At 41.7% G+C, this 72089-nt stretch overlaps 1 protein-coding gene across 6 annotated transcripts; it reads left to right on the forward strand.

The window, feature by feature from the left end:
* The first annotated feature begins 1008 nt into the window (after positions 1 to 1008).
* On the forward strand, positions 1009 to 51058 carry GPAM (glycerol-3-phosphate acyltransferase, mitochondrial). Of its 6 annotated transcripts, none has more exons than XM_061636017.1 (21): positions 1009 to 1042; positions 4549 to 4679; positions 6679 to 6801; positions 7032 to 7105; positions 10132 to 10245; positions 10986 to 11135; positions 11716 to 11812; positions 13476 to 13612; positions 15520 to 15619; positions 17931 to 18143; positions 18543 to 18656; positions 22786 to 22871; positions 24472 to 24587; positions 25790 to 25860; positions 27512 to 27776; positions 28219 to 28361; positions 31329 to 31406; positions 40942 to 41082; positions 43553 to 43742; positions 45811 to 45869; positions 48224 to 51058. In XM_061636017.1, exons 2-21 carry the CDS (start codon positions 4578 to 4580, stop codon positions 48338 to 48340), a joined length of 2490 nt encoding a protein of 829 aa, XP_061492001.1. In that variant the 5' UTR covers positions 1009 to 1042; positions 4549 to 4577; the 3' UTR covers positions 48341 to 51058. The 6 variants fall into 6 exon arrangements, with proteins under 6 accessions (XP_061492001.1, XP_061492000.1, XP_061491999.1 ...); XM_061636016.1 differs by lacking the exon at positions 1009 to 1042 and adding an exon at positions 1089 to 1109; XM_061636015.1 differs by lacking the exon at positions 1009 to 1042 and adding an exon at positions 1331 to 1548.
* The last annotated feature ends 21031 nt before the right edge of the window (positions 51059 to 72089 follow it).

The raw sequence follows: 72089 nt of genomic DNA on the forward strand, positions 1-72089 counted from the left end.
GAGACAGGGGAAGGCAGGCAGCCATCTTGTATCTGTGTTCCCTCTGTAGCTAATATCAGACTTGGGGAAGAAGTTTAAGTGGGGGAAATAGTAAGGGGCTAAACTTCCTCCATCCTCAGTAACATGGCTGACCCTGGGCACCCTACCAGGGGCACTCTGGAGTTGCTTTTAAAGAAAACAACAGATGCTGGGAAAATGATCACAGAACTACCAAAGCACATGAAGTAGGTCCTTGGTGTTACATGCAAAGATAGTGGTTCCCAAGTGGTGGTGCCTGGTAGCCAGCAACAATGCTAGTGAGTGCCTGATGTGTGTTGGTGACCCACATTGGTGACAGGGAACCACTGGTGGCACTGTGGCAAAGGCCCACTCAAACATGATGCTGACCTTGGCCACAGTGCTGGGGATTTAGCTCAGCAAACAAAATACTCTTCTGCTATGCCAGAGAGAGAGAGATTGAAGGCAATGGCTGTTCCTTGCAGCTAGGAGCAGCCATAGTCTTCACACAATAGCTTAGCATTTCTTTTCCTCAGCAGCAAGGATGGAGCCAAGTGATAGTTGTCCCTGCCTCTGATTGCTCATCTGCTGTCTCCTTTGGGGAGCCTCTGCCTGCTTGCCTATCCTCTCACCTTATATAGTGCAGCTGGAAAGATTGGGGCTAATAGGTCCATCCAGAGCCTCTGAGGAAGGGAGAGCAAAGTGGGGGGTCCTGTTAGCCATCACTTCTGCCTCATAGTTGCGCTGTGGAAGGGAGACAGAAGGTGAATGAAAGGATGAGGGAGCTGCTCCTTCCAAACCTCTATAGCAGATGGCCAATATGGTGCTCTCCAAATTCAACTTCCATCAGCCCCAGCCAGTATGGCCAATGGTCAGGGATGATGGGAGCTGTAGTTCAACAACATATGGAGGGCGCCACGTTGGCTACCCCTGGCCTAAAGAGACAGAGAAGGCGGGGTTAGTGAAGAGGCAGTGGCTACTGCTCGTGGCTTATGTCTAAGCAGCATCACAGGCCCAGTCTTCCTCGTCTCGGTGCCCACAGAAGGTGAGCCAGAAGGATTAGCAGCCTGGGCTTTCTCTTGGCTACATTCTGCTAGAGACAGCGCTCACAGGTGCGGGCCTGCAGGGGGAATTTCCAAAGGGGCTTCCAAGCTATGGGGTGAGGAGATCGTTGCCCCCACTTTTCCCCCAGTCTCTGTTGCAGGATAGAAGAGACTGCTATTTACTCTTTAGCGTCTGGTGTCCTTACCAGCAACAGCTCTCGATTTCCGCTAAAAATAACAGGCCTAAAAAAAAAAAAAGCAACGCCTGCTTACGGCGGCCAGGAGCAGCCGGACACACCTTCCGTCTCTAACGCTAGTCCCGGCAAGGAGAGGAGGGACGGCGTGTCCTCTGCTCCATGGCGACGGGCGCTCAGGAAATCGCGTCAGCATCCGCTGGTGCCGCTTGAGCGAGGGCAAGTTCAGTCACTCAGCCTGCTTGCCGGCAAGTCTCAGCTCCGCGGCCGGCTCAGAAGCATTGGGCCGTCGCCTGCAGGTACGGCTCCGGAAGGTGTGTGGACGGGTCTGTCCTTGGCGGGAGTCCTGCCGTTCCGGGAGCGGAGTGTTGAAGGGCGCTGCAGGGTAAAGAGTGGAGGATGCGCGCCTGACTTGGAGCAAGGCTGCGGTCTGGGATGTTGGTTGGTGCGCGCGTGTTGGGGTTGGGCGATTTCGGGGTTTCGGTGGCTTCTGATTGAAGACAAGACCTCGCAGAAAGTGACAAACCAGCAGCACGTCCTGTCATCCTGTGCTCTGTGCATTGCAGGGCCATGATAACTATGACAATAAAAGAAAAACAGCCCCACCTGGATATATTATTCACTTGACAAAGGAACTCTACATTTTAGTGAAATAAGGAGCTGATGGCGAGCATGAGCCTAGCCTGGGCCCTTGGGAGCTATGCTAGTGATTCAGCACGGGGAGGACTGCATGGGAGTTGGTGCAGGGATTTGTGAAGGTGTGAGCCCTGGGCTCCTACTGGGAGGAAGAGAGGGATATACATTTAATAGATAGATAGATGCCTGGGAAGCCCGGGCAGTGAGAGTGCTGGAAAGAGCTTTATGGCGGTGCTGCAAAACATTTCTTCCGTACTCCTAGCTGAGCTCATAAGAAGACTAGGAGGATATCATTAAGGGACTTCTAACAAAATATATCATTTGCTTCTAGTGCTGGCAAATAAAAAGTTCATGCAAAATCCTAGCAGGTTGAGACCACTTCGCATCTTGCATCTCTGTGTTTTTCTGTTGATCTTTTTGTCTTGAAGATGGAAGTGGATGGGAACTCTTAAAGCATTCTTTCAGCTGTGAGAACCAAGCTAGTGTGGACTAAGATTCAGAATAGATCCTGGAAGGAAACCCAGCTTCCTTTTTAACATGGACTGCTTCTCCATCTCCTCTTTTCTTTTGACCCTAAGGATGTACGCCATTGGTGTACTTAAGTAACCCTGTGTGAAAGTCCTTTCCATCAACCTGCCAACTTGGCTTACATTCATGCAGTTTCCCTGGTGACTACATAGCTTGAGTGAAATCCCTTGGCAGTTTCTGCTACACAGCGACATTCAACACCTGATACTGAAGTCTGGCAGTTGTACTTTATTTATAGCCAAGCTTTTGACCCTGCTGTGTATCTTTACATTACACTGTTTCAAATTAGGCTAAAGTTTTAACTGCCTATAATTTATGAGAGCAAGTTCTGAAAGAGAAATCTTTTCTTTCTATAGAGGTCATTTGAAATTGAATGTGCACTCAATTCCTATGCTTGTTTACTTGGGAGTAAGTCACTGTGAGATCAGTGAGTCCTAGATGTACATAGGAATATAGCTTTAGATCTCTCTTCATTACCATGGAATCTCCTAATAATAGTGGTTGCTGGATTCTAGCGTATCTGTTTCAATGCTTGTAACTTGATCTTGTGCTGTCACTTTTCTGATTATTACCCATTTTAAATAAACTAAAGAGAGAGAAATGACCTAATTCATTTGCAGAATTATATAATTGGATAAAGACCCAAAGACTTCATTGTATATGAAGTAAAATTCTATTTGAATTCTTTGGAAACTTTGTGCAGAGTGGATGTGTAGAATAAATATGTTGATTCTATGGCTAGTTGTCTAGAGTAGACACAGAGGAACTCTGCAAATGTGTGATGTAGACTTCATTACTGCAATGCTTGGAGACACAGAATTGAATCTTTTTGATGATTCAATCTTGTATCCTGATTTGGTAATATAAACTTTAAATCTGTTGTTGTTGTTTTACTTTGGTAAATTGATGGAAGATCTATTAGGTCCTCTCTATTTGTATGCCCAGATTTTGAGAATCAAGTTTTGGAGTGTGTTTGGGAAAAAATGAGTTACACTCACTGTTTCTTTCAAAGGTTTGAATTGCACTGTATTTGGTCAGTATTCTTAACTATAAAGCATACTTTCAACCACACTGAAATTCAAACATATTGGAATTATATACCCTTGGATCATTCTACTTCAGTAAACAATTGGAAACATTGTGTTCACCAGTTTCTTCAATTTGTAGTTCAGGTGTTCACAATCCCCATAAGCATTGCATTTTTTTTAAAGTTTGTTTTTGCAGAATAGTGTATTACATTGTGTATGTTTAACAATATGAAGAAGAAAACAGATTTCAGTGGTGGCATACTAAAATGGCATGCTTTTTGAGTACTGCAGTGCTGAGAATTTCACTTAATGTTCTAGTTTACTAGAAGCTGGAGCAGTTTTGAGTCACATTTTTATTTAGGACCCAAATGTTCTCTCTACACAAACTAGATCTCAATAGGCCTCCATCAGTGTACTTTTGCCATACTAAAGTTGTAATAAACTGGTACTCTGTTTATATCTCTTCTCTGCATTTTTGAGGTCCCTGAAAAATCTTACCAATATGTCTTGGGGGGAAACCTCAAGTTGTTGGGCTTTCTCTCTTCATAACCCCCCCCTTAAAACCACCACTATCATCGCATGATGGGAGAGCCACACTTGTTCATGTATCTGCCCTTTTAGCATATGAATAATGAGGATGGCTGTTTTTTTAAAGGAGCTGAACCCTTCTCTCACTGCACACACTGTTCTGCCCATCCTGGTTTATTTCCTGTGTTGGATCCCGGCTGGGTGTAAACTGTGTATGGCAATGGAGATCTAAATTAGAGAAGGGGGCATGTTTCAGCTTTATTCACCCATATTCACTTCTCTTGTGTAATTTCCACTCCCCTCTTCATATATGAATGGAGCAGACATGAAGGTTATATGTGACTTTCAAAAGGAGAACATGTTAACTGAAAGAGAGGAAGTTATATTGTGTCACAGAACCTAATGTTGACTTAGAAGTGAATCCCAGAATGTGTGCATAGGATTGTAGCTTCATTGAACTAAGAGGAGCAAGCAAGGAGTATTCAGAAAGTAGACCATACTGTCACATATAGTAAAGATTCTTCAGGTGTACTGCAAGAATGGTTAGTTGTGACTGACTCTTCCTTTAAATACCAACTTCCTTTTCATTTCTAGCTCATGATACTGAATTTAAATTGTGTGTCATGGATGATGCCGCTTTGTCTCTTGGAGCAATAGATGTTTCCTATTCATCTTCCTCAGCAGAATGTATTGTCACTAGGTGTAAACACTCCAATGAAGAATGGGTACGTAAAATAGAGTTTTTAGTTTTTCACAAGTTTCTTATTTGCTTAAGTGTAGATTGTTTTTCCAGTGCAAAGTGTGAAAGAAATCATAGCTTATTTCAGAAAAGTAGGAATGAGCCTTAATACATTTATGATGAAGAGTAGTACACTTTCTGCCCCTGTTGATCTCTGTTATGGCTCTTGAAATGTAAAAGGTTCTCTATATGAACAGTTCAGTACAAAACAGGAAAAACTGAGAGTTTAAAAATGAATTAATATATAGAGAGATGGTTTGACATCATAGCCAACTACTTCATGTTCTAAAGAAGATGTCATGTATACAGGGAGAAATATTTCTGGATGGTCTAATGCAGATTAAAATTCATAAAAGAAAAAGTATATTATAGTTTTGGAGTAGGGCTGAGGAGCAGTGAATGGATGTGCCTGGGTGGAGCATAAAGATAATCATGAAGAGGAGGAGGAGATGAGGACTGCGGGGCTAGAAAAATAGGATTACATAGTATTCATGGATGAGGAGCAGCTTGAATCTGTAACTCATGAAGATTTGCAGACATGGTCAGTGATCAGAGAAAAGAGGATTACCTTAGCAGCCGTGTTTGGGTTAAGGTTTCTAGATAAGAAAAACAGGCTGCCATAAATGATACAAGGGACTGTGGGAGAAAACTTCTGGAGTAGTGGAATGTATTGATAGCCGTAGATGTTTCTAGCAAAAAAAGAGAGGGAGGATGGCAAGAAGAGTTAGAACTTATTTCAGTGTTGCAAACAGTCTCTGTTGAATGCATGATATTGTTCACAGTATACAAGGGGATTATTAAAAGGTCTTCATTTTGGTTATTTTAAGAAATCCGGGTGAATTAATATTCAATGTTAATGGTCAATGGGTCAATGATATTCCTGCCTATGTTGAATAATCACTTTCTTTTTCTGGTTAAGCCCTACCTTGTATTTGGTTTACTGAATTTTTTTCCTTCTTAACATCTTTAATTTAGACCCAGTGTGTTCTGATATAGAGCTGTTTATTAACTCTAATCTCGTGTGTTCCACTAATGCTTGTGATTCTTGCTGTATTTAGAGGCCAGTTCTATGCATGTTCCTTCAGAGATAAGGCCATGGGCCTCTTGTGTACGTTTACGCAGGATTTTGTGCATTTCCTCATCACACTATATATATTTTAAAAAACTTGCTCAGTATTGTAACTTTTTTTCCTGAGAATCCATCAGGGAAAAAAATGTGTAGCCTGTATTTTCAAATTAAATATTTAAGGACAAAATTAGCAGCAACCTTAGGTTGCTACAGTTCACATTTTGTTTTCCAATTTTGTTTATTTCTTAAATTTATATCAAGCCCTTCCTGCCAAAAGGAGCTTAGGGCAGCATCTTGCCATCAAGCAATTCCATCTTATTATTAAATGTGCATGCAATAGGTTGCACCTATAGACTTGTAAAATGTTAGGACATTTGGTATCTTTCAAGTGTCTATACTGCTTGCAGTTTGGGGATTTTATAGGCACAGACGTTCTGGCCTTGGATCACAGTGACTTAAAAGATCAATCTTTTTGTTGTATCATGTAACTTGGGCAATCTTCTTTGACTAGATCATCACCTTTCCCTCCGACACTGTGTGCAAAGCTGGTTCATGCCTACCCCAAAATACTTAAAGCTGTTATTGCAGCGAAAGGTGGCTCTACCAAATATTAATGTGTGTGGGTTGAATACTTATGCAAGCAACATGTTTCTGTTTTTTATGTTTTTATGTTTCAGTTCTTAAAACATTTCCAACATAAAACCAATGTCACCTTACAATAATTGATTTTGAGTTTCAGTGTTGTAAAATAAAATATCATACAGAACGAAATTACAATGTACCACTTGTAATTCAGTAATATGAGGTCAGGGGTCTGATTACTTTTGCAAGGCACTGTATATATGGATGCAGAGAAAGGAGTTTAAGGATGTTATTTTTGTGCCATCTTCATGTACTGTGTATTATTATTTTCTAGGGAGAGTGCAATTCTAGGCCTACTGTCTTCCGATCAGCGACTTTGAAATGGAAAGAAACTCTACTGGGCAGGAATAGGCCATTTGTGGGACGCTGTTGCTATGTATGCACTCCCCAAAGCTGGGTAAATTGGATTATTTTGGTAACTAATTGAAACATAATTTCCATGTCATGATATTCAAAACCCTATACGCTCACAGTTTAAATTCATATTCTACCCTTCATAGTATGTTTGTTCTTGGTGTCTTTGTCTTAAAGAAAGGCAGCTTAAAATCTAAACTTTGTGTGGTTCTTAGTAAGCCATGATTGTTAATGGAAGACATATTTTCGGATAAGTTTCTCTCTTACTTTCAGGACAAGTTTTTTAACGCTAGCATCCCTTCTTTGGGCCTTCGAAATGTCATCTATATTAATGAAACACACACACGGTAAGTCATTTTTTTTTTAGTGTAGTTAATATTACTGTTCATAACATAATGGCCCAGTTTGCCTGTCGCATTAAAGCATAGATTAAAACAAGCTATGCTGGTGCACATTGTTCATTCCCATTCAACCAGGGATGGGGAATCTCCTATCTATGGGTTAAATTAGGCCTGCCAGGGATCCTAATTTGCCTGGTGAAGTTGTTTCTACCCCCCCCGACCAGCCATGCCTGCCAGCCCCACACCTGATGCCATATTCTTCTGAGGCTGCAGCCCTATTTGCATAACTGTCCCATTGAGCTTAATGAGGTTGACCTGAATAGGCACGTACAGGATTGCACTATAAATGTTTGTTTAAGAGTCAGCTGTAATGCAACCTTTGCTCTTCGATTAAGTGATATTACAAAGAGCTATTCACTAATAGGCGAAAAACCTTGCAGTTTAAGAACATACCTATAGCTCAGAGGCGCATATTACCAAATTCTTCCAAGCTGCACAGGAAGTGGATTGGACTATGAAAGACCAACCCAAATTGTGTTTGCATTTTGACAAATGTGTAGGGCAGTATAGTATCTCAGAGAGGAGGTCAGGTCTCCTGTTCCCCTGGTGCCTTCACTAGAGTTATCCAATTTCCCTGCTTTTTAAAGTTTGATAGAAATATCTGTGGGCTATAGGTATGTTCTTAAACTGCATGGCTTTTTGCCTAGTAGTGAATCCTATTGTATTCCAAAAGGTCCTCTAACTTTCTAGAGAAGCTCTTCTGGGGGATGGGACAACTAGTGGAATCTGGAAGATTCCTGACTGCTCTAGGGCATTTTCCAGGTAATAATAGTGTTGTTGAGTCTTTAGAGGCCCTATGCTTGGTGCGGGATGGCAATATGAGGAAGGCTATTGCTCCTGAGAGTCTTCTCCAGAGCTGCAGAGCCTACACTGCTCCTTGGTTTACTAAGTAGCTGTGAGGCTACTGGAGTGCTGGTGCCAGAACACCTGCTCCGAAGCTGACCAAACACCTACTAGGTTCGTTCATTATGCCTACCAAGTGGCAGTGAAGGCAGTGTAGCATAACTAATTTGCTATATCTATTATGTCTTCATCCAGAGGAGTTGTTTTGGGTGGTCTGGAGGCTGGTCATACCAGAAACAGACCTCCCTAGAAGCCAGTCTTCTCAGTGGCTGGCTCACCTCTTTTCACTCTGATTGGCTCCAATCAGCACAAAAGGACAAGGACTCTTCTCAGTGACAAACACCCTCCCTTTTCATGCTGATTGGCTCAAACAGAGGAACCTGGCTGGGACCCTGCTCCCAAAAAAATAATGGGTCCATGACCTACCAGTCTCCTGAATGACTACACCCCTGGTAGGCAGCCATTCAAATACTGCCACCGATATAAATTTCACGTTGTGATCTTATGATATGGGATAGATCCCAGTTATACATAAGTACAAACATCATAAATGTGGTAAGGTAGCTGATAAGTACGATCAATGAATGCTTGTAAAGCAGGCAGCTTTTACAATAATTTGTTAAAGGAATCTCATACGTTAAGTCTGTAGAATTCGGGGTTGTGATTCAAAGACAATCGTGAAATTGGAATGCAGAGTGGTGTTTTTTGTTTTTGTTTTTTAAAAAAACACTTTCCTGCTGAACGACAGACACCCATGACATGTCACAAACATCACTGGAAACTTCTCTTAGCATTAAAAGTGGCTTGACATGTGACATAGAGGATTCCAGTTTGAGAAACAGAAATTTAAAGCCATTCTGAGTATACAGAATAGATTTTTGCAGTTCTTCAGATCTTGACCAAGGCATATTAGCCAGCATGCCACTCCAGCAAAAAAGGGTCTCTGTCAGTTTAAGGTCTTACCATGGGTATATTAAGCTTAACAATTTGTCTATTAGCTACATTTTAAGCGAAGAGCTTCTTGATATTTCTAAGAATTTTCTTCATAAATTCAAGGCTCGTGGGTAATGCAGAACAGTGTTTCGAAAAGTCGTTTAGATTCTAGGCCAACTTCTTGTTTTCATTCTTAAAGGAGCCTTAAATGTGGGAACATGTGTGCCTGCGCATGTTATTGGACTTGAGCTCTCATTGGCCCCAGTAAACATGGCCAATGGTCAGGAATGAAGAGAGCTGGAGTCCAGCAACATCTGGAGGCGATAGGTTCCCCACTCCTGGATTCAAGGATATAGAATTGGATCCCATAGTGCCTTGCGTGAGGGGAAAGTCACTTCCATTCATGCAATGTGGCTTCCCTAAATCCTCACCCTTTGCTGCAGCCCCCCTATTCACACTATTCCCAAGCAGATCTGGGGAGACACAGTGGGGACTGTAGCAGGGAGGAGAAGTCGATAACATTCACTGCATGAGCAGAACTCTGCTAGCATTCCTCTGGATTCATCCCATAATCTGAAAGAAATCCGAGATGTTCACATGAAAAACGTGTTTTAACCAGAAAACTCAAAACTTCATAATACGGTCCATTATATTAATTTCCATGAGTACATGATTCTTGTTAAAGTGGAGTGATGTCTATGTTGAGAATTTGTGTTTGCTTGAATTGGCTAGTAGAATGTAGGGCTTTGGGGTTCATATGTAAAGGCATAATCATAAGCATCTGTGGAAAATGTGCAAGCGTACAGGAATAGGCAAATGTGTTGAAGGATATTGAAGGAAATTGTAAGAGAATTTAACAGCTTAATAAGCAAAAGCTTGCATTCATCATTCAAAGGGAATATTGCTTTAACATTTTCTTTTTTATACTCTATGATACTTACACAGTAGAACCAAATTAGTCTAAAGAAAAGTGTTGCCTTTCGCTTTCAGCCTCCCCAATTTCAAATCTATCTTTTTGGATTGACTCCTACTTATTTAATCAACTAAACCTTGATTGATTTACCAATTAAAAGTTGTCATCCTAATTTTAATTGCCTTTGTAGGACATCGTCAGTTCTCATATAGACATGACTGGCAAAATTGAATGCAACATTTCTAATGTTTATGTTTCATTAAATTATTGTGTATTGTTGTAGACACAGAGGGTGGCTTGCCAGACAACTCTGTTATGTTCTTTTTGTCCAAGAACGGGATGTTCATAAGGGTATGTTTGGAAACAATGTGGCAGAAAATGTGCTAAACAGTGAGAGGTAAGAGATTAAAATATTAGGGGTGTGTGTTTGTGTGTTTTGAAAGGTCCAGTATATAGATTATGGTAATTTATTGACTTTCTAAGGAAAAGATAATAGAACTGACACTTTCTATGGCATCCTTCCCTAACCTGGTGACCTACAACTCCCATCAGCCTCTGTCACTATGGCCAATAGTCAGGAATGATTGAATTGAATTGAAACTTTATTTTTACCCCACCCTTTTTCCAAACTGGAACTCAGGGCGGCTTAAAAATAGAACAACATGTAGTTAAAAACATAGAAAAACATACAATTAAAATACAATTAAACTATGCACAACCTTAAAACCGTAAAAGGCACTTAAAAATGATGGAACTTACAGTTTGACAACTATAAGTATCAGGTTGGGGAAGGCTGTTCTTCAGTGACTAGCTACTGTGCTTCAAATGTGGAACACTTCTAAAATGTATTTATTTATTAAATTTATATTAAAATATAAAGGTGTTATACTGATTTATTTTACCTTGTGCATGGGGGGGTTATGTGCTTGAAAGGTGACAACATATTGAAACCTTAATTTAAAAAATACTCATAGGTAAAAATAATTGTGCTAGGATGTTCCTCTGCAGTTTACAGCTAATGGCACAGGGATGTTCTTTTTGCATTTCAGTAACTTTTTTTATAAAATGCATATCTCAAATGCAGGTGAAATGTAGAGCTTATCTTAAGAATCATCTTATTTTATTTGTGACATCTAGAGTGCAGAATGCTCTTATACAGGAGGCTTCAGAAATATCTGCTTTGGGCGGCTCTGGTCAGCCAGACCCCAGGATCATCAGCAAAGTCAAGAAGCAAGCAAAAAAGATTGTGCAAGAAATGGTAGCAAATATCTCTCCTCCTTTAATCAGGTAATGAAACTAGCTTCTGGGAAGCTAGGTTTTTTTTCAGTCTGGGAGTACTGAAATGTAGTCTACATTCACATGCAGATAACTGTTGCCTGTTGCCTCAGATTTCTGCTTCTCTCATCTGTGGTGTAAGCTGAACTCAAAAAACTGGCATTTGTCCTTGAAGAATATAGGTACTGTATATGAATGCGTATTGCTTCATATTCTAATGCAGTAGTGAACATTTCAATGGAGCAATAGAATCTCTTGTCATAATTGAGTTTCTTGTTATCATCCCAAAGTCCTCCTGTGTTTTCAGCTTGGATTTAAACCTCATGCCATATTTACTAAGGCTGCGGCAACTGTTGTCTGACTTTTTAAAAAGTTTGTTTTGTACAGAATTTTTGAGGCAATTTGTTATACTTTCCTTACACTATTGCCGATTTAGTTGTTTATGTTCTATGTTTCTGCTCTAATGTATGTTTACAGGCAGCATGTGTCTGTGTGTATATTTCTGTAAGGTTATATTGGTTCATTCTGCTGAAAACTGCATCTAAAACGTGAATTTTATTATATGGTGGCTCAACGTTTGTTGCCCTTTTAGGTTAACAGGATGGGTGTTGTTGAAATTATTTAACAGCTTTTTCTGGAATATCCAGATTCACAAAGGCCAACTGGAGATGGTGAAAGCAGCAACTGAGGTAATAAAATACCTGATGCAATGTGCAATGCTAGATATATAGATATAAAGATATATTGCAATGTGCAATGCTAGATATATATATATATATATTGGACATAGCACACTGCAAATCATATTGCCATAGTCAGCATGAAATTTGTAGCAGATTATATTGCTAAGTTCAGCAAGGGCTGAATAAGCAGCAGCAAGAGATGACTCATTGCAGTAGGAGCAGAAATGTTGGCAGAAGGAGCTTCCAAAATCAAAATGGCCTTTGGCGAAACCCTCCCCTTCCACAGTTCAGCTAAATAGCAGTTTATCAGGGTTTTTTTAGCGTGAACAACTGAGACATATCATAATTCATATTATCAAGGACTGAAACCTATGGATTGTATCCAGTGCTGTGCCAGCTGGGGCAATGTGACTTTTGTTTCCTCTCCTTCCTCCCCATGTGCCCCAACTCTCCAGAGTTGATTTTGAGGGTGTGTAGGGGTCTGGAGGGGATGGGAGATGAAGTTCCGTTGTACGCATGGAAGTCCACTGAGCCAGTGGAGTTGCAGCTTTGGAAACAGCCCAATGTCTTGGCTGTACCATCTCTTGATAGAATCTCATGACTTAATGTTTTTCACTCAAAAAAAATTATCTTATTCTATCATAAACTATCTTCCTGACACCTAGTTTCCTGTTGGTGTTGTTGCTGATTGTAGTAGCCGGGAGAAGCGTTATGTCATATGATTTTCTCCACTCACAGTCATAAGAGGTACATCCCAGATGCAGGTTTTCAACCTGAGTAGGAAATAGGCTTGTCAGTACTTGTGTGGAACCATCTAGTATTCAATGGCATTGACGTGTTAGACTTTACACTATTTGTCAGACTGAACTGTTTTAAAAAATGTTGTGTCACAACTGATGATAACCTAGATAACTTGAATGGCGTCTGTATTAAAGATAAAAAGATGGTTGCCTATTACAAATAGTACAGTTTGCTGGGGAGATCTGGTCAACATCATTTTATTTCCTCCCCACGCCCATCTCAGTTAGGAGAAATATGAAAGCTAGATGTGTCATTTTTCCATTTCTAGTATTTTTGGGGCTTTACAGGACCCTTTTAACAATTTTGCAGAATAAATCAATCTTAGCAAATGGGAGTTCAGTCTGAAAAGAGTCAATATGGCCCATATCCAATGATATCTAATTATCTGAGTTTACTATGCTTGTTTTGAAAGAAATCAGTTTGGTAGAGCTGTGAAATTGTTTATTAAAATCATCCACTTGGTATCCATAATTTACTATTGTCTATTAATTGTAGGATGATAACAGCTTTAAAAATGCTTCCCTCAACTATGGAGTATTACTTAGGGGGTTTACGTATGATTCTAATTGGTGAAGACCAGACTTTGTACATAACCAGAATTATCTTTTGGGTATTCAACAGCTTTTTAGAAAGCAAGTGCCTGTTCTTTGTAGTTGAAAGTTGGCATTCCTGCTTTGCGCCTCCTGCCCCCTGTGTTGGTAATTCAGATGACTGAGTGAAGAATAAAAAGTGATTTACCTAGCCTGTATGACTTGTCAAAAAATTAGCAAATAATGGAAAAACATGTTTATTTATCAAATGAATAAATACAGTTTTAAAAATAAAATGTTTGGATATTTGTATAATTTCTTTTTTCTTCTTCATACAGTTAAATTTGCCTCTTATCTTTCTACCTGTTCACAAATCTCATATTGACTACCTGCTTCTCACGTTCATTCTTTTCTGCCATAACATCAAAGCGCCATATATTGCAGCAGGGAACAATCTGAATATCCCCATTTTCAGGTAATGCTTTATTAATTTTATTATTTATTTATTTATTTATTGTACTTATATACTGCCCCATAGCCAAAGCTCTCTGGGCGGTTTACAGTAACTAAAAACATTAAAACAAATATACAAATTTAAAAACACATCTTTTAAAAACAATGTAAAACAATGAACACTAAAACAATTTAGTGTATACCTGCATTTTACTGATGTCAGGATTGTTGATTATTGTATCAAAATCCTAGGTAAACTAAACTTCATATGCCAGCAAAGAAATCATACAGTGCCCCTATAGTTCTGTTAATATATCATTTTAATACATGGTGGGCAACCGTTGCAGCAGTTTTATACTGGTAAATGAATCTGATTAAGATGCCAGTTGTAGTCTTATTCTTGCATTCTAATATCATTATTAGCATATAAAAAAGTGTTTCATGTAGAGACTTTATTCCGTGGTAATGTATATGTTGTATCAGTGGCTGACTGTTACGTAAGTTGCAAGCAAACAACTTACATGTGTATACATGTGCCTGCTCATGCACCCATGTAGTTCAGTCAGTGGAGTGTAGATACAGTTTCACATCTGTATGGTTGAGGTATTGCTTTTTAAGAAATATAACCTAGTGGTTAGAACACATTTAATTTTAAAAATATAGATGGTAAAGGAATATCTTATTAGCCTGTTTAGTGATGAAAATGGCGGTTTCCTTGAGGCTTGTAAAAAATGTTAAGTTTTTTTAATCATTATGTATTAGATTATTAAGATTTCTCTGAGTTACGCCTTCAGTTAAGCAAGGTTAAGGGGGAATGAATGGTGGGTGGCTACTTGAGATTGGGTTAGGGTCTGTTATTTATTTAAATGTTTACCTGTCTATATTCTAAAGGCATAAGGTGACCTCCAGACTTACTTATGTTTATATATAATGTTGAAATCTTGCACTCACAATATTCTTGTGTTTTTAATAATGACCACTCCACAGGGCAAATAACTCTTGTCCAGCTGAATTGGTGCAGATCTCTAGTACAAGGCAGTTTTAATAATGATATTGTGGTGTCAAAACTTAACTTAACCTTGAAGAGCAAGTATTATAAAAAATAATTTTTAAACTCTTCTGAAAGTAAAATTGTTTAAAAACATTTGGAGCAAAACCTAAACTGTATTGAATAAACTGATAGATTGGGAGCCATCATAAAATGATTTTTACAAACTTTATCGGTCATAATGTGTGTGCATCACAGAGTTTGTGTTTATATGGTCAACCAACACTTACCAGTGGTGTGTAACAGAATTTAATTTGCAGCCTTCTCATGCAGAAGAAACAATTCAGTTATGTGGTTGTATCACAGTGTGGACATGCAGCCTGTGTTAATGTTACATTTTTACAGAGCAATCTAACTCAGGGGAAGCTGGCATAAGTTGTGCTGGAGCAAGAGAAGCCGGCATAAAGTTCTACCATATCCAGTTTCATTCAAGAGCCTCTCGGTTGGCTAAATGCTGGCTCAGCCAGGAGCTGTGCGCAGGACTGAAAGTAAAAGCCTGCTCTCCTAAATCCCCTTAGAGGGGAGTAAGTAGTCTCCATTGACTTCTATTACAATTGTTTTCTTAGACTGACCTTTTTCCGGGTGTAACTTTTGCCTGAATTGGGACCTGCAGGAGCACTCTGAACATGAGTTGGATGTGGCTTAAGTCCCCTCGCCTTGTGTCCTCTCCTGACATACCCTTTTTCAGGCCTTACACTGGCTTCACTTGTACTAGTCTTGACTGCGCTGGCTGGGTCCCAGCTGAGCAAGTTATGCTGGCATAGCCTGACTGAGCCAGGACCCAACTGGCTCAGCTGGAGATTCACTGCATCCAGTTCCCTACAGCCTGGCATAAATGCATGTTGGTCTTTTACTTAAAATGAATATTTCTTTATCTGTAGCACTTTGATCCACAAGCTTGGAGGTTTTTTTATACGGAGAAAGTTGGATGAAAGGCCTGATGGCCGTAAAGATATTTTGTACAGAACCTTGCTACATGTGGTATGTATCTATTTCTTAACTCAAGGCTTATCTTTGCAAATTATTTGAAAAGATAGGGCGTCATATCAGTTTTAAGGTCCTGCTACTTACTTATAAAGCCCTAAATGACTCTGTTGACCAGCTTGTCTGAAAAACCATTTCCCCTTCCCTGACTAGCAAAGGCATTAAGATCAGCAAATGGAACCTGGCTAGTTCTTCTGTAGTCTGATGATTCAGCTTGTCATAACACAGAGGCGGGCTTTTTCGCTGTTGTGGAATGTCCTCCCTACAGAAATACAAGAGGCACCAGCAATATTGGCATTTTGCTGGCTCTTGAAGGACCCATCTGTTTAGGCAAGAATTCCCTTGAACATGAACTTCTTAATCCAACTACTTTAATGGCTTTTTAACTGTTTGTTATGCTTTTTAATAGGCTTGTTATATATGTTTTTCATGTTTTGATGGTATTGTTCTATTGTGTGTTTTTAATTATGTATTAATTTTATGATTGATTTTATGTTTGTAAATGGCTTATAAGCCATTATGGCATGCAAGTGATATATAAATCAATACAGGTGGGCCCTGCTTATACGGCAGGTTCCGTTCCGGACTGTTGCCGTAAAGCGGAAATTGCCGTAAAGCAGAACCCATTGATGATAATGGGGTGCATCGTGCGAAAATGACATCAGAATGGTGTGCGATGGAAAAAAACCGCCGTAAAAGCGGAACAAGCACCTTAATGCGGGGGCTTTCCCTAATTGGAAGCATTAGTGAATTGCTGTAAAGTGAAGCGCTGTAAAGCGGGGCCCTACAAAGCGGGGCCCTACTGTAATAATATAATCAGGTTTCATTGTGAGATGTGCAGGTCTGCAGTTAGGTTCAAAGATTAAATTGCAAAAAACAGTAGTATTTGAAGCACCTTAATAACTAGAAATATAGTTTTCCTGAAGAGTAAACATGTGCAGTGTAAGATACGATAGATCAGAGATGGGGAACCTCTGGCCCTCCAGATGTTGTTGGTGTCTAACTCCCATCAGCCCCAGCTAGCATGGGCAAAAGTTAGGGATGATGAGAGTTGTGCTCCATCTGAAAGGCTGCAAGTTCCAATATTATTTGGAGAACATTCTTATATCTGCAGTACATGGCAGTGGGGCATCCCCCTGCTAAGAGAAAAAAGATAGGGAACTACTATGTTGTTGTGGTTGTTTTTTGTTTAATTCCCTCCACAATGATGTCTCAAGGTGATGAACAAAATACAATATAAACAGCTAAACAGTTAACAGCACAGAAAATAACAGAAAAAATACAAAGCAGACAAGTTTTACAGAAATTTGTGATGACTTTGGTAGTACTTTTGTGTGACGTATGGATCTCCTGCAAAAACTCTGTACCTCAGATATTAAAACAGTCTTGCACATTTGAATACCCTTACTTGGTATTGCTTTCAGCAAATGTCAAGGACACCTATCACCTTGCAGTATTAGTTATCCGTCTAGGTTTTTGTGTAATTCCAATGAAACTAATGAGATCAGAGCATATGGACTAGAATTATTTTGTGCAGTCCTGGGCTTGTTGCCATCTACTGTACTAGAAATCCTATGTAGGTTCTCCAGGTTTAAAGGGTGTTTAGTTTATACTCTTTCTTCATTCCCTGGAAACAACAAGACTTCTAAGGAAAATGATTAAAAATCTGGTAGTGAGTTTGGATGATTCTATGAAAAAGGGCTTATACCCCTACCTTTTTATTTCAAAAGGAAGCAATTTCTGCATATTTGGGAGATCCCCCAAGTATGCAAAAGTATATTATTTTGTAAAATAAAAATAATATAGATGTTTTACAAACATGGCCTGACACAGACCTGTACTCATTGACTTTGAGAACCAGTAGAACTCTGACAGCTATTGAGCCACAGAATGATGCCAGTGTCATCTGGGAAAATAGCAATTTAAAAAATAGCAGAGGAAGAAACTACCTTGGCTTGAGCTGTTCACAACTTGCAGTAGTTTTTCCATTCCTGTTCTCCAGAAATCCTCTCCACCTCCAAGTAACAAAGCACTTGGGTTCAGAACTGGCTGCCAGCCTGGAGCCTGAGCCCAGTAGAGAAGGTTTCAGGAGGCTGGAAAGATGTGCTTCTCTTCTTCCCCCTCTCCCTTGTGAACCCTGGACAGCACTGCAAGGTTCCTGTTTCAGACTGGAGTGCTGAATACGAGCACTCTTGTTAAGGGCAGGGGATACACTGCCAAATATTGTTGCAGGTCCCCAATTGTTTTATTACTTATGTGAAACCATTCAAAGAGCTTCTGTCTAATTCTGTTGGTCATTCTCTTTCAGCATATCCAAGAGTTGCTTCGACAGCAGCAGTTCTTAGAGATATTCCTGGAGGGCACACGCTCCCGGAGCGGAAAGACATCCTGTGCAAGGGCAGGCCTCTTATCAGTAGTAGTGGACGCTCTGTATTCAAATGCTACTCTGGACATACTTATTATCCCCGTGGGAATATCCTATGATAGAATCATTGAAGGTCACTACAACAGTGAACAGCTGGTAAAAGTGTTTTGAAATGCTATTGTTTGCTTAGCAGATATTCAGATTTACTGTTAGTTATAACCATTTGGGTGATAAAATTGTGTGTCCTTTGACAATAAAATAGTGGCTTGGAAACACAAATTGCATGCCTATCTGAGCAAATGCTTATTTGTAGCAAGTTAAGATATGAGGAAAAACAAAATCTGAATAATTATTTGGCGTAACAAGCATTTTGAATATCCAAATGGATGTCTGCCTAAGAGGAAATGGCGCAGTCAACCATAAATCCTGTATCCTTTTTATGATGGTTGAATTTTTGACCAAAGTTATTTTGAGTATACTTATGTGGCTTAGATTTGTAAAATTGTAAGAAGCTTTTAGATGCAACTGTTAGACATGTTTTTCAATATTTTGCAGGGAAAGCCCAAGAAGAATGAAAGTCTTTGGAGTGTAGCCAGAGGAGTCTTTCGAATGTTGCGGAAAAATTATGGCTGTGTTAGGGTAGATTTTGCTCAACCGTTTTCTTTAAAAGTAAGTTCATATTATATGGACATAATTTTGTATTGTAGAGTTGCACCTATGGTGCAAAAAATTCTTAAGACGATGTCACTAGATAAGGATGAAAAAATTGACTTCATATGAATTTCCATTCAGGCTTAGTCAGCCTTGCCCAGTGGTCTCTTAACTGTGGGATTCTAGTGATGCTTGCCCTGTTTTCTTGCATGCCTTGTGGATTACTTAGTTATTCCACAGCTTTCCTTGACCCACCCCTTTTTTCTTCATTCTGTTTTCTTTGTGCTCTGATCTTTGACCATAAAGTTGTTTCGACAGAGCAGTTTTACTGACCCGCAGGCTCTGTTAAGGTGGGATGTGTGTGGGAAAGGGAAAATATCACTTTCCTCCTGATGTCAGAATATTTTATGTCTTTCCTTCTGACATAGGAGCACAGGAGAGCTCATTTCTGTCCCTCACTTGAAATTTTGTCATGCTTGAGGGAGAGTGGGATGTATGTATGCATATATGTGCAGTACTTTTTTGGTAAAAAATGAGGTGCTGGTGCTGATATCCTGATAAAAGTGCCATGGGTGCCAGGACAAAATAGTTGCCATAGACAGCAAAAAAAGAGATTCCAGTACTCCACACTGGTAAGTATTGTCACAAAAAAGCACTGTATATATGAAAGAGAGGAGGTTAAGAAAAGGATGCATGCACAGGTTCTAAAATAGAATAGTTTGCATTGGATGCCTTTACCCTCCTAGTTTCTGACATGCATCGTAGCTCTGGAAGCTATTAATAACAATAAAGCTGTTTCTACAGTTAAAACAAGATCTACTTATGACTGAAAGTTTACAGCACTTAAGATGTACTAACTCTAATGGTTCCTAGAGAAGATGTCAACAGAGAGGCTGGTAGTATTACCATCTCTGCATTTCTAGTGTTGTGTTAATGGTTGGTTTGCAAACGAGATTCCTAGGGAATTGCACAGTAGCTGTTGGTCTTATTTCTCCACTTCTCACTATAAACTAATTTTGTGTGCATTGTGGAATTGTTCAGAAGTAATGGTGGATTAGATTTCCAAGGGGCTAGTAATAACCACATTAGCATTCCTAAGTGAAAATCAGCAGGATGTTAGTTTGGCCACCTTCTACCTTTGCTACATGTCAGATCTCTTAGGAATGTGTAATCTCTAAGGAATGTATTATGAGCTAAGAAAAATGTTGCTGCCTAGTATGGTTTCAGCTCATACATAGGACATACATAGGACACTTCTAATTATGGTGGCTTCATTTTAGTTCCCAGCAGCTAGTTTTCTATGCATAATTTAACAAGCCAATAGAACATAATTTCCTTTGGTCTCCAGAAATTCAAAATAAGTATATATTGCCTTAATTGCAGTAAAAGTAAAGGTGTCCCCGCACTTACAGTGTGAGTCGTTTCCAACTCTTAGGGTGACGTCTTGCGATGTTTACAAGGCAGACCGTATATATGGGGTGGGTTTGCCAGTTCCTTCCCTGGTCTTTCTTTACCCCCCAGCGTATGCCGGGTACTGATTTTACCGACCACGGATGGATGGAAGGCTGAGTGGACCTCGACCCCTTTTACCAGAGATTCGACTTCCTCCTTTCGTTGGAATCGAACTCCGGCTGAGAGCAGAGCTTCGGCTGCGTTACCGCTACTTACCACTCTGCGACACAGAGGCAGTACCTCCTATCATTTTCACAGGAAGAGCTTTAGGATTTTTCTTTTTGATGAGTATATCTAAGTCAATTTCACTGAAATGGCAAGATCTTACAACGTGAAATATTAATTACCAGTTACATATCTTCATTTTTTTTTAAAAAAATTCTTATAAAGTATACAAAAGTATTCTTATACCTGTATAATTTATTCTGTGTTTCAGACTCTATAAAGTCTTAATTTTGTCACAGCTCCAAAGTATATGCAGAAAATTGGCTTTATCCACACCTCCAGAAACTATAAATATGTTTCAATCTGTGTGTAGTCAAATATAATGGATGATATCTAACCAAGTAGTTTTGCTAGCACAATGATTTCTAGTTATGCAACAGAACTTCATCTCCCTCTTGTCTGCCTGCACACCCCAAATCTGCTCTGGAGGGTTTGGGGAGTCCCCGGAACAGATTTAGGATGTGTGTGCAGATGATAGATCTTCTAAACTATTAGTCCATATCAGATCCACTTATCTACTTATTGCCCCCTTTTTTGTAGTTTTTTTTGCCTTTCAGAGTAGTCTGTAAAACCTTTAAACTGCCTGTAGTCTGGAACCTCTTCTCACAGCTGTCCCAGGCCCAGAATCTTAGACCTGTTTCTCTTGATCACTTGTTACTCTCTCAGTTCTATATTTTGGTTTTCATACTTGGCTAGTTTAATATATTTTGCAATGAGGTTATGGTTGGCATATCAATGAATTGACTGTTTAAATACAGACCAGTTAGTTTACTGTCTCTTTGACTGAGGTCAAATGAATGGCTCCATGAAGCCAAGAATGCCACTGTCTTGGTGGCTGTTTGATACCTGAATTATAGTGGCTGCTTTCCCCCTTGTTATACTACGGTAGTTGAGGACAAAACTTTTCCTGCTAAATACCTGCTATAATAGCAGGCATCTTTGAACAGAAACAGGAACCCACACGGTCATCTGTGTCAATGCTCTCTACCTAAGACTGCTTATGCCCCCTTGTTTGTTGACTCTGCAAATATCCTGTGACAGATTGGACTCAGGTCCAGAAACTGTTTAACTTCTCAAAAGTTAATGTCACTTTTTCACAGTAATGGTTAACTGATTTGGTTTTGTAATTAGGATAAGTTTAAAACCTGTTGATGATTAAAGTGTGTGTATTTATAATAAAGGTTAATGCTTTAAAAATACTTGACCATTATTTGACAATATGATCAGACAGTATTTCAAATGTCCAACCTTAGAAAAAGTTCTAATTTGTGGAGAATAAACTTAGGTAAAGTTATGGAGACTCTTTTTAAAAATACAATAAATTGTCTTGAATGTGTATCTTCATGGTATAAGAACTACAGTGTTGTGAGAACAAATCTAAACAGGCTAGTTAGTAAAGACGGCAATAATAGAGGCATTTTGTTAAAAGTTTTTTTTACATAACTAGTAACACAACCATTCTTTAAAGAATAGAATTGTAGTGTTGTGACAGACGTAGATTACCACAGTACTGTTCTTTCATCTTTTTAAAGAGGTGTGGTTTTGATGTGTGCAATGGTTTACTAGGGAGGCAAACCTAACCATCATTTGGCACACCTTCATAATTACCTTTAGAGAGGTTGTCATTTTATCATGTTGTTGTTTCTAATCAGTCTTTTAATTCATTTATATATTGTATTTATTTGGTTTATATACCTCTTATGTTTCAGCAGAAATCTCCAATAGAAGCATCAGCATAAGAAATACAATACAAATATACATTCAAAACCAAGGAATACTCCTTTTTCTATTAATATTCACATTTAAATAACACAATTAAACATAAATAATAAAGAATTAGCACTATAATGGTTTTGACTACATTTAAAACAGTTCAGAATATTCACACAATAGTGCTTAAAGAGCACTAAAGTTTTTTTTTAAAGTCTTTCTCATGGCCATCACTTTAGCACTTTATTTTTTATCTATCTACAGATTAACTCTCACTTTCTAAGATTTTAAAACTTTTAAAAAAATTGTCAGAGTAATCTCATAATGCTTTAGTACAAATTAAACTGATTTTTAAAAGAGTTAAAAATAATTAAATAGTTACTCAGGTGAATTGTTGCTTTCCCATTCCTTTTTGCGTTCATACTTATTAGTGTAGATGGAACACTAGCTGCGTGTACACACCAAAAATCATTATGTCTCAAAAAGTGTGTAAAAAGTCAATTTCAGTTCTGTTGTGGCTTACAGTGGAACAGTGCTGATTGGGTAATGCTTGGAACCTCCCACATCAGAAAGCACCTAAGAAGTATGCTACATTAATGTTTTAGCTTCTGAAATATTCTAAATGCAATTCAAAAGTTAAACATCTTAGAAAAATTTTCTTTCTCCTAATTTTGAAGACTACATATAATGATGAGTAAGATGGCTGTTGAATGCTGCATTTTGCTGCAAGAAATATATGAACAACTTTGTATATTTACAGGAATATATAGATGGCCAAAGCCAGAAACCTGTGACTATCCCTCTTTCTTTGGAGCAAACTCTCTTACCGGCTGTACTACCTTCAAGGTAGGTCTGAATAGAGGAGTTTTTAGCAGTAATGAACAAGTGTATATTTTAGCTGAACCTTGTGTTTAAAACTACCAATAATTGATCATAAGTTTTTGAAAAGTTATCTTGTAGGCTCTGCTGAACTGTGTCGTTGAATTTAAGCAAATCATTACAACATTTAGTGGTCTGATTCACATGTCATGCTAAGGCTTACTACAAACAAACCACAAGCTGTCTCACAAACAACGGAAAAGCCATAGCTTATTTCATTAAATCTTGGTTGGTTCCCCACCACCACCACAGTCCCCTCTTCACTGCCCACCTAGTATCCGAAGCACCTTTGTAGAGTTCTAGCACTGGCTTCTCCTCAGTGCATCACCAGCCCCCTTGTCATTGGCAGCCTGCACAAACCATTTGGGAGATGGTAGAGCTCTGGTTTTTCCCTCCAAGACTCAACCCTGGGGCTAATGTGTTCCTCCCACTGGAGTAATGGAAAGGATTTAAAAAAAAAAGCAAAAAAAAAGCAGAAGGGGGAAAAAACCATAGAAAGCCACCTCCACCTGCTCTGGCCTCTCCTAGCCAACAGGGCACTGGATGTGGTATCTCCCATGACCATACAATTCCTTTCTTACAGTATCAATCCTAGAATGTCTACTTGGAAGTAGGTCCTATGGGGCTTATTTCTAGGTAAGTGTGTATAGGACTGTAGCCTTAGAGTTGTAGCCAACAAAGTTGTCCCATTAGTGCAAGGACTTCCACCTACACACTTCCTCTTCCTCTCCCATTTGTTCTGGGGGGCTCCTCCAACTCTCTGAAGCAGTTGAGGGAAACAAACGAGAGGCAGTTCTGTTGCACAGGAGTAAGTCCTTGTACTAATGGGACAACTCTGTTGGAGACCACTCCAAGACATAAATCTTCAGTAATTCATGCCTGTGAAGTACTTGCTTATAATAAGCATAGTTGACGGGCGGAAAGCTTCCTTCTTGCTTTGCAACACTTCTTGCAGCAGTATGTTTTGCCTGTTAAAAGGCTGAAAGGTTTGTGAGGAATTGCTGGTATAAGAGAAAAGTTTTAAAAATAGAATAATCAATACAGTATATGTGTAAATAAGTTCTGATGCGGAACTGGCACTTTAGGATACAAAGGATGGCCTTAACACTGTGTCACGATGCCATTGCATTGTGATACAATCTTGGAGCTGGTGTGGGAGTTTCTCGGCTAAGATGCTATGGCTTAATTATGCAAGCAGTTGTAGGGAGAATCCACCAAGCCCATATGTGTGTGATGACTGGGAGACAGCTAGCAGCAGACAATAATGGTCATATCCTGTGGTTTTGGTTTTATATATCGAAACTTCTTGGAGGTCAAAGCAACTTATGTGTGGTTTTCTAAGCCGTTTCCTTTCAAGGCAGCTTACAGACATGGTCTCAAGCAGTTGAATGACATGGGGAATTGTAGCCTACCACCAAAAAAAGGGAGACGTCATTGCTGAAATATTTTGGTGCATTGCTTCAATGGGATGTAATAATCTTAGAATTTTAAGCAATGGCTTAAAGTTAAAATTAGAATTTTAAGTAATGGCTTACATAAATCACCTTTATATGTTTACTTTGTTCAGGCCTGATTATGTGGTAGAAGAAGGTACAGGAGCTGCACTTCCTGATTCCAGGGATTTGTCCTGTGAGCCATCGAGGAGACAGTTAATAGCTAACTTGGCAGAGCACATAATGTACAGTAAGTATTCTCTGCCTCCCTTATACTTTTATATGGCACAACAGTCCTGTTTGAAAAAAGTATGTTTTATCTTTCTTTGTTTTGAAGGATCTCATTCTGAATGAACCTCTTAGTGAGACTTTCGCCTGCCTTTATTGTATTTTTATGTCCTGGTGGTCTCCCTTTTGCTATAGAAGCTCAGTGTCCTCTGTTTTGCATCTGCAGTTTTTGAATATAGGTAATGTGACATACCTGGTTGTGTGAACACCATATCTGAGTTACTTGTGAATGGGCAATGTGTAAATAGAGCAATCATGGAGATATTTATCTACTTAAGATACCATTTTTATTGGAGTGTATTCATACAAAGTAAAGTATACTTACTGTACTATACAAAGAGATTCCTGAAATATAAACAAAGGGAACATAAAACATCTTGGTTAGCCAAATGTGTGAGTTTAAAATACTAAGTAAGTTTTTCACATTAATTCTGTAGTGATCCAATCCAGTTTTTTTAAACCCTAATTGTTGTTCCGCCTGATGACTGAGCATTTGAAATAGCAGTTTCTACAAGTGCCCCCAGTGAAGCTTTTACCAGTGTGGAAAGGCGCTATTTCACTTGCCAAGAAAACATCTTGGCATTAGTAGAGCCAGTTGTGTGTAACAGGGTTAGTGAACCTGTGACCCAGCCTTTAGCCTAATTTCATATAGGGTGAGGGAGCCTAGAGGGAGGACAGAAAGGGAAAATTAGGGAGATCTGGAACAGAGTGAGAGGAGGGGAAAATTGGGTGGGGGAGCCTTCTGCAAGTGATTATATCAGACCTGACAAGAGCAATCTGATCATCAGAGATTGGCCCACAGGGAGGAAGGTGGGGGAGAGAAGAGGGTGACAGAGAAAGGGGGTGCTCATATCCAATTTGGGATCTGGCCCTGGCCACCACCATCGTGCAGCCTCCAACAGATTAGCCCCAAGCAATTGTGGCCCTTGACAAAGAAAATGTTCCTACATGGACTCTAAAACAGCTAAGTCACCGTTGACGTAAGTTTGCTTTCTTTCTGACCACGGTTTAGTCTTGTGAACTGTGCTGTTGAAAATGTGAAGTCTTTCAATATAAAATGATATTCATAGTTCATTGGCAGCTAACATTTTGTTCCAGTTGTCTTGTGTTTCAGTTGCATGACAAAGCACCGGCATAGCTTTATTTTATTTTGTTTGCTTTTAGCTGCTAACAAGTCATGTGCTGTGATGTCAACACACATTGTTGCCTGTCTGCTGCTCTACCGACACAGGCAGGTAAGGCTGCTGAGCTTCTGCATTCATGAAAATTTCTCTGAGATGAAAGCTTTCAAAATGGCAGTGATGCTTAGTGTATTGTGTACTCTTGTGATCTATGTTGTACCCTATTCATTTCTTGGTTTTGAGATGTTGAATCACGTACCCAAATCACATGTAAACTGGCTAGCTATTAGCTTGTTGATCCCATTCTGTTGTTTGAACATTCTGACTTGTTCATGTTTATCTGTTGAAGATCGAACTTGTTCTAGTAGTTACTGGATGCCAGCAGTTCTAGTACATATATACTGCATGAAAGTCAGGAAATAAGAATTGACACAATATCGATATAGAAGCAGTAAAGCTACATTATAGTGAGAATAAAGCCCTATTCAGGCATTTGCCTGAGAGCTAAAATAATGTACAGTTAGTTGGGGATTTGCATCCAAGCTCCCCCACAATATGCACAGGCTCCTCTTTAGATCTTCATGGGGTTAGAAACTTCAGGGTTAGCAGAAAGGTATGGAGAAAGTTTCAAATGTCTGCATAAAGTGTTCAACAGAGGGCGATCAGAAATCTGTAGACCTTCACAATAAACATGCAAAGTTCTGTAGAGGAGCCTGCATGCCCAGGGAAGTTGGAGGGGCTTTCATGTGCATTGCACCCCTGTCCATAGTTTTAGCTCTTAAAGGTTCAGGCGGATACCTGAACAGGACTCAGGCTTTTTTTGTGTTACTCTGGTTTCCTTTGTTTATGGGAAAACAGGAATACTTTTGGCCTGGTTCGAACAAACATTTTTTGTTGTTAATAGAGGGAACTAATCATGTGACATACATTATCCTCTTTTCACTTTGATATATCAAGAACATTTTTTGGATATGGGTTTTTCAGACATATCTAAACAAGCCTCTTGTGTCACCATAGCAGTAGTTTCTATGGAACCAAGGTTTTAAGATTTTAATCTGGCCTTCTTGTCCTGCTATCTTGCATAGTGCAACATTCCCTTTAAGCTGCTCTTCCTTCATTTCCTTAAACACTGTGAGGGAGAATGCAGTGCATGTTCAGGCCCAATAACTGAGTGTTTAGGTGAACCGATGGTAAGAAGCAATTTCCATAGGAGTAAATGCTGTTTGGATCCTTTTGGACTTCACAAAAGGCCATCTTACCAGCATTTGAAAACGACATTCATAACATTATGTGGCTCATACTTTTATGGTGCAGCAAGCAACTACTGTATTGCTCTTGTGGAGGCCAGTATGCAATAAGTAAAAGTTGTTCATGATTTATTCAGTGCAGTAGTTGATTCAGTTGATTCAGTGCAGTAGTTCTTAAGAATTTGAAAGGTGGATTCAGTGGTGCAACATAATCTGTCTAGATTGTTCCCTTATGGCCTAATGCTGCAGTGTTTCCTGGGAATTACTCTAAGGAGTCTTAATATATATATATGATTTTTCTGTGGGCACTGTCAATACACAAGAGTGCAACAGCCCAACCTAACTTAACTGAAAAGAGTTTGGAGACATCTCAAAAGGTCAGGACAGTTGGAACCATTTGGTAATTCAGATATGCAGGTTTTGAAAACTCAAGATTTAGATAATGGGGTTTTCCTGATTTTAAAATGAGTTTTATAAAAAGATGTATGGTCTTAAATCTTACTGTTGTTTTTCTCCAGGGAATAGATCTTTCAAAGTTGGTGGAAGATTTTTTTTCCATGAAGGAGGAGGTTTTGGCTCGGGACTATGATTTGGGATTTTCAGGGAATTCCGAAGATGTTGTCATGCATGCCATCCATTTATTGGGAAACTGTATAACTATCACAAACACCAGCCGGAATAACGAGTTCTTCATCACACCGAGCACATCCATTCCCACTGTCTTTGAACTCAGCTTCTACAGCAATGGAGTACTACATGTCTTTTTCAAAGAGGCCATAATTGGTATGTTCAAAAGCTGGACAAACAAATGGTGAATTGTGCACTAACCTTATTGAGCAATGCCAACATTACATATACTGTAGTGATTGTTGTTACAAGGATTATTGCTCTGTTATTTGAAAGGTACTGTAGGGTCTTCACAAGGCAGTGCATACTGCGCAGCATGGCTTTCTTCTTGCTGATCTGCTTCCATTTTCTGCACAGTGTTCTAATTTCAAAATCTATTGCAACTTAATTTTACTGTTGGAGGGTCTGATAAATTTCAGTTACTTTGCAAGAATTGCTTGATTTTTAACACATTGCGGATGGATTTATTTGTTAATTAATCAACTTCCACCTCTCAGTTGTGATGGACAATTGATGTACTATTAATTTTTAAGAACTCTAGTTCATTTTTGAAAAAGGTATATGAAGACAACTATTTTTGTGTTCTTTTTCGCTTCAGCTTGCAGTCTTCATGCCATACAGAATAAAAGGCATAGAAATGGCATTAATGGAATCCCACCTAACATGATTAGTCAGGAACAATTGGTCCGCAAAGCTGCTAGCTTGTGTTATTTGCTTTCCAATGAAGGCACTATTTCACTGGTAGGTTTGGTGTGTATGCTTTCTTGCTGCTATCATGTATCACAATCTTTCCCAATCTTTGGGTCCCCAGATGTTGTTGGGTTACAACTCCCACCAGCCCCAGCCAGCATGGCCAATGGTCAGGAATGATGGGAACTGTAGTCCAGCAACATTTGGGGATCCAAAGGTTGGGAAAAACTAACTGTATCTTTTATATTGTGTTGGTGTTGAAGAGCAAATTGAGGTATATTTGAATTCTTAACACTCTTAAAAACTAAAGGGGAAATTAAGGAGAGAAAAAAATATGAGGCTGGTGATTGTAAGGAAGGGAAGTTTGACATGTGCTACACACAAGAATAGGAGGCAAGAAAAACTCTGAAAATTCTTGTTAACTGGGGCTTAAGATGTTTTCCAAGTACATATCATGTGATAGGTGAAACATTAAAGCTGAAGACATAGAATAGGAGAAACTGGGAAGTCCAGTATGGAAAAATAGGTGACTTGTGCATTTCATGAATAATATACTTGTGCCAGATTTTGGAAGGAAATGAGCAATGAGCACTCAGAAGTAGAGACTGTGTCAGAATGGGAGGCATGATAACAGCTTATTATTGTTCAGTCTCCTTTTATATGATTTGGTGTGTAGATGGGTACAAAAATTCTTTAGCTGCTTATTTTGGGGTGCTTTAGCTGAGGAAGCTGGCACAGTACATGTCAAATCACAAAGTGCAATATGGATAGATTTGATTTTGATGATATCAGACAGACTGACACATCAGGGTCCAGGTTCATAATGCATTTTATTTCAAATAAGTGAAGGATGTATTTTACATATAGATTGCAGAAACATCTAGCAATGACAATGAGCCTGCGGCATCTTTACAATATATCAGAGAGGAGGTCAGGTCTCCTGCTCCCCTGGTGCATTCACTATAGCTGCCCAATTTCCGTGCTTTTTAAAGTTTGATAGAAATATCTGTGGGCTATAGGTACGTTCTTAAACTGCATGGCTTTTTGCCTAGTAGTGAATCCTATTGTATTCCAAAAGGTCCTCTAACTTTCTAGAGAAGCTATTTTGGGGGACGGGACAACTAGTGGAATCTGGAAGATTCCTGACTGCTCTAGGCATTTTCCAGGTAATAATGGTGAGGCTTTTGAGGCCCTGTGCTTGGTGCAGAATGGCAATATGAGGAAGGCTATTGCTCTTGAAAGTCTTCTCCAGAGCTGCAGAGCTTACACTGCTCCTTGGTTTACTAAGTAGCTGTGAGACTTATAGAGTTCTAGTGACAGAAAACCTGCTCCGAAGCTGACCAAACACCTACTAGGTGGCAGTGAAGGCAGTGTAGCATAACTACTTTGCTACATCTATTATGTCTTCATCCAGAGGAGTTGTTTTGGGTGGTCTAGGGGCTGGTCATACCAGAAATGGTTGATGAACCTCTGGAGCACAAAGCAGAATGCTGTGAGCAATTTGTGTAACTCTTTGAGGATAAAGTTGCTCAGCTCCATAGTGCCTTGGATATTGACGTGGTTCCAATTCCAGTCAAGGTGACCAATGCAGTGCCTTTGTACACATAGCCTATATAGCCTGATGTTGCAGACAAGACCCTTGCAGTGATACAACACACTGGGTGGGTGGTCTGCACTGGACAGATTTACTTACCCTCTGTAAGAACAGTTTCAAAGTTTGGGGGTACTCCTAGATTCATCTTAGTTACAAGAAACTCAGATAGCCTCAGTGGCTACAAGTGCCTTTTACTGGTACAACTACAGGCATTATTGGACCAGTAATTCATCCTTTGATAATTTCAAGACTTAATTATTGGGATTTGCTTTTTGTGGGGATACCCTTGGGCCTGGTCTGGAAGCTCCAGCTGATGTAAAAAAATGCAGCTATACTCTTGGAGTGTACACTGACACCAGCAAATAACTCCGGAGCTTAAAAGCTTGTACTTGTTTGCATGTTACAGACCAGGTTCAAGGTTCTTGAATTAATTTGCAACATCCTTAACAACTTGGGTCCCAGATATCTTAAGGATATATTCTTGCCCAATCACTGAGGTCTTCAGGGGAGTCACTGTTAGTAGTCCCTATGGCTTAGACTGGATCCACCAGGAACCATGCAGTCAGCATTGTGGGCACAGTTCTGTGGAACCACCTCCCAGCTGAGTGAAGTCCTTTTTTTATTGGTTATTTTTCAGATTTTATGGTTCGTTTTTCACTTTTTTATCTTTATTGTATATATTTTTTACCTTATTGTGCACTGCTTAGAGACTATGGCGTTGAAATGGTTGAAATAAATAACAGAAAAGATTGCCAAAATAAATAACAGGAAAGATTGCCAAAAATATGGGTGCCCTTTCTTGCGTGAGCATAAAGTACTTTCTACAAAGGTGAAGCCACCATTGGACACCATCCCTATTGTTTTGTGGCTATGTTATAGTATAACCTTCCAGAAATACAAATACTGTAGATTTTTGTTCTCTTCCCTCCCCTCTCCCCGTTTTCCCAAAACATTTTAGGTTTTTGTCCTAGTTATCCTACATGACGCTTTCCAGTTTGTTTTCTACCCATCTTCCCATTCCCCAGTTGCTTGGCCCCATGATGTCTGCTTTTAAATACAGCAGAACTGAAACAATTGCATTGCCCTTGATTTCATGACATATGAAGACACTAGTCCTTAAGAGCAATCCTTGTAAATACATCAACCAATGTGAGCCACACTTTTATTTTCTTTTTACTAGCTTCCCCTTGCCACCACACACATCTCTTAATCATTTGGGGTACTTGGAGAGCCTGGAGGAGAGGGGGAGAAAGAGCACTCTTCTAGAAGAGTCACCTGGGAGCAAGTCCTGCTCTCCACAAGCAAGCATCAATTTGCAACGCTGCAGTTAATGGATGGGATATGCTTGTGGGGGTGGGAGGTGGGAAAGGATATGATGGAAGTGCTGCCTTTAAGGGCTTCACCTGACTTGTTCTTCTGTTCAGCCCTGCCAGCTGTTATGTCAAGTGTGCCATGAAGCAATCGAACGGTTCATACAATATGGCATTCTTTTGGTAGCAGAGGTAAGATGCTGATGGTTCATTTTACTGAGAGAGCTAATATTCTGCCTCTTTTTTCCTCCTCCTCTTGAGGATTGATAAAACAGAAAGAGGCAGCCTAGTGATCATATGCATCTAACTATTACATCCTAAGCAGTTTGCTGGACCCAGGCCACAGTTCAACTGATCCTAATTAGTAATATCACTGAATTTCATGTCTTCCTGGCTCAGAAATATGACTTTTCAGCTTGGGATATAAAAATGTTTCTGGATATGCACTCATGCATGCATGCACGCAATGTTTTTAAACTTAAGTTTAGTTTTAGTTCAGGTCTTGAGCAGCAATTAGCGTTCTTGCAGTTGCCTCCAAAGGGGATTTCCCCCCAGTAATGAACTGATTTGCAAAGTTACGCTGCAGTTATATACCCATTTCCTTGGGAGAAAGCCCCATAGTATATAATGGGACCTCCTCCTGAGCAGAAATGTATAGGATTGCATTTTTAGTGTTTTTTTCCCAGATAAAATTATGAAAAGTATACTGTTACATCTTGGTTTTGGTCGGGATCCTACCAAAGCATTTATCTGAATAGCTTCCTTTTCGCTCCAGGGTCTGATAGCAGATGTCTGTATAATCCACTGATTTCCTTTTTATGATGCAGCATTGCCTTTTTATGACACTTAATGACAACATGCAGTCTAACATTTGGTCCTCCAGAAGGCACTGTTTGCTTTGCTATTGATTCAAAGCTTTTTACTCTGTTATACATTCTTACTCTCTGTGTTTTGGAGCAGAAGGGAGAACTTGTATTTTAAGTCTCAAAGGTCCTGGCCAAGAACAGGTACAGAAAAATTAGAGATTAGACTGTGAATAGATAGCTGCATTTTGCTCCATTAAAAGATTGACTGATTTTAACGCTCTTTAAAAGTACTTGGTGTGTCCATTTTGCACATTGTGGTACTAATCCTCCCAAACGTAGTTGTGTGTATGCCCCATTCAAACTAGTTATCCCCAAATAGCTTAAGCCCCATTGCTTTCAGTGGATTTTGTCATAACAAACCTTAGATGGATTTGAGCCTATATTTTGTGTAACAAAAAGGCCTCTTGGAGAATGTGCACATAAACCTTATATGAAGAGGGAACTGTGCACGTTTCTCAGTCGATATACATTATATGCACATTCCTCAAAGCCGGTTGAATATATTGCCTGAATTCTGTACATTGTCTGACAATTACACATAACTCCAACAGGCCTTGGGCAGTGTACATATCTTGTCTGCCTTTTGCACATTCTCCAGCCATTATGCATAATCTCCAACAGGCCTTGGGGGGATGCACATTTTTCCTCAGGTAGCCTGCCATCATGTGGGATATAGCGCCATCTAGTGTCCGAAGGCAAGAATAGATTGAAGTCAAGACCTGGGGCATCAAGCCCTTCCCACTCCAGTTCATTCTTGCCTTCGTTCGAGGCGTTTGGATCTCTAGTATAGCGTTTTGTAGCTAAGAGTTTTTGTGTGAGTGATAGAGTGTGTGGGACTGATTGCGTCTTTGTCTTCTCATTCCCTTCCCTCTTTCACTGTTGTTATTTTATTTTTGACTGGGTTGTTTGCTGAGGGGGCTTTTTCCTTGGTTGTTCTCTCCCCCCCCCATAGTACCTTTGTTGGGAGTTCTGGCAGCTGCCGTTCTCCCATTGGGGGTGTTTTATCTCCCGTGAGACGACCCCTGGCAGGGGGTCCACAGCGGCGGCTCCCTTTTTCAGCTTATATCTCCCACTACTGCCTCTCCCTAGGCACCGGTGGTTTTTATTTGCTCCCTTTTTCCTTTAGCTGTTCCGTTGGGAGCCACGGCTGTGACTCCACGTTAAGCTTTTTCCCCTCGCCTCAGCCCGCTGTGGGGCTCCGGCGGCTGCCGTTTGGTTTCCCCTTTTTCAGTTCAGGTGTTTTGCCCAAGATGTGCCTTGGCTGGGAGCACATGGCTGCGGCTCCCCCTTAGTATTTTGCTGCTGGCTTTGTTTTTCTCCAGGCTTGGGTGGCGCTTGCAGGCTTAGCCGCCTGTCCGGGAGCCTGTGGCTGCGGCTCCTCTTCTTACTTCTAGCTCCTACCGCCACCTTACCTTCTTAGGTGGTGGCGGCAGCGGTGGCGGCGGCGGCACTTTATTTTTACTGGCAGCGCTTGGAGCTCGCCTTGCGCCTCCTCTCCTAACCGTTTGCCTGGCACCCACCGCGGCTGTTACAGGTCTGTCCCGACCATTTGAAGCCTGTGGAGCCCGCCATTGCTCCTTCTCCTTCCCGGCCGCCATTTTGTTTTCAAGTTTCCTGCCCTTTTCGCGGGCGCCAGTTTGTTTTGCCCACTTTTCCCGCCTTTTCTGTTCCTCCTTGATTGCATTGACTGGACATTTATTTAGTCAGGCTCTCCAAGTTTTTTGATTTAAACATAATTTATAGAGAAATCCTGCAAGGCTCATATCTACAACAGTCTGAGCTCTTTCCCCACACGACTTATCTGCATTGGGACTTATGTGCACAGCAGCTGCATAATTGGGATGTACATTCTTCCCCATCTGCGGGTGTGTACAGAAGTTGAAGTGGCCACATCACTGCTGCACTGTGCATTTAGGACTGTACATATTCCCCTACCTGTGGGCGTGTACTGAAATACCTCACCACACCGCACCCCTCACATCTGTGCGTGTGTCGGTGATAGTCCCTCACCACACCGCACCCCCCACCTCTGTGCGTGTATTGGTGATATCAATACTGCAACTGGGCATGTATAATGGTGGATCAACACCCAGAGGCACATTTGTCTGGGGCAAAGCAACCATGTAAGGCCTCGCATCACAAGTCTGCTATGCAAAAACACCCCAGACTTCACTCCAAGGCCGTGGCTAAAACCAAACACCTGTCTACCCACAGTGCCAACAAGCAAGCACGTTACGTTTCTGTTCTGCATTCTGAGGCTGCTGGCCAAGAAAGATTGACAGCCCTCTCATTCCCCAGCTGGAACATCTGAGGATGACTTTGAGGGTTTTCCTGACCAACCTGTGGTCTGTCCTTCTCAATCCATTTTTCCACCCCAGTCCAGGGAGCCCCCTGCAGCTGTACCTCAACAAGTGCAGCCGCCTGCTGTGCCTCAACAAGGGCAACCACCTGCCTCTTTACTAGGACTGCAGTTATCTCCTGAATTCCTTTTGCAGTTAAAGGATATGCTGAACTTTTTATCACATGAGCAGTCGAGAGCCCAAATGGCTCCATTATTCCAGCACAGTGAGCAATGACTTTCCTGTGCTCCGGCTCTGTGTGGCTGTACTGATGTGTACCTCCTCCCTCACCCAACCCATTCAATGTTGTTAGAGGCAGGATTGGAGATGAGATTCCTGGTTTGGAGGATCCAGAGTATTCTCTTCAGGCCGAGGGAGATGAGTGGAGCGATGATGCAGAACTTGAGGAGGACACGTCCTATCGCCTATTTGATACGGCCGACTTTCTTCCCCTTGCTCGTAGAGTTCTGGGCACACTAGGTCTTCAGACTCCACTGCCTGAATCTACCACCCCTCCAATGAAAGGGGCCAAAGTCCTCAAATCTCACAAAAAAGTGGATCACTACCTTCCTGTGCCAGACCCCATCGGCAAACTAGCCAAGGAAGAGTTGGATCACCTGTTGCAGGCACGCCTCTTTTCTGTTATGGCTAAAAGACTCTATGCTTTGGCCCCGGACTTCATGAATCCCTTGAATGTCCCAGGCATCGACGAGCCGGTCTCTAGTTTGATTTTGAGATCCCTCCTACCAAAACAAGGGGTCTCACAACTGAAGGACCCCTTTGAACATTGCATGGACTACGCTCTGCGTAAAAATCACGAAGCTACCGCCTTCACTATTCAGGCATCCTCTGCAGCTTCCATCTTTTCAACAGCGTCTATGATGTGGCTGGACGAACTCTTGGATGATCCCAATCCAGACCCTGTAAAGCTTAGAAGGGCCTGGTAAAGTTACATAAGACTGCAACATTCGTGGCCGATGCCACGTTAGATGCTACTCAGATGGGAGCGTGAGCTCTAGCTTCACAAGTGGTAGCTCGGCGTACGCTTTGGCTCAGGCACTAGGACGTTGATTCTACGGCCAAGGGCAACTTGTCAAGGGCACCCTTCTCTGGGTCATTACTTTTCAGAGAGGAAGCCCTCAAGGCAGTCTTAGTAGACCCTAATGACAACCAAAGACCAGTGTTGGCCACATCCAAGAGGGAGGATCGTAGGCTGTTTAGACGTTTCAACCCATACCGCTCCTTCCAGCCCTTTCGAGGAGCGCGGCCTGGGCGACGGGGCCGTGATTTTCGATCCTCTGATTTCCGTCCCTTCAGAGGAACCTGGAACAGATGATGATTCCAAGGCAGAATCCAGAACCGAGCAAGTCATGGGGCCTCAGCTTCATCATATGGCAGAGGAGCTTGTCAGCATAAACAATACTGACTCCTTCCCGGTTGGGGGCAGATTGCTACTGTTTGCAAGTCACTGGTTGCATCTGACAGAGGTCGCTTGGGTCAGAGATCTCTTCACTCACGGTTATGAACTGGAATTTTGGCTAACTCCTCCAGACAGATTCATCCCCTCCCTCCTACCCAGAGTTCGAGACAGAGCCGGATCATGCGGGAACCAATCACCCATCTTCTCGACATAGCTGCAATAGAACCAGTACCATTGGTGGAGAGAGCGCAGGGGGTTTACTCTCTCCTATTTGCGGTTCCCAAGCGAGATCTGTCATGGAGGGCGATGTTAGATCTCAAATTTGTCAACCGTTTCGTGAAATATCGACGGTTCAAGATGGAGTCCCTGGCATCAATTATAGAGGCTCTACACGAAGGAGACTTTCTGGCTTCCATAGACCTGAAAGAAGCATACCTCCATGTGCCCATCTGCCTGGCCCACAGACGTTTCCTGCAATTTGCCTTCGGCCCCCACCACTTTCAATATCGGGCAATGCCTTTCGGACTCTCGTCAGTCCCGAGAGTCTTCACCAAAGTACTGCTCACCCTGGTGGCTTCCCTCCGCCTCCAGGGTGTTCACATTTATCCTTATTTGGACGATTTGTTGATTCGGGCGGGTTCCAGGGATCTGGCCCTGTCATGTTCACTCTGCCCTCACTGTTCTGTGCACCCATGGTTGGCTTGTCAACCTCGACAAAAGTCAACTTCAGCCAACTCAGCATCTACAACACTTGGGCACTCTTTTAGACACCGCACAGACCATGGTCTTTTTATCACCAGATCGGATTTCGGCCATCAGAGAGATGGCTTTGCACCTCGCGTGTCGATCAAGGGTGGACATAATGCTTCTGGCAAGGGCTCTAGGGATGTTTGACTCAACCATCCATATCGTACCATGGGCTCGACACCACACTCGACCCTTACAGTGGGCTTTACTCCCTTTCCAACAGGACATTGCCACGTCCAACCACTGGTCAATCCACCTGCATCTGTCTTTGCGGGCCTCCTTCCATTGGTGGGTGACAGTCGAAAATCTCAGAAAGGGAACCCCATTCCGAGAACCAGACATCTGTTGTAATAACAACAGATGCCAGTCTGTCCGGATGGGCCCCCCACTGCAATTCCCAATATGTTCAGGGTGTTTGGTCCAGCGCAGAAGCAAGTCAGAATATCAACTGGCTGGAACTGAGAGCAGTCCATCTGCGGCATTTTCAACCTATATTCCTTCTGGGCCATGTACTGATTTGCATGGACAATACCTGTGTGAAATCACATCTGAACAGGCAAGGGGGAACCAGGTCACAGTTCCTCCAGATGGAGGCGTCTCAACTCTTCGACTGGACTGAAATACATCTGATTTCACTGAGAGCAGAACATCTCAGTGGTGTTTTGAACATTACGGACGACTGGCTCAGCAGACAACAGGTGATCCCAGAAGAATGGAAGCTTTACCCCATGGTGTTCAGCCTTCTCCAACGATGGTTCGGCATCCTCTCGGTGGACCTGTTTGCCTCCAGTCACAATTACCAGCTACCTCGCTACTTCTCCAGGTATCTGGACACCAATGTGGAATCGGTAGATGCACTCTTGACACAGTGGCCAGCAGGCCTATATGCCTTTCCCCCGATACAGCGGGGACCTTGAGGAAGCTGCGACGAGAAGGGCCCGTCTGTTGGGCTGTCACTGATAGGCATTACTACCTTGTGTTGTTTTCCATGAAGCCTGCAAGTTTTGGAGAAGTGTGAGAAGCAGCCTTATCTAGTATGGTCTGGGAAGCAAGGCCAGACAGTGGTTGTCATGGTAATGAGATAACAGCTTGGGAAAAAGTGCTTTTACTATTGCTGCTGTCTGCTGAGCTGTCTGTAGTAGTTTTGTACTTTGAACGTAGTAGAACTTCTCTCCTGCGGGGGGGATCTTAAAGCCGCTGGCCTTAATGTCTGAATAAAGACTCTTACATGATTTAATGCCTCTGGAACGGTTTCTTGAGCAACTTAACTACAACGTAATGTATGCTGTTTCACACAACAACGCAGACACAATCCAACCACTGGCCTCGCCGGCTGTGGTTCTCTGATCTGCTCTCCCTTTCAGTGACGGACTCTTGGAGGTTGCTGCTCAGACCAGATCTCCTCTCTCAGGGTCTGATTTGGCATCCAGATCCTGAATGGCTCAATCTGACAGTGTGAAAACAGTCAACCTCATATATCTACCAGAGCACTTGGTTTGCCTTCTCTAACTGGTGTGACACTCAAAACGTACAACCATTTCAGGCTAATGCTCAACAGCTACTGCAATTTCTACATAGAGGCCTGAAGATGGGACTTAAACCTAACAGCTTGTGTTGACGCCATCACCATATCATCTATTCTCTCTGTCACATCTCCTAGTATTCCTATGGGCTCACACCCACTCATCAAACGTTTCTTGAAGGGAGCCGCCCTACTGTCGCCAGCAGTTTGTCACCTCTTTCCTTCGTGGAGTTTATCAAAGGTCCTGCAAGCCTTACAGTGGCCTCCTTTTGAGCCCTTTCGGTCTGTGCCATTACAACTTTTGTCCTTCAGTGTCCTGTTCCTCGTGGCGATCACCTCGGCGAGAAGAGTCTCAGAGTTGGGGGCACTGTCCTCGGCCTGCCATCTCTGTATTTTCCATAAGGACTCAGTGGTACTGAGTCTAGATCCCTCCTTCCATCCCAAGGTCGTTTCAGCGTTCCACTGTAACCAGGACATTGTTCTTCCTTCGTTCTGTCCGGATCCTGTCCATCCACTGGAGAAGGCCTGGCACTTGCTAGATGTCCGGAGGGCCCTCAAGGCCTACCTGTCTTGAACCCAGGACATATGGTCAACGGATTTACTATTTGTATCCTTTCATCCTCGTACTCTGGGGAAAAAGGTGCCCAGTTCTACGTTATCTTGTTGGTTGTGTGCCTGCATTGTGTTGGCCTATGAGTCGCTTCAGCTGCCAGTGCCTCATAATATAACGGCACACTCAACTAGGTCAGCAGCCACTATGGCTGCCTTCGCAACCAATGCTCCTCTGGCAGAGATTTGCAGAGCAGCTGTATGGTCTACCTCAAATTCCTTTATAAGACATTATAAGATAGACCGTTACTCTTCTGCCGATGCCTCCTTTGGGAGGCGCGTTTTACAACAAGTTCTTTATGACAATTAATCAAGGGGTGGTCCCTCCCTATTGGGGGCTGCTTTGGTACATCCCACATGACGGCAGGCTACCTGAGGAAAATGGACCATTGGTCTCATCTGAAGGGTGATTTTCTCAGGTAGACTGCCGTCATGGCCCTCCCTGTTGGAGGCTATTGGTTTTTTTTGGTATTTTGCAACTTATCACTCTTTAGAGTTATACTGTTTAAACTATTTAGCCAAGTCAAGACCCTTTCGAACCATTAAAATTCGTGTATTCTTTGGGTTATTATTTGGGACAATGTTTCCTTGCTGGTAGGCCCGTTGGCCTGTTTTGTCTTCTCAGATATTTCTCACTTTGGTCTCGTCATGAATGAACTGGAGTGGGAGGGGCTGGATGCCCCAGGTCTTGACTTCAATCCATTCTTGCCTTCGGACGCTAGATGGCGCTATATCCCACATGATGGCAGTCTACTTGAGAAAATCACCTTTCAGGGGAGACCAGTGGTCCAATCGCAGCTTCATTTTTGTTGGAGACTATGTATACGAGTCAGAGAATGTACATATTGCCTGGAGAATGTACAAAATTTGCCAAGATATGCACAGTCCCAAGGTCTGTTGGAGATTATGTGTATTGATTTGAAATATGCACACTTCCCTTTTCATACAAGTTTAATGTGCACATTCTCCATGAGTCCTGGTGAATGTGCACAATGGCAGATTATTATGCACATTAACCACTCAACTCACATTTCCCTTAACATATATATTGTAAGCCATTTAACAATTTTTTCAGTTTAAAAGCAGGATAGTTTGTGCCTTAAAAAAAAAAAGATCTTAAGCACAGTGGGCAGAATCCAATGTTAGATGAACAGAACAGGCTTGCACAACAGAATTTTACCTTCTCTTCCTTTCCCCTGTGCATCCTTAAAATCTGCTCTGGAGGAAACCCCCAATTCCCCGGAGCAGATTTTGAGTGTGTGCAAAGGGGAGAGAAGAAGGTTAAGTCTTATTATGTGAACAGAAATCTGTTATGCTGGCACACTGTTGGCTACAGTCTCATGCTTGCATATGCGAATGTGTTTCTCTTATGTGGGGAATGGCCACATCACTGCAGTGGTTATTTGCTTGTTTGCCAATATAAATGATACAGAATTAACTCAGGAGATCCGCTTCGTAATATATGCATATAGATTTAAAAAAATAATAATACTGTGGTGCAATTCCGCACTACAGAAATTAAACTTATGTACATGAAAATGAATAACTTAAATTGGGCCTTTTAGCTTATGCATTTTTATATTTGTGGTGTTCCTCTTTTCATAAATGATCAATATTCTTCTGCACTAAAGGCCTGTCAAGGGTAAATAACAATACAATTGTTGAAATTGGCAAACTAGAAAAACCAAACGAACAGTTTAGCTAAAACCAGTAGACAAAGGAAAAATTCAGCCAAGCAACTAAAAGAGAGACATCTCTTCTATGCTTAGGGGGCTCCCAAATATCCTCTGAAATGATCTTGTCTTTGCCTGTTGCAGGAGAGCCAGTAGCAAAGAGTTGGAAAGCCCTTTTCCCCAAGAAAGTATGATGGATTTCATTCCTTGTAGTATTTTAGTGCTTATTCAGTAATTAAACATTTCTGCATTCCTGTGGGTCTGGTACAGAAGTCTCTGGGAGTTGCAATGCTCAAGCTGAATGAGCTCATGCTTTCGTGAAAACTACTGCTAAGGGAATTGTTTTTAAGACTGTCACCTTGGGCATTCTTTGGAACTGTGATCGCATTGTAGGAGAAAGGAAAGCTTATCCTCCCTTTGCCCCTGAATTAACTAGGCTCTAAAATCCATACAATGGCTGCTCCAGGGCTGTTGAAGGCACAAAATGATAATATTGTGTAGTAGTGCTGGTGGGTGCCTGGTGCTTACTGCTTTTTTGTACCTTTTGTAAGCAGGATGAGCAGGAGGATATAAGCCCTAGCCTTGTAGAGCAGCACTGGGAAAAGAAACTCCCAGAGCCATTATCTTGGAGGAGTGATGAGGAGGATGAGGACAGTGACTTTGGTGAAGAGCAGCGGGATTGCTACTTGAAGGTACTGCATAGACCGCAGAAGCAACTATTGCTCAAGTGTTTCATATTCATAGCTGTACTGAATGGAATGGATTAGAAGGAACATGAAATTCGGGCTTTGAAACAGCATTTGTGGCTGTTGGAGACCCTGTTAAAAAGCAAAGGATTGGGTGAGCTGTCGAGGCAAGGTCATCTAGGCATCTTCCATTTGTGTATGCATTCAATTTACCATGATTTAAAATATTATCAAAATAGATGCTTGCCCAGCGATGAAGGTTTTATAATTCGTTTGAAGAATTAAACAGTCTGTTATCTTGAATTATGTTAACACTTCTACTGAAACCAGAGCAATTGACTTTGTTTATCCCACTTTACCTTAAAAGAAAAAAATCAAGAAAGTGACTAACAATAAAATCAACAATGAAAAAAAACCCAGCAATAAAACAGCAGCAATTTTTTTTAAGTTGAGCTATATTAGAATTATGGGTGGTATCCAGTACTAGTCCTACTCAGAGGAGACCCATGGGAATTAATAGACATGACTTAACTTCGGTTCATTAATTTCAGTGGGTCTATTCTGAGCAGGACTTAGCTGAACACAGCCCCATAACACCAACAAAGAATGAACAAGAAAAAGCCCCATCAGAGCAGAAAAAGGATAAATTAGAAACTAACTTCCAGATTCAAAGCCCACATCCTGGAAACTGGGGCTATGTATAGGAATCCAACCCAAAATCCTTTAAGGCCTGAGTGTGGGACTTTAAAAAAAATGCCAAGGGTAACGTTCCTTCCTGCCCAACCCTTTGGGGGCCACATCTCAGTGGAGGGTGTGGTCAAGCCAAAGTTGACATGGGCATCCCATGCCAGCTGGAATCACCAGGAGGGAACATTTAAGACTTCCCTCCCCACACAATCTCTTCCTCCCACCCCATGTTGCTTAGCTTGTACAGCTGAGCAGTGGTGAAAAAGAGGCAGCTGCTCCTTTTGGGAACTGCCTCTTCAAGCCACTCCAGGTGCCCTGAGGGGGCACCTTACTACAGAGCACCCCAGCCTGCTTCTCTCCTCTTTCCCAGTGATCACAGACTGCTCTGGAACAAGTGGGTGGTTCCATCAGAAAAATGGGTGGAGCTAAGGTTCCCAAGCGCTGCTAAGAATGGGAAGCAATGGTGGCACTGGCATTGCTTGACTCTCTGTTCAGGTTTTCTGCTTTCTTTCCTCCCCCGTGGCAATGCTGCTGCTGCCTCCAATCCATTGGATGGACTGGCAGGCCCGGCTAGAAGGCTTGGCAGGCTGGCCCCGTATCGGTGCTTTAGGGCCTGGCCAGACCAAAATGTACACAGCAGATATCCTGTCCAAAGCATACGGTGTGGGTCCTGGGTCTGACAGACAGGCAGACGCTCACCACTTGCTGCTTTTCTATTTTCATATCTGCTTCTGCCTTGAGTACTCCTATGGCTCACCCCTCCTTTCCCTTTGGACTTACGATATGCTTTAAATGCCTATCTCTATACACACAAACTACCACACAGTGTTCAGTGAGCCAGCCAGCTGTGCCGCCTGTCAGGATGCTTCATGCTATCCCACCCACCTATACCCCAAATTCCCCCAATAGACACTCTGTGGAGTTTTTTTTGTTTCCAGAGGAGTAACCATGTTACTGTCTGGCAGCAATAACAGAGAGCTTTATGACACCTTAAATACCTAACAGATTTATTATGTCATACATTTTCATGGTCTACAGTCCACTTCATCAGAGCATGCTCAGTTCTCATTGGGCTGTTTTGGAATTGTTTTAGGGTTTTCCTATTCCCCTTCCCCACACTTCTGCAAGTCTTTGGGTTCTTACAAGCATCCTTCCATCTGGTTTCTCAATAGCCTCATTTTTGTAACATAACAGTGATAATTCAGTGCCTCAGTCTGCTATTATACATATTAATTACACACACACCTTGCTGTATCTGGTATGGATTGGGGAATACATTATTGCAGCAAAGCCTTATTCGATCTATCGTATTTACATTCCATTGTTGTAAGTGATGGGCAGAAAAATCCAAACTCCCAGTCCACTGTGCTGGTGACCCTCCGCCCAGCTCTACCTGGCGGGGGAGCCCCACCAACAAGAAGCACCCCAGTGCATCCACCCATTTGGTGAGGAGGCAGAAGGTACCCCCTGGAAGTAGCTAGAGGAAACCCCTGAAACAAAGCAGGGAGGGCAGGGCTGGGCTGGCACAGGATTCACTGGATATTGATTGAGCAGGCCCCCACTGCTGTTGCATGATGGGAAAAGACCTGATCCAGGCCTATTTGCTGCACCAGCCTGGGAGCTGGTGCAGCAAAAGCCATTTTGTTCTACCCTCTTTTCACCTTGCCTGCTGCTTGGTGCAGAAGTCAGGGCTGTAGATGCAGCAGCGACTGTGTTGCACCATCAAAGCATGCTGCTACCACTGCGCAAAGACTTAGTTGCTTTTGCTTTCTTTTCTTCCCTTGCATAGGTGAGCCAGTCCGAGGAGCACCAGCAGTACATAATCTTCCTGCAGAAGCTACTAGGACCTTTACTGGAGGCATACAGTTCTGCTGCCATTTTCATACACAACTTCAGCGCTCCTGTCAGGGAATCTGAATATCTTCAAAAATTACACAAATACTTAATAACAAGAACAGAAAAGAATGTTGCAGTCTATGGTATGCCAAGCAGCTGCTTTCTGTTGAGAAACCTTCCGTTTGTTCAAATTATACAGCCACAAGAGTTGCTGTACACTATAGCCAGCATGGATCTTTCACATTCCGCAATGTTAAATTGAAAATACTCCTCATGCCATTCTGATGCTTCCCATAAGCTCATTTCAGAACAAAATCTTACAAAACATATAGTCCTGAACTCAGAAACGCTTGCTTAACAACCCTCTAAGTTTTCATGGCGATACACAAAACACTCAGAGAACCGAGAGTTCAAAGTCTAAAACGAGTAAAAAAAATTCAGACTCGTGTTGGACTTTTTTCTGTCAGTTGTCTCATAATTTGCTAAAATTAATTAAAAATCAGCCATGTTCACAGAGTACCTGTAATTGTATTACTTACCTTGTCCCATACTCTGACCTTCATCTTCTGCATTTTAAAAGTTTTTAAAAATGCATGGCTGATTTTTAATTAATCCAAGAAATTTAACATTGAAGTCTATGATAGCAAAGGCATGCTCAGTAAGAACCAACTGTCAGGGTTCTAAAAGCCAGACACACAGCTGTTTGACTTGGCTAATCAGTTGGCCACACCCATGCCAGATGTTTATTCCACTTTAAACAGCCATGGCTTCCCCCAAAAAATCCTGTGAAGTGTAGTTTGTGAAGGGTGCCGAGGGTTGTTAGGAGACTCCTGTTCCCCTCAGAGTTCCAGTGGCCATAGTGGTTTAACGGTCAGTCCCTCTTCCCAGAGACTTCTGGTGGTTTTAGCTGTTTGAGGGAAATAGGGCATCTCCAAGCAACTCCCAGCACCCATCACAAACTATAATTCCAAGGATTGGGGGAAGCCATGACTTTTAAATTGAAATAAATGTCTGGTGTGGATCTGGCCAGTTAAAGCTTGGGTTTAAATTTTGGGTGGGAGACTACATGTGTCTGTTGTAGAATGAAAAGGTGGGGGAAACTCCGAAAAACAATGATACAGTTAACAATGTTAATGAAAGGGGCTTCCACTGTACCCAGTGCCACCCTTCCAATCTCCCCTCCCTCTCCTTCCTTCCCCTTCACCTATCCTAAGCATGATTGCACAGGAGCAAATCCCATTGAACTCAATAAGCATACAAATAATCAGACCTGCCCTTCCTTCCTCCTCCTTCCTACCCCTTCTTTCTCCTATCCCTCCCCTCCCCTCTCCCTCCTTTTCCCTCCCCTTTTCTCTTTCCTACCTGTCCCTATCCTTCCTCCCTTCCTCAAGATCAGTTTCACCTATCCTAAGCATGATTGCATGGGAGTAAATCCCACTGAACTCAATAAACATGCAAATGATCAAACCTGCCTTTCCCCTCCCCCTCTCCTCTCCCTAACATAGATCACACTGAGAAATTTGCTAGAATATATTGCTCCTCCTCCTGTTTTATCTTGTGCAAACTGAGACACTCCTCATGTCCACTGGAGACTATTTTGCAGGCTAGTCTGTGACATTATTCCACAATTGTTTTTGGAGTTTTTTTAGTGTAAATTATACAAAGTGTTGCTGTACTTCACATATTCACAGAAACAGAAGCAAAAGAAAATAATTTACCATAGGAAACTTCACTAAAATTGCAAAGTAAATCAGACATATTTAAAGTGAATATCTGAACTACAGTATATCAGCTGTCTTAATATTGTTGCTTCTTCCCTGCTAGAACAAGATCAGCACAGCATATGGCTTGTTTCTCTTATTTGAGCTGATTGCAGGGTTGCCACCACTTACCATATGTTCAGAGGCACATGTTACCAAATTCTTCCAAGCTACACAGGAAGTGGACTATGAAAGACCAACCCAAATTGTGTTTGCCTTTTTACAAATTTGTACAATGTCTCAGAGATGAGGTCAGGTCTCCTGCTCCCCTAGTGCATTCACTATAGCTGACCAATTTCCCTGCATTTTAAAGTTTGATAGAAATATCTGTGGGCTATAAGGCAGTTCTTAAACTGCAAAGGTTTTTTTGCCTGTAAGTAAATTTATTCTTATGAAAGTGTCCTATACTGAGCCTGAGATGCTTCTCTCTTTACCTTTCCCATGTTTACAGCTGAGAGTGCCACCTATTGCCTCGCAAAAAATGCAGTGAAAGTCTTCAAGGATATGGGGGTAAGTATTTTGTTTACTTACAGTATAGCTAAACTTCTTAAACTTAGTAGGACTAACCTGAAAACCATAGACTTACTCCTAGTCTTAAACCTTAAACTGAGAAAGCGTTGTAAAATCATGATTTGACCTTTATCTAGGCCAAATGGTTGAACTAAGGCGGAATCAAGAGATTAGCCCATATTATCCAAATTATATTACCCCAGTGTTTCCTGTGGTATAAGCAGGGTTGTACAATGTTAAACATACCTGTGCATCACTGAATATCATTGGTAGTATTAACTGTCATGCTTGAGGAAAGTCTTCACCTTATGCAAAGGGGTAAGATATTAATTTCAAATCAAAATTTTCACTGGAGTTTTTAAATATCTACAGCTAAGTCCAACAACGTTCAGGCTGCCCATTTCTATCATACAGGTTTGCATGTCCCCATTGTCTGTCATTTAAAAATGGAATTGCTTCTTTCTTTACCATTTCAATCATGCTTTGAGATGCTGCCACTTTCCCTATTTAGAAAATACTGCTATGGACCCATTGAAAAATCTAAGTTTGGCCTCCACAGTCTCTTGTTACTTTGTCTACTGTTGCCAGTACCAAAATATTAGGATCATTGGCAACTTCTCCACTGATATTCCATCTAGCTGCATGATGATAACCACCATTTTTGCTCCAGGAGGATGAGTCATGTCTGTTTCAAACTATGCCATTTTAATTACAAAACTACCCAAGCAACTTCCTTTGAATGTTTAGCAATATATATACTCAGCACTAGAGTAGAGCATTCATTTTATGATGTCTTATGTGAAGTGTAGCATTCCTGAAAGCATCCAACTCCTGAAGCCCTCCCCCCCCATACGCACACACAAATGGGGAAGGTTGCAGGCCACGTGTCCACACGTGTCCCCGATCAATGTGATCATATGCACCAGCCTACTGCCCACCTATAAAGAAGTGCCAAATACGCAAACCAGTCCTGAAAGCTCCACTGCTGCTTTGGCCTCCAGCAAACACACACATGTTCTGAGGGGTTGGTGGGTTGTTGTTTTTTGGGGGGTGGGGAGATGCTGTTGTTTTATTGATGAGGTGGAGAGGGCTAGTCTGCTCTTCTGGAGTCCTTAATATATGAAACTAAAAGCAGCTTTGGTGCAGCATTCTGCCCTGTGCCAGAGCCACAAGACAATGCAACCTACTGGTGAAGGATAGGTGGTGGTAGTCATCCTCATTGTCATCATCATCACAAGCACCCCATCCTTCTTTTTCCTCCCTTATGGAAGCTCACCATATTCCTGCTTTCCATAATGTCAAATCATCTATCAATACGAGTTTGTATTAGAAGCCTGTAGAGTATCAGATACTTATGGCAGAAGTGGGGAACCTGTGGTCTTCTGAGCATTGTTGGACTGCAATTTCCAACAGCCCCAGTCAGCACATGGTCAGGGATGATGGGAGTTGCGGTCAAGCAACATCTGGAAGGTCACAAGTTCCCCTCTCCTGCTGTAAATATCTAATGCTCCACAATTCATAAAAGGAATTGTATCTCTTGTCTACAGTAGGGCCCCACTCATACGGCGGGTAACGTTCCGGACCCCCGCTGTAAAGTGAAAACCGCTGTAAAGCGGAACCCATTGACTAGAATGGTGCACGATGCCCGAAAACAGCCGTAAAAGCGGAACAAGTGCCGTATGAGTGGGGCTTTAGTCTAATTGCGTCTAATTGAGACCGCTGTATTAGCGAAGCGCTGTAAAGCGAAGCGCTGTAAAGTGGGGCCCTACTGTATAAGCATAACTAATAGACCTTACATACAGTACTAGTTGTAAAGATGTGAAGGAGGGGTTGACTCAGATAGACCAAGAGCTCATCTACATATTTTGTTGGTGGTGCGTTTTCACTTACAAGAATCATGTGCTTATATCAGTTGCAAGAACTGTTGTTTACAGTATTTATTTTATTAAATTTATATCCCATCCTTCCTCCTAAAGGGAGCCCAGGGCAGCTAGCAACAGTGATAAAACACCGAAAACATATATAAAACATTTACAGTGCAAATGCAGACTGAGATAAGGTATCTACTTAAAAGGCTTGTTGAAAGAGGAAGGTCGTCAGTAGATCTTCTGACTGTTATGAACTGTGTTATGTTTTAGAGCCTTATAAATCATGAAAGTTGTTGCAGCTGATACTTGTCAGTTACTAGACTGCACACTGTATTACTGTGCCAGTGGATTGCTTTTGTGAATGAAAAAAGCAGCCTGGAATAAGATGGCTCTAGGAGTAATTGTACTGAATAGCTTTGATGTTATAATAAGTGGTGGTGCTGCTGGAGGATGTTTGTGATGCACACTTTTACATTTTTCTTTTAGGTATTTAAAGAGACAAAGCGGAACAGAGATTCTATTTTGGAACTAAGCAGTACTTTCCTACCTCATTCTAATCGGCAAAAACTACTGGAATTCATTCTGGGTTTTGTTGTACTGTAGAATGCACCTGTTGACTTTGTCTGCCAAGCAAGAAGTTGGTAGGCTTGGAGAATGTGACACAAAGCTTCAGGGCTTTTGCTGCTTCCATGGTGTGTATAATGCCATTTGTGGTAAGGCCTTATCTGACCCAAACAATTGGAAGACAAGTGCCTTCTTACATACGCATGTCTGGTTTGGTAACCAAGTCAAACACTTACGACATCTTGGATGCAAATGACAAACCATTTTGTGCAAAAACACACACAACTGCTAGTTTTTATGTGAACCTGAATCCAGTGTTACATTTATTTCAAGACTAACGACTGTGACAAATGCACAAACATATATACCAGCAATCAGCAGTTCTGAATATCATTTAAATTGTGTGTAATGTGGGAACTTTGCAAAAGCCTCCTCAACAAGTTGACAAGTTATTGTGAGAATTTTAGGAGAACTGAATGTAGCTTTTTTGAGTGGGGAGCATTTGATCCATTGTGTTGATTACTTTGGCAACATGCTAAATAAATAAGAAGAGTAGTAACTGCTAGTATCTCATTAAGGATCAACTGAATAGCCACCAATGCCCCACATGTATAGTTGTAGTGGCAGAATGAAAAAATATTAAGGTATATTTATATTTCTCCCTGACAGAAACAGAGAAGTGATACATTAGAGTATTAAGCATCTGGACTACTTGTATTATGCACGAAAATTACAAAGACACTTGATTTTGCCTCTAAATCAAAGGTTGGCATCAGTTTGCTATTTGCTAGTTTTTTGTTCTCTAAAATAATTGTAGTTTCACCTCTCTAAACTAGTTCATTCTAATATTGATTAATTTTGGGTGGGAGAGTGATTCTAGAAAATAAAAATCTTGTAAGCAAAGGCTGCTCAAGCAGATGCATAGCATGGGCTTAGATGTCTGTATGACTGTGTTTTAAAATTAAGACTGCAATCCACTTGAGTAAACTTATAGAAGTCTCAGAGTGGATTCCAGTATGAGATCAGCAGATTCACTCATTTGATACTAACTGAAGCAATAAGCATGGCATTTTGTTATTATTTATTTATCTTAAGCCTTTCCTTCACTCCTTTTTTTTTAGTTGGGAGCTTGATCATGAAAATACATGTTAGCTGCCAGCTTTTTTTATAAAGCATGCCTAAATGATAACAGCATTGCACATTCACTCCAGCACAGAACTTCTGTGCAGTTTTAGGCTGTGTGTTTACTTCACAATTGTTAAATGTATTTTTTTCTACAACTATGGATTAAAGCAATTAATGGATCACAATGTTTCTTATCAGTATTCCCATGTAACTCCCTATGAGAGGAACTGCTATGCATCTTATTACTAATAGGTTCTTTGAAAATGTTTAAGATGAATTTCTGAACCAAAGTTGCATCGTATCAGTGACTGCAGCAGGCAGTAAACATGAATTAATTAGTTTGTTCTTTTACCATTTCCATCCGAATAGCGACTGAAATGAACTCATTTGTTCTAATGAAGCAGTCTAGCTACTTGGTGCAGTTACATCTCATCCTTGCTAATGTGCATTATTTGTTTAAAACAATGTATTCTCTGAATAGCAATTTTTAAGGATTGTTGATGGCTTCCATTTTAAGGTCAGATAAGTAGGTGCTTGTAAATAAATAACTTCCCTTTGTTTTACCACACTTCAGTAAACATTTTGGTGTATGCTAGAATGAAGATTGTGTATTTTAAAAAAAATACAACCAAGCAGATGATGCTTGGCTAATTTTAATGAAATGTTCTAATTTTAAAGAAATGAGGGGCTGGGAATTAGTTTGGACACTAGAAAGTAATAGTTGGCACTCATGAGAATAACTTATTACATTATTGAAATGTTTCTTGAGTGCAGCAGTGTGCATTTGAACTGTGTTAATATGTGCAGTATATTGTAATTGCTGGATGTGAGGGGATGCTTTTAACCATAGACTTCATAAAAGAGAGACTTTGCATGTGGGGAAATGTCAAACTGTGAACGTTATGCTAGAATGGGGAGAGGTATTCTCCTGTGGCATGAATGTGGATATGCACATATTTGCATGTGGGCTGTCAATGCTTTTCCACAAAGGTAAAACACAAAGCTGTTTACATTAAAGCTACTAAATAAAATTCTGCCTTTATGGGGTTTATTTTTAAGCCCACAGTAGTTTTGCTGATATATGTAAGGCAAAGCTTTCACTTTTTTAAAAAGTTAGGGTCATCTAATTCTGCATCTATAATAAAACTGGATAGCGATTGGTACAGCTGAACTCCCATTAGTACAAGTTAGTATAAAGACCAACATTCCACTTACATCCCTGGACTTTTGTTTGTTGGCCAATATGTAGAATGGGTTCTCCTTAGGGAATGGGCAATGTGACATTTTGTAATCCCATATGAATAATTTCTTAAGGCTATACAGCTATCCTGCCGCAGAAACAATTTCATTCTAATACTTTACAGTCTGAAGTGCAACACTAACTTTTTTAACCAGTTGCCTTGCCTGTACAGGTGTTTTGTTTTTTAGTATTTGCGTGACATTTTCAACAACAAAGGGCTTCAGGACAACAGTAAAATACTGTAGCTGCTCTATATTTTTGCTTGTGAAACCAGGTACTATCTTGGAAAAAGGTTAACCTGTTTCTTTTTCAATGTAACATCTCCTTCTGTATCTCTTGTAAGAAGCACAGAGCTGCAAAGTAATTTTATTTTAATAAACAGTTTGAAATTGTGTTGCTGTTGTATCACATTAAGTTTCTAGAGGACTGCTCTGCATAATCTCGATCACTTCTTGAAGTTCGTTGTAAAGCATAGTTTTCCGTATACTCACTCCAGTGAACATGCATCCCATAGAAAACTAGTGACTGAGTGGTGGCTTGTAGGGTACTCTTTGCTGCTCTGCTAGAATTTGCTTATCTAGACTCCTCTAAACATCCTGTTTTCTTTATTTTCTACATCAGTGGCCAACTGTGTATTTCCACCAATGAAAGCTTGATCTGATTTGCTGTAGTAATAAGTAATTTCCCACATCCCTGGGTTGGCTAAGATTGCTGCTCACAGCATGGTTTCAACTTTTGTAGCAGTAATGCTTCACATTAAGCTGCTAATTGGTTCTTGCATGGAGAGCTAAAAAGAGGAACTGAAACCTCCATGCCTAATGACACTCAGCTGCTCATTACTGGTCTGAAGAGGGATACTGGGTAGTATTCAAGTGCTAGGCCTACTCACAGTAAACCCAATGAAGTTCATAGACATGACTAACTTAGGTTCATTAATTTCAATGGGTCTACTCTGAGTAGGACTTAACTGAACACAAGTCGCTGTTGTGCTCCTTGGAGGAAAGAAGGCATAAAAATCCTCTGATGTATGTTCTGAAGGATGGGAATGTGAATTTCAGTCTCCCTAGAGCTAGTTGGACACCAACATAGAGGCAGGCAGAAGATGGATCAGGATCTACTGGTAGAGTTCTGAGTGATTTGCTGTAAATCAGCCAGGATTTTAGAGTCCCAAATTAGCAACAAAACAACTTTTTTCCCACCTAAATCTGAAATGAAGCAAGCTAACCTGACATGGGCTTTTGTATTGAAGGACTGCTGACTCAGTTCAGTGCTGAAAACAAATTCCTAGGTTGAGAATGTGCACAGAGGCACTGAGTTCTTTTATTCTGTGTGTTGTTTTCACCTGGCTCTGTTTGGTGGATTGTGGGGTTCTAGTAAAAAAACAAAACTCAGCTGATATGAAAAGTCTGAAGTCAACAAACACTTGCTGTCACCACTCTACCATGCTATCTCTACCTAGTGACAGGGAGTAATCTAGAAATTATGCAGGTGCATGCAAGCTGGGTAAGAATTTTTCTAGGGATAAGTATCCTCACACAATTTAAAAATAAGCTTCACTAAGTGGACACTTTTCTGTTTAACTTTCTTTTCCCTATTATGTCCTGCCAATTTACTAAAGCTGCTTGCCAACTTTACATCTGTGTTGTGACTGGGGTAGCTGCATGTACACATGCACACTATAGCCATATAGAATTGCTAGTTGTTATGTGCCTTCAAGTCGATTACAACTTACGGCGACTCTATGAATCGGTGACCTCCAGGAGCATCTGTCGTGAACCACCCTGTTCAGATCTTGTAAGTTCAGGTCTGTGGCTTCCTTTATGGAATCAATCCATCTCTGTTTGGCCTTCTTTTTATACTCCCTTCTGTGTTTCCCAGCATTATTGTCTTTTCTAGTGAATCCTGTCTTCTTATTATGTGTCCAAAGTATCATCATTTTAGCTTCTAGTGACAGTTCTGGTTTAATTTGTTCTAACACCCAATTATTTGTCTTTTTCGCAGTCCATGGTATGCACAAAGCTCTCCTCCAAAACCATATTTCAAATGAGTTGATTTTTCTCTTATCCGCATTTTTCACTGTCCAACTTCCACATCATACATAGAGATCAGCAATACCATGGTCTGAATGATCCTGACTTTAGTGTCCAGTGATACATCTTTGCATTTGAGGACATTTTCTAGTTCTCATAACTGCCCTCTCTAGTCCTAGCCTTCTTCTGATTTCTTGACTATAGTCTCCATTTTGGTTAATGACAGTGCTGAGGTATTGATAATCCTTGACAAATTCAATGTCCTCATTGTCAACTTTAAAGTTACATAAATCTTCTGTTGTCATTACTTTAGTCTTCTTGGCGTTCAGCTGTAGTCCTGCTTTTGTGCTTCCTCTTTAACTTTCATCAGCATTCGTTTCAAATCATTACTGGTTTCTGCTAGTAGTATGGTATCGTCTGCATATCTTAAATTATTGATATGTCTCCCTCCAATTTTCACACCTCCATCTTGGTCCAGTCCCGCTTTTCGTATGATATGTTCTGCATATAGATTAAACAAGTAGGGTGATAAAATACACCCCTGTCTCATGCCCTTTCCGATGGGGAACCAATTGGTTTCTCCATATTCTGGTCCTTATAGTAGCCTCTTGTCCAGAGTATAGGTTGCACATCAGGACAATCAGATGCTGTGGCACCCCCATTTCTTTTAAAGCATTCCATAGTTTTTCATGATCTACACAGTCAAAGGCTTTGCTGTAATGTATAAAGCACAGGGTGATTTTCTTCTGAAATTCCTTGCACCGTTCCATTATCCAACATATGTTTGTGATATGATCTCTGGTACCTCTTCCCTTTCTAAATCCAGCTTGGACATCTGGCATCGCTCAAACATGGCAAAAGAATAAATTAGAAGGAGTGCCAATGGTCCATAATGGCTTGCAGCAGATTTTTTTTATTCTAGAAAGAAGGTTCAAAGATTGTTAGATGAACAGGGCATAGATAAACTTACATCTTCCTCTAGCTTTTACTTTACTATACCAAATGGGCTTTCAGTTTGATTATATTGGATGGTATTCTACTTACTCATCCCATCAGCACAAGGATTACCACCAGTACTTTCCTCCTCTTTCTCTCCCCCCCTCCTCACACATGCCCTACACCCTTCCCAAATCTGCTCCAGAAGATTGAGGAATCCCTGGAACAGATTTAGGGGGCATGTAGGGGGAGGAAAGGGGAGAACTTTCAGTAAACCTTCTGATGATGGAACCCTGATGTAGCACTGCATTGGATACAATCCACTGACTTTAACATATTAACCAGTGAGGTGTTAAGAGTGGGCTGAAACCAGATAGAGCAGGGATAGGGAACCTGTAGCTCTTCACGTTAGATTCCAGTTCCTATCAGCCCCGGTGAGCAGGGCCAATGGTCAGGGATGACGGGGGCCCACAGTTTCCCCATCTCATCTACATCATCTATACAGTGGTGCCGAGCCTCCTGGAAATTATTAATGCTTGATCATGCTTTGTAATCAAAGGAACACTTATCAGTTGATGGAGGTGAGCCTTGAGATTTTGACTGTTTGCAAGAAGTATGTTGAAGTCCACTTAAAAGCTAGGCAGCAGTCTGTTTCTTGTGCACATGGAAATCATCCTTTGACAACCACCCAAATCTTTTGTGATTTTTTTGTAACCGTAGGCCTCAGAATCCTTGAAATGAGCCTCCTGACTCCTCCATGACTGCTTCCCATTTTTCATTTGTTTTGCTAGCAAACATTTCTGCTAGTTTTTAGATCTGCTGGCATGGTTCTTCCACCTCCAAATCACAAAATTCACTGTGATAAACTCAGCCTGACTGACCATGGACTCCTGGATTTGCATACTCTTTTTCTGCACTTGGTGGACTCTACCTGGTAGTAAGGCCTTACTGTGGCCAAACGAAGTCTCTTCTTTTTACCTTTTAGGATTTTGCTCTTAAGTTAAGGATCCTCCTTCCCTTCTTGCTTTGTTTTGGACAGAGCATAAGGAATGAAAGGTACATCTGTATCTCTGATAGGGCTGTGCTCCATGTTTGCACAAATAATGACAAACAAACAGAATCGGGCCTCTCTGGGATCTTTTTTTGATGTTACAAATAAAAAAACAAGTCACTCACAGCCTTGTAGCTGTTGTTGCATGCCTTCAAGTCGATTATGACTTATAGCGACCCTATGAAACGGCGACCTCCAACAGCATCTGTCATGAACCACCCTGTTCAGATCTTGTAAGTTCAGGTCTGTGGTTTCCTTTATGGAATCAATCCATCTCTGTTTGGCCTTCCTCTTTTTATACTCCCTTCTGTTTTTCCCAGCATCATTGTCTTTTCTAGTGAATCATTTCTTCTCATTATGTGTCCAAAGTATGATAACCTCAGTTTTATCATTTTAGCTTCTAGTGATAGTTCTGATTTAATTTGTTCTAACACCCAATTATTTGTCTTTTTCACAGGCCATGGTGTGCGTACAGCTCTCCTGCAACACCACATTTCAAATGAGTTTTTCCTCTTACCCACTTTTTTCACTGTCCAACTTTCACATCCATAGATAGAGATCGGGAATACCGTGGTCTGAATGATCCTGACTTTAGTGTTCAGTGGCATAGCCTTGTATAGGGTGGATACAGCATTTCCAGATATTTGTTTTAAACATGAAGCTGAGTCAGTTTTTTTGTTAAAAAAGTTGCACTCGGGTAAACACTTATGACTGTTTTGCTGGCTGTTGGGCTGTGTTACATTTCTCTCATCCCTGAGTAATGAACGGTGGGGGGGGGGCACTGCATTTTGAAAACTTCCTGCAAATCAGGAGAGAAAGCCCTGGCAGGGAGAGGGGCTTGCCTTCCAATCATTGTGCTCTTAGGTGGGATCACACCATGTGAGGAAACACTGAGTCGCTCCCTTTAATTGACAGTTCTTCCTGCAAGTCAGTAGAGAAAGCCCTGGTGGAGGGAAAGGCTTGCCTTCCAATCATTGTGCTCTTGGAGAAGATCACACCATGTAAAGAAAACACTCACTCTCTCCCTTTAACTGACAGCTCTTCCTGCAAATCAGCACAGAGAAATGGTTGGGAGAACAGGGGGAGTTTTTTGCTGTCCAAACATGTTTGGTGTGACTGATTCTGATCCAAGCAGAACACAATGCTTTAGTAGAGCCCCTGTACTGTAGCAATAAATCTTGTCTCTCAAGTCCATCTGCTTTATCTTTTCCCCTATTATAACTGTGTTAAGTGTGTGTGTGTGTGTGTGTGAGTGGCATGTGTCCATCTTTAAAAGTTTCCTAAGCTTATGTGTTCTTGTTTATCCACCCCCTCTCACTGTTCTGAATCTGATTTGTTTTTGCAGCCTAATTCACGTTTTCGGAGCCAGCCACACAATACCAGCTGTGTTTGCTTTGTTTCACACTTACCTCTTGAATGAGTTTTTTTTTTGACTAGCTATTTTCAGACTATTTTATTTTAATGGTGTTTAGTATTAGCAGTCCTGTGGTCTTTTTCCTTTTGTTTAAAACCATCTTGATTATCTCAGAGTTTGGACTACCAGACATTTTGCAATATTTATTTTATTTAAATTATTGATATTTTTCAGTCATCATCAGCATTAAATATATTGGCCAACAACACCCACAGTTGTGGTCTTTTTCTTTTGTCCTATTTAGTTTCCATAGTCTGTTATAATTATTGTTAATAATTTTTCCCTGTCTCTGCTTAGAAGAAATATTAGCACTGCTGGCTACCATTGTGTGGACTTTTCTGTAGTTTCTCATATTTTGAATACATACAATTATCAATATTATTTAAGCATAACATAGCTTGGAGGAGACTCAAAAAGAAGACAGACCAACTGCAAAATCTTATTCTCATTGCTTAGATGATGATGATGATGATGATGATTTTATTATTTTATTATTATTATTATTACTCCAGTGTGTGATATAGCCCAAGAGGGTAGATACTACATAGTTTTATTATTACTTAGTCAACTAAAACTTAAGGGCATGGCCTTATTGAATGAGCAAAGTCGCATACAGCCTTGATTAAAAAATCTATGTTACCTTTTCGGTGCCTGCTGAAGACCTTCCTTTTTCAACAAGCCTTTTAAGTAGAGACTTTATCCCAGCCTGTTTGTGCTAGAACTGCTTTTTAAGTTTTTTTAAAAAGTTTTTTTTAATGTTTTAAATATTTTTTAAAAGATACGTTTGAAAGTCTTTTGTTTTTAATATGTTTTAAAACACCAGCCGCCCTGGGCTCCTTCTGGGAGGAAAGATGGGATAAAAATTTAGTAAATAAATAAAATAAAAGCTCTGATCTTGTCTTCGTTGCTCCCCGGAGTAGCTTTGTGAGGACAGACTGCTATTTTGAACAGACATGTGGAACATGTGGCCCTCCAGATGTTGTTGGACTCCAACAGTCTTAACCAGCATGGCCATGCTCAGGGATGATAGGAGTTGTCTTCCAGTGATAACTGGATGGCCACAGGTTCCCCATCTCTCACTTAGATTAAAATAGCTTAAATTATGCTGCACTTTGCATTTGGAAAAAGTGCTTGTTTCTGGACAAGCAGTACTAGATGGATAGCAGCCTGTCCTCCAGGAGAATAGAGTCATATCAACAGTGGGAGTAGGTTCCCCTAGCACTGCAGTAGCTAAGTTGTGGCCCTCCAGATATTGTTGAACTCCATTCAGCCCCAAGTACCATGACCAATCATCAGGGATTATGAAAATTTTAGTTCACTAACAGCTGGGAATCAAACGTTAGTCCCTCCTACCCTAGGACTAAATTCACTCCAGTCATCTGTGTTCAGGGCCAGCCTTACTGCTAGGCAGAATTTATTTATTTTATTTATTATTTGATTTATATCAAATAGATGGAATGAGACTACCTCAAGCCACGAATGCTGGAGGCAGGATGGGTAGCAGCAGCAGCCCATTGGCTGTGCTCTTCTGTTGGAGGACAGAACTGTGTGGCCTATCCTGCACCCGAAAACTAATCCACTTCCCTCAGATGTGGAGGACATCATCCCATTGCAAGAATTGAAATAAGAGTCAGCTTTCTTTCCAGTACCCTATTGGCCTTCACTTCAGACTGCAAAATGTCTTGGGCCAGTCCAGTTTGTGTTCCAGAACATGGAAATGTGGTCTGGAGCTGTTTCCCAAACAAATATGGCAATGCAAGAGAACTAAGATTTGTCTGAGGATCTAGTGTGTTTCCCCTCTCTCCATCATGACAGTTAGCAAAAGTGATGTCCAAGGGTTGTCCTTCATGCTCTCGTTGTCTGACTAAATATCTGCTAGGATCATTCTCAATATGGATCCCACCAGTGGGCATTTGAAAGAAAATAACATTATGGAAGGAGGGACTCAGTTGTGTGAATCAAAGCTTGAAGGCCTTGGGCACAAGCAAATAATAATAATAAACATCATTTATATCCTCAACCCAGGACTAACAGAGTGGCTCAAAAGTTAGCAGTTTCCAACCAAGAGCTTGTATTGCATATTTGATTTTGAAATTCCTCTAAAAGTTGCTTCCGAGTGTGGAGAGACAAAACCATTCAAGTTGCTTGGCAAGGCAGTCTGTGGAGAAGTGATTGATTGGTCTTTCTCCAAGCTATTTGTAGATGGGGTGACTCCCCTATGGGGAAAGGTTGCAGCATTTGGAGCTTTTTAGTTTAGTGAAAAAGCAAGTAAGAGGTGACATAATAAATGCATAAAATTATGGCATGGAGAAAGTGGACAGATAAGTCCCCCCCCTCTTAAAACTAGACGTGGATATCCAATGAAGCTGAATGTTGGAAGATTCAGGACGGACAAAAGAAAGTACTTCTTCCTACAGTGCATAGTTAAACTATAGAATTCATTCCCACAAAAGGCAGTGATGGCCACCAACTTGGAGGACTTTAAAAGAGGATTAGACAAATTCAAGGAGGATAAGGCTATCAATAGCTACTAGCCATGATGGCTATGCTGTATCTCCACTATCAGAGGCAGTATGGTTCTGAGTACCAATTGCTTCCCATAGAGATCTGGTTGGCCACAATAAGAACAAGATGCTGGACTTGTAAGGAATCAAATATTGGGAATTTTTAATCTGATTCACCTCAGTGAAAAAGAGTTTGGAAAACCCGCAACAGCAAAGATTCCTGGGAAACATCCTCTCTGTGACCCCTGAGAACATAGCGTGAAAGCCTGACTGTATAGACTTCCTGACTCCTATGGAAATTTGGGGAATGATGCCCAGTAAGAATCAGGCGCTCCTTTCAAACAAAGCAATGGTTTTACATAAGGATTATGATAATCTTAACCTTTAGGAATTATCAGGAATCTACAGCAGGAAGATCACACCTATTATCTGGGGACTTATCAGGAAATCTGGATAGTAATCTGGATGTGGGGAGTTTTACATCTCTCCCTTTGTCATGGACAGATCACTGCTTGCTGAAGTTTAGACTTTCAGTGGCCTTTCCCCTCTGCAAGGGTGGGGGACCTATTAAATTGGTCCGCCCCCGGAGACTAATGAATCCTGAAGGTTTTCAAAGGGCTCTGGGGGATTTTCCAGCTGATAGGACTGGCGCTCCTGTCGAAGCCCTGGCTAATCTGTGGAATACGGAGATGACCCGGGCTGTGGACACGATCGCTCCTGCGCGCCCTCTCCTCTGTAGAGCTCATTCAGCTCCTTGGTATACTCCAGAGCTGAGAGCGATGAAACAAGATAGGAGGCGGCTTGAGCAGAGATGGAGACAAACTCCCGACGAATGCAATTATGCGCTGGTTCGTGCTTCCACTAAGCTGTATGTAGGAGCGGTGAGGGCGGCGAAAAAACAACATTTCGCCGCCACTATTAAGTCATCTCTCTCCCGCCCAGCAGAGCTTTTTAGAGTCGTCCGAGGGCTACTCCATCTAGGCCTACAGGACACGGTAGATACATCGGTGGCCCGCTGTAATGAGTTCGCTGAGCACTTCCAGCATAAGATCTTATGCATTCGCCGGGACCTAGACTCCCATTTTATAGCAGTTAACCCTAGCGAGGTGTCTGGAGCACAGTCTAGTCATGTTTTGTTGGATGAGTTTCAGTCGGTTCAGTTCGAGGACGTGGACAAGGTGCTTGGACAGGTACGTGCAACCACTTCGGTACTAGATCCTTGCCCCTCTTGGCTAATAAAAACTAGCAAGGAGGGAACAGTTGGCTGGGCCAAGAAAGTGATAAATGCCTCCTTGTGAGAGGGAGTGGTCCCTGGCTGTCTGAAAGAGGCAGCTGTGAGACCACTTCTGAAAAAACCTTCCTTGGACCCAGAAGATTTCAGCAGCTACAGACCAGTAGTGAACGTTCCATTCCTGGGCAAGATCTTGGAACGAGTGGTTGCCGACCAGCTCCAGACGCTTTTGGATGAAACCGATTATCTAGATCCATTTCAATCGGGCTTCGGGCCTGGTTTTGGCACTGAGACAGCCTTGGTCGCCCTGTTTGATGACCTATGTCGGGAGAGAGACAGAGGGAGTGTAACTCTGTTGATTCTCCTTGATCTCTCAGCGGCTTTTGATACCATCGACCATGGTATCCTTCTGGAGAGGCTTGCGGAGTTGGGAGTTGGAGGAACTGCTTGGCAGTGGTTCCACTCCTAATTGGCGGGCCGTCTCCAGAAGATAGTGCTCAGGGAACATTGCTCGACACCGTGGGTTCTCCAATGTGGGGTCCCGCAGGGTTTGGTTTTGTCTCCCATGCTTTTTAACATCTATATGAAGCCGTTGGGTGCGGTCATCAGGAGTTTTGGAGTGCGTTGTCATCAGTACGCTGATGACACGCAGCTCTACTCCTTTTCATCTTCTTCAGGTGAGGTGGTCGATGTGCTGAACCGTTGCCTGGCCGCGACAATGGACTGGATGAGAACTAACAAGCTGAGACTCAATCCTGATAAGACTGAGATGCTGTTGGTGGATGGTTTCTCCGATCAGATGGTGGATATATACCCTGTCCTTGACGGGGTTACACTCCCCCTAAAGGAACAGGTTCGTAGTCTAGGAGTCATTTTAGACTCTTCCCTCTCACTTGAGGCTCATGTAGCCTCGGTGGCACAGAATGCGTTTTACCAACTTCGGTTGGTAGCCCAGCTACGTCCCTACCTGAGTAAGGAGGACCTTACATCAGTAGTACATGCTCTGGTAACCTTGCATTTGGACTACTGCAACGCGCTTTACGTAGGGCTACCTTTGAAGACGGTTCGGAAGCTACAGCTAGTGCAAAATACGGCGGCCAGACTGCTAACAAGAACGAAGCGGTCTGAGCATATAACACCTGTGCTGGCTCGCCTGCAATGGCTTCCAATACGCTTCCGGGCCAGATTCAAAGTGTTGGTGTTAACCTATAAAGCCTTATACGGCGCGGGACCACGATATCTGTCGGAATGCCTCTCCCGATACGAACCGGCTCGTACACTACAGTCTACTACGAAGGCCCTCCTCTGGGTCCCGACGCATAGGGAGGCCCGGAGGGTGGTGACGAGATCTAGGGCCTTCTGAGTGGCAGCCCCCGAATTGTGGAACAGTCTCCCCGAGGAGGTACGCTTGGCGCCGACACTATCATCTTTTCGGCGCCAAGTTAAAACCTTTCTCTTCTCTGAGGCATTTTAATCTTAGTTAAATGTTTGTAACTTGGTTTTAGATTGTGTAGTTTTTATATGCTTGTTGTATCAGATTCTGTAATTTTATTGTATTTTATGTTAACCGCCCAGAGAGCTATTGCTAGTCGGGCGGTATATAAGTTTAAGAAATAAATAAATAAAATAAAATAAATGGGTTGGTTCATATCTTCCTGGTCACATTTACATTGGGGTCAGTTTAGTTAGAAAAAGGTATAAAACATGAGGGGTTGGGAGGAGTCAGCAGTTCCTCCTTCTGGAGGGCTCAACGGCTGCTTTTCTTACCAATGCACCCTAGCATCTTTGGGACAATTTCAGAGCTAAGGATTTGGGTGAGATCTTTTAAATCTAGCGCTGGTTACACAAGGGCGGAGCTTTGTCTCATTGGGTTAGATATGAAAGTATCTCTCTCAGCCTTAGTCTTGCAGCAACTCTCCAAGAAAAGTATATGCAACTTCTGGGCCTTTTCTTTCCTTTTTCTTTCTGTGTGGGTGAGCTTAATGTGAAAGTGTTCATAGGGTTAGTCTCTTTGCTTTAGTCTATCCAGTGTTGCTGAATGAATGAATAGTTAGAAAGCTACTCATTGTTAACTGTAATTGTAAATTGCAATATTTTTCCTTGTTTCTTCTCTTAATAAAACCACTCTTTATTTTACTTTCTGTGTATGTGTCATTGGGTTAAGGGTAAAATTATACATGCTCTGGGGGTGACGTGCAGGTAACTCCAGCAAAAGATCCTGCTGCACTCTCAATAGGGGAACTTGCATTTCTAGTGAGCTATGCTCACGAGGAAGTTCAAGGTCCATTCATAACAGACTAGATGGGCCATTGGCCTAGTCCAGCAGGCTGTTATGTTCTTGTGTTACATATCATGTTCATATGTAAAGACAAACTTCTCGGGCAAACTTACCATCTATCACCTGTGCACAAGTCTTGGCAGGTGCAGCTGTTCAGTGGTGCCTGCAAACCCCCTTTGGTTCAGCTGCATCTTTGTTCATCACCCATCTGATATCATATATGTTGTCAGGTATAGGGCAAGTGGCCATGGCTTAGCCAGAATGGTCTCATGGGTCAAATGGGAAGGTCTAGTGAGCCTAATTAGGCCCATGGGCCAGAGATTCCTCACCCCTAAAATGGCTATGAATAGGAATACATCATGATATTTTCTTTTCCCTGTTTTAACTAGTAAATTGCATGTATCAACAATGTTCTGGTTTGGAAACCTTTGGCTATGTCCATACCCATCTGATATATTTAATGTTCATTAGAAAATGAAGGCTTGGATAGAAAATGAAAAAAACGATTACTGCCAATGGCTTGTGTAAAACCCAATTTTTATTGACAGTAACTGCACTGGTACATTCTCCTCTTTATAAACACCTTGCACCTTCTAAATCTGTCTCCGCTCAAGATGTCAGATTAAGCGACATTTAATCTTTCTGTCTGTGTGTAATTCATTCTTGTTCTCAATGACATTTTATTAAACTGACTGGAATTAAGTTTCTCGTTGGAGGAAGCAGTGTTATTGGGTACCATTGTTGGTATGGTGGAACTTTTATTCTGGGAAACATTCAGAATGGTACAACTGATCTTTCTATCCAAACCTGCAGTGATTTGAATACCAAAAATGATCATCACTTCATGCTGTTGGTATATGTATAGATAGGGAGATTGAAAGCATTTTTAGTAAACAGTTGCCTGTTGAAGTGTGATAGAGGTATTTCTTCATCTGTGTTGTGTAGAGTCATGGTTCTTAAAGTGTGAGGTAGGCTTTTCTAAGGAAACAGCTAAATTATAGTTATAGCAGCAGGCAACAATGAAAGCTGTTGTTGACGTGAGCAGTTTATTTGAGCGATCACCTTACCCCATATATGCCCACTCAACTGTTTTTATCTGTGAAACTGGCACTGCTACAGATGCTACATAAAATTCACTCTGTACTTGTAAGAAATTGATCTTTAAACATGGCTGCACCTGCACTTTGGAACTCCCTGCCTATTCATGTTAGACAGGTACCTTCATTGTAATCTGTTTAGCTCCTGCTGAACAGGCAAGCCTATCCAGACATGCCTAACTTAACATGACTTTTAATCTGTTCTTAGCTTATTGTAAATTTAATTCCTGTCTTTAACTCTGTCTCTTGCACTTTTTAATGAGTGAGATGCAGGTGACATAAAACAACATAAGCTCTTCAATTCTGTTTAAACTCTGGGCAGAGTAAACCTATGGAGGTGAGGGGGGCAAGGAGCAATGCCCATGGCAGAGAAGTCACTACTTCCTAAACTCTGCTGAATGCACATATCCAGGGCACAAGCAGGGCCAGCCCCAGGCACCTCAGGGCCCTTGGGCACCACTCTGCCCCGGGCCCTGGCACTCCCCTTCCACGATTCGTGGCAGGATGACTGCAGCGAATCGCAGAGCGGGAGCTTCAGTCTCCACCATTCCCTCACTCAACCTATCTTTCTCGGCTGTGTTTTGTGGCTGCATGCACAGGGCTGCCCTTAACCAAGATGGCGGTAAAGGTTTACCTCGGGCTGAAGTCTCTGCTGCCAATTTGGCTGATGGCAGGGACGCGCGTGATGGAGAATTTTTTCCTCCTATGGGATCTTTTGCTGGGGGTCCTTCAAGAAATTTTAAGACACAGGCTTGAAGTAAAAAGGTAGGCCTTTATTCTTTACAAGCATATGCAGGGTCAGTCTCCCAGAAACATCCAAGAGAAACTGCACTGAGGCACTGTGTGCAAGCTCTTTTAAGCAGTACAGTTACAGCATATGACAGTAGTTCACCAATCCCACAAGTTCCTTCCCAAATAACATCACAGTTCCTCCTCTCTGCATTCCTTCCAAACCAATCAGAAAGCATTAGGTAATATACTTCTTATTCCAATTTTCTGTCTGTCTTATTAATATCACCATTGTTCTGCTGTCCACCTTGACTAATGGTCTTTCAGGCCAGTTGAAACCAGTTACTACCATACACTTACATTCTGCTATTGTGAGTGAGCTTTCAGGCATACCGGCCATCTCATTGTCCTTGCTTGTCCAGGCTGACCCAGGTACATTTGGAAATATTAACGATGCCAGGTTGTGTTTGGCTTAGCTTAGGGTGACTGAAAGTTCATGAACATCACAGCTCTATTACATTGCTATAGGGGCTTCTCATTGCTTGTATTTTTATATGAAATGCCACTCCCAATTTATAAAATACACTACTTATGAAAGAGGATTATGTTTAAAACACTGAGCTACATTTTAAAACCACACAGACTAGGGAAAGGACTGGGTGACTCTGGCTAACTAGTATCTTTCAGCCTCAGAGAAGTAGAGGAGGCAGGCCATTTCAAAATACCTTTTCACTATGAATACCCACTTTCCAAATTGCATTCTATTTATTAAAAGTGAGAAAACACACCGAGTTATTTGTAAAAAAATCATTTATTAATCTCAACATTTCTCTCATTAAACTTTGAATCTTGTTACAGGATTTTTCCCCTAGTCGGCATTCTTGCTCTACACAAGAATCACTAAAAATCACTTTTCCCAGAATCAAAGGGTTGACAAAATCAATCATGGACTACATGCTGTTTGGTTCTAAACAATAGACTCATTAATTAATGTCAGTCATGCACTGGCCTGTTCTTGGCACAAACGGGGTTCACAGCAAGGTGAATTGACCATTGTCTGCTTCTTCAAACCTTGCTCTTCAAACCTTTAATCTGAATTAAATGCTAAGATTTAGGGTTTTTAGAGTTCTCTAAGTATATTTCTTAACATATATCTATATCTATGGGACTTGTAAATAAGATGGAGTCAGGGATCCAGGGTTGAGGGGTTTAGGCTGAACTTCATTTGCCCCTCTGTGAGACTAGATTTTGTGGTCTCAAAAAGGGCTGTAGCCTATTGCTTAGTTCCTTGTGATTCTAAAACATATACCTTCTTAATATCTATGTTTTATGTGTGGATATATAAAATTCTCCATTACACGTGCATAACATGCATGCATGCCATCAACCAAGATGGCAGCAGAGGCCTCAGTCCCATAGGGAAACCTCACCCGCCATCTTGGTTAAAGGTAGACCTGTGTGCGCTGTGCGCACAGCCACAAAACACAGCCGAGAAAGGTAGGTTGAATGAGGGAATGATGGGGGCTCTGAAGCTCCTGCTCTGCAATCCATGGCAGTGATCCTGTTGTGAATTGTGGAAGGGGAGCAAAGGGGCTCCTCAGGGGCTCCTGTAGCCACAGGGGCCCTCGGCCAGGGCCCTACCTTGCTGCCCTTTGGAGCCAGCCCTGGGCACAAGGGTGGCTTTCCCCTCCCCTTTTTTTGTACTTAATGTTTATTTTGTCTTTATCTTCCTCTGGTTTCAGTGGCAGGGAAATTAACCATACCCCAGGATTAATAAAATGGCTTTGGATCCTGTGACTCCAAAGCTGTCCACGATCTGCCCCTGACATGTCCCCAATATACCTGCTGTTGATCCCCTGCTGCCAGGGTAGGAATCCTGGTAGAGGTGATCTCCAGCAGTGGAAAGGGAGATCTGCATAAGGAATGAAAGATACATCTGTATCTCTCTAGATACAGATGCACTTTGCATACCTTATGCAGAACACATAGAAGATCAATAAGAAATGGTGATATAGAACAGAACCAGGGCTGGCACCAGGCATGCCAGGGCCCTTGGGCACCTGCCGGCACCAGCACCTGCCCGCACGCCCCACTTACCTTTTCCTTGAAGTGAGTGCTGGCTGCATGGTGAGCGCACGCCTGCCATCAACCAAGATGGCAGCTGAGGCTTCCCTAAGGGGCTGATGCCTCTGCCGCCATCTTGGTTGATGGCACACATGCATGCTACAGATTGCAGGTGGATCTAAATCAAATAATAAATAAATATCAAACTAATTTATACATTAAAAGCACAAGCTGGGGGGACTGGGAAGAGCTATGTGAAGATCAGATTCCATTCTATCCTGAAGCAATCATTGGAGAGAGGGAAAAGGGGTGGGGTGGGTAAAGAGTAGAGAGGAGGCTTATCCCTCCCCCTCTGCTCTTTTTCATGCAATACCTTCATCCCTGAATCTACCATAGATGAGTTTATGTATTATGTCAAAGAGGTCTAAGAGTCAAATAAACCAGAAGACTTGAGAAAAACTTTTGTGCAGAATCACTGTGGGTGATTCCAGGCCCGAAAAGGCAATTTAGTACTGGGGACATACTCTTGCTCCCTATTCAAAATGAATGGGAGAAATCAAAGGGGCATCCAAAGAAGAAAATGTTGCAGTAATCCGTGACTCCAGATACACTTGCATCAATTGAGTAAATACATATTTGAGTCATGACAAAAAGAGAACATTTCTACCTAGCCTAAATGAGCGTGACTTTGAGAGGACAGTTAAAAGGAAGCTGAAAGGATCAAATCTTTTAAGGAGGTTATGTAAAACCATGACAATAAAAGCTTATAGAAAATGTATATCACAACTCAAGAAAGATACCAGCAAGCCCAAGTGGATGCCAGTATGGTCGATTAGGAGCACCAAGAAAGTCATGAAGGCCAGAACGCTTCCTTCAGAAAATGAAAGTCTTGCCAGAAAGAACACAAACTCTGGCAAAATATATGTAAGCTCATATTACAAATGAAGAGAAAAAACAAGAATTTGAAGAGCTTATTGCTAAAAACAGAGCTTGGAAAAGTTACTTTTTTGAACTACAACTCCCATCAGCCCCAGATGTGCTGGCTGGGGCTGATGGGAGTTGTAGTTCAAAAAAGTAACTTTTCCAAGCTCTGGCTAAAAACATTAAGTCCAACAATGCACACATTCCTTTCAATATGCCAGAAGCGGACACTCAGCCAGAGAGGCAGATGGCCCACTAGCTCACAAAGGAGTGGTAAAGTAAGACAGGGAGTTTGCAGGGAAGCTGGATAAATTCTTTCCATCTGTTCTCACTGTGGAAGATGTAGGACAGATATCTATGCCTGATATCTTACTTCAGGGATGGGGAACTGTGGCCCTCCAGAGATTGTTGAACTCCATCAGCCCCATCGAGAACAGCTAATGGTCAAGGATAATGGGAGTTGTAGTCCAACAACCTTTGGAGGGCCACAGGTTCCCCATCCCTGTCTTACTTCACCAACCGTTTGGTCTTTGGATATATTAACAAGCCTGCAAATAGGGGTGTGTCAGGGCTGGGCCACAGGCAGCAGTGTGACATGAGCCAGGAACTAGTAGTCATGTGGGATGAAGACTAGTAGTTTGAACTGAAGGGCAAACCAGGAGGCAGGCCTGAGGACCAAGCCGGAAGCATTTTGCCATTCTGCTCATGAAACTCATGAATAACATACCCCTTCCACCAAATGCAAATACTTTCAAGTTTAATAAACTGGGGGGGGGGAAGACATCTAAAACATAAGCATGTGTGAGTCCCTGCAATACCTTCTCCCTGCTTCTCTCCTCCACCTGGCCTGGGAGGGCAGGGCCCCGTCTCTCTCTGGCTACAAAAGCAGCAACTGCTGAAGGAGCGTCAGACCACCTACCTGTGTGAACCTGCTGCTCGGGATGTCTATAGATGATTGGGGTTGATTTTTTTATGAATTGTTTTTGGTGGTCAAGATTTGATTTGCTGTTATTGGGGCTATGGTTTTGTATTGTTTTTGTTAGACATTGTGAAGTATGTGGGGATTGCTTAATTGTATATTTATTGAAAAACTTTCATTAGTTTATTGTTTATGATAACTATTTATTTATATTATTTTATTTCTGTAACTTTTAAAATTATGCAGTTTTTTGGCTGTTCAGAGCTGCCTTGACCCTAGCTGCTATGGAAAGGGGGCATACTAATAAATGATGCTGACAGCATACAGAGAAGTGAAGCAAGCCATAACATTGCAGAGGTGGCGGTGGAGCCAGCGACAGCGCCTCCCTTCCTGGATGGTTGCAGTGGAGCCATGGTGAACACCCAAAAGAGCTTGCAGTATCTCCCTGGTAAACTGGCGGTGGTGGCAGTCCCTGGGCCCGGCAGCCATTTAATCTCATCCAGGACCCGTTTGTCTAGGACTAGCACCCAGGTGGCGGCAGCAATGGCGGGGCGGGATAAGGAGTCAACCTGGGTGGTCATGGTTGGGGGCTGGTCGGCGTTGGTGCAGAAGACACCTGGAAAGTGCAGTGCCCTGGGGTGACTGGAGTATGACCATGCATGCCACACCCTGGATGGAGGAACCAAGACGTCTCACCATGGAAGCCCAGGCAGCAGACAGTTTTTGGACCCTGTTTTTCCTGACCACATTAGCACTGTTGGTGGGTGCTAAATCCCCATCATCCGTCTGGTTTATCAGAGCTCAGAGTATCAGCTGCAAATACATTTTTCCTGAGGCCCATGCAAGGGATTCCAGTGTTTGAATCGTTTGCAGTTGGGTCCCTTGTGGCCTACTCTGGCTTTTATACTGTGTTTATGTATATGGATATTGTTCATGTATTTTGCTTTGTAAATTAATTTGATTTTTTATTGTACTTTGTGTATTCTATTGTAAACCGCTTGGAGATCTTTCAGATGGTAAGCGGTCTATAAATGGAAATATAAATTAATTAAATAAATAAAACATAAGCATGTGAAAATGTCAGCAGTTTAAACCAGGAAATGCCTCTAAAGGTGTGCAAAAGGCTGGGTAGTTTTTACTGAAATAGGGCAATGCTATTTGCTGTCTTACTGTATGATTGGCCTCCCCAAATGAGCTCAGAATTTTGTGAAACATATGGAAAGGCAATAGCTGAGATTTTTCAAAGCCATTGGGAAAGAATTTAATTCTGCACTTCTCATTAAGCTTAATGGCAACCGTGTCTGTTTAAAAAATCTGAACAATTATCTTTTCCCTAAGGAACTTCCAACCTATGAATAGATGGAAACTAGGCAAGGGAGTGGGTAGCAGGCAGTAGGGAAGAGGAGAAACAAGGTTGTAGGTATGTGCAAATTGTTAGATGTGTTCCGATACTGAAGGGCATCCAGTGAAACTGAATGTCAGAAGATTCAGGACACACAAAAGAAAGTACTTCTTCACACAGTACATAGTTAAACTATGGAGTTTGCTTCCACAAGAGGCAGTGATGGCCCTCAACTTGGATGGCTTTAAAAGAGGATTAAGCAAATTCACTGAGAATAAGGCTATCAATGGTTACTAGCCATAATGGCTGTGCCTCCATAGTCAGAGGCAGTAGCTTTCTGAAAATCAATTGCTGAAAGCTGCAGGAGTTGCTCTTGCTTGTGGGCTTCCCATGGGCATCTGGTTGACCACTGTGTGAATAGAATGCTGGACTAGATGGACCACTGGCCTGATTCCGCAGGCTCTTTTTTTGTTCTTAAGGGTGTAAACTAGTCTCAGGTTTTATAAAATAAGCAATGACATTGTAAAGTGCACAGGTGTGTGTGTGGGGGGGACAGCTGAACATGTGATACTGAGAGTGCCGTCTTAGACATGCTTACTTGGAAGTAGAGATGGGAGAGAAATTCAATTCAGTTTGCATTTGAAGCCAATCTGTCAGATCTGAAACAATACGAAACACAGACATCCTTCAAAATTCACACTTATCTAAGTTTTGTGATGCAGTTCTCTAACCAATATTTACAAAAATGGATATATTAAGGAAAAATGTGCATAAAAGACATATATTAGTGAAAATAATATACAAAAATGCATATTTAATTTAAGAGAAATTGCTTGTAAAAATGCATACAAAAGACAAAACTGCATACAAAAATGTGTTTCTTAGGAGACATTTGCAGTAAAATGCATAAGAATTTCCATGAGGTTTATTTCGTTTACTTGCCAGTTGTGGCAGACATGTGGAGAACTTAATTTAAGACTGGAGAATTAGAAAATGAGAGAACCAAAATTAACAGATCCTTCCATCCCTCCTTGGAAGCAAGCCACATTGCATTCAATAGGGCTTATTTCCAATAAATGTGTAGAGCAAGGATGGAGAATCTGTGGCCCTCCAGATGATGTTGGGCTACAGTTCCCATCATAATTGATTATAGGCCCTGCTGGCTGAGGCTCATGGGAGTTGGAGACCAACAACATCTGGAGGGCCACAGGTTTCCCATCTCTTATAAATACATTTATTTAGACAGCTGTTTAATTGTGCTGCATTACTTAAACGTTATCATTTGTGTTGTATGCTATACAAGGCGTGGGTTATTCAGCCTTATTATTACAAACCATTAGAATCTGACTAATATATTACAATAGTAACCATAGATCAGTGTTCCTTGCAAAACAAGAAACCTGGTATACACATACAGCATTGTATGAGTATCAAGCTTCAAGCAAAGTTGCAAGGCATCAACCTGTGATTATAACAGGGTTGGCAAGCTGGGAACTCCCAGTCAGGTACATCTTGTGATGGCATAGCTGAATGTGATGTTCCCATTATAACCATGAGGCTCAGCACAAGGTAACCCAGATGGTACTCCTTTTCCTAATTAGGAGAGCTTAAGCTCCCACAAAAGTTAACTACTCACTCTGATCAAGAGCAGAACCCGGATCTGGCATTACAGGAATAATCACACAGATATAGACTCAGAAGTTTCTAGCTGGTAGTGTAATTGGTTTTTGTAAAACTGCGGAAGCTGCATAGGAAGCAAGCCTGATTTCTGATTGCACGTACAGAAAGACTCTCTTGGGTCATTTGAGCCCATCTTACTTCCCCTGCGCAGGAAGCCAATGTTATGATGACAAAAGTAAAGTGAGAATAAATGGTAGTCGCCCCTTCCTTTCTGTTTGGCCTAGATTAACTATTATTGTATGCTGAAGCAGTGGACATCTGCTACGTGTAATTCACTTGAGAGTTTTGCTCCCTTAAATTCTTTTAAAAATTGCCTGTAGCTTAGAATGTTGTATGTTTTATCGCCTGAAATATAAAAACCTAGTTTCCTTGCTTCCTGATCTTCTGAGTGCTATGTAATTAAAATACACATGCTGCAACTCTACTTTGTTACACCAGAATGAATGGAGATCATTAAGTGCCGTAGTGTGGGTGGTAACTTTCAGCCCAACTATATGCATGTTCACTTGGAAGCAAGTCCCACTGAGTTTAATGGGACTTACTTCTAAGTAAGCGCATAGGGTGTAGCTTTTGTTAGGATAGGTAAAGCCTATCATCTGCTAGTGACACAGGTGTCCTCCAAAAGCAGAAGGCAGATTTGGAGTTCCACTGGCTTAATTTTCTTCCATAGAAGTGAACAGCAGCTCCCCAAATCAACAGACTTTCTCCTACAAGGGCCCCTGTCACCTAGAAGCCTGCCTTCTCCCCTACATTCATTCATTCATTTATTTATTGCTTGCTTGCATTAGAGAGCCAGTTGTGGTATAGTGGTTAAGGTGACGGACTACGACCTGGGAGACAAGGGTTCGAATCCCCACATAGCCATGAAGCGCACTGGGTGACCTTGGGCCAGTCACTGCCTCTCAACCTCATGAAAACCCTATTCATAGGGTCGCCATAAGTCACAATCGACTTGAAGGCAGTACATTTTATTTATTTATTTATTGCATTTATGGTATCTTTTCTCCAAGGAGCTCAAGGGGGCATACACCAGGGCTGGATTAAGCTGAGGAACGCCCCTAGGCTGATTGGTGTTTGGGGCCCCCTTCTCCTCTTAGGTAAGCATGCGTGCCATCAACTTCAGCCCCTTAGGGAAACCTCAGCCGCTATCTTGATTGATGGCAAACCACAAAAAACAGCGGAGAAAAAGGTAAGTGAAGCAGGGGGAGAGCAGAGGGCCCTCTGTAG

This window comes from Rhineura floridana, chromosome 7 (assembly GCF_030035675.1).
Source record: "Rhineura floridana isolate rRhiFlo1 chromosome 7, rRhiFlo1.hap2, whole genome shotgun sequence".
Taxonomy (NCBI): Eukaryota; Metazoa; Chordata; class Lepidosauria; order Squamata; family Rhineuridae; genus Rhineura; species Rhineura floridana.

Coding starts and splice junctions, on each gene's coding strand:
- GPAM (XM_061636017.1), top strand. CDS start 4,578: ATGGATGATGCCGCTTTGTCTCTTGGAGCAATAGATGTTTCCTATTCA. Junction 6,802..7,031: donor TATGCACTCCCCAAAGCTGG/GTAAATTGGATT, acceptor TCTTACTTTCAG/GACAAGTTTTTTAACGCTAG. Junction 7,106..10,131: donor ATTAATGAAACACACACACG/GTAAGTCATTTT, acceptor GTATTGTTGTAG/ACACAGAGGGTGGCTTGCCA.